The following is a 68,925-nucleotide window of genomic DNA, read 5'->3' as shown; positions in this document are numbered from 1 at the left end:
CTGGACTCTGTTTCGTGCCCTGCCCTGGCCCAGAACACATTCAAAAGAAGGTGAATCCAAGTGAGGCAAAGTAAAGAAATTGTTCCCTGTCAGGGTGGTGAGGCCGTGGGATGGAATTCCCAGAGTAGCTGTGGCTGCTTCTGGATCCCTGGAAGTGTCCCCAGGCCAGGCTGGACACTGGGCTTGGGGCAGCCTGGGACAGTGGAGGTGTCCCTGCCCGGGGGATGATCCTGGAAATCCTTTCCGCCCCAACCCACTCTGTGAAAGCTTTTCAAGTGCCAAAGCATATCACCGAGCACATCAAAATAACAGGGATCTCTCCAACACTCACAGCTGCAAGAAGACAAGCTCAAAATTCCCCAAAATAAGGATGATGCCTCTTCACTGCTCTCTGGGAACTGAAACTCCCTGAATTTCCTGCTGATTAAGGGGTGATTTGGGTTTTTTTCGCTTCCTCTTTTCTTGTCCGGTTTCCAAAATTTCTCTCTTCCTCGTTCTGAAGGAATAAGCAGAGAATAATCAAAATTGAGATTCCATGCCCAGGTGAAAATGTGGATCTTGACTGAAGGGAAAATGCAGGGATTTGATGTACCTGAATTTCCCCTGGCATTCCTGAAGCCAGGAATCACCATCCCCACACCAGCCAAACTCTGCTGGAATACCGGGGTTTTCCTCACTGCCAAGCCACCGTGGTTGATCTAGGGCTGGGAAATCCCCTTTTCCTGCAGAACTCCAGTTGCAAGAGGATTCCCTCACCCATGGAACAACAGGAGGGGTATTTTGGCCACAGTTTATATAGCTAGATACCTGTACACTTGGTTATAATGTTAGGGATCTGAGGAACTCTGTGCTCCAAGAGACTCAGGCTCGACCCATGAGGACATCTCCGGCCATGGCGACTTTCTGCTCTGCTTTCTTGCCCTGTATGATCACAGATCCACGGATCAGCACGGTGCAGAACCTTCACTCCCTGCCTGGGGAACGACCTCCGATGAGACCTTCCAGGGAAGCTCCAGGTGAGAGGAGAGCAGGGCAGTGTCCCGGCCTTGTCAGAGGCACAACCAGAGCAATAACCAAGTTATTCAGCTGAGTTATGCAATTGAGGAGAGAAACTCCCGGCAAAACTCGAGCTGGTGACAGAGGGGGAAAAAATTCCTCCTGCTAAGTGGGCGCGGGCCTTGGCAGCGTGAGTCACCCGAGCTGCCATGGTTACGGAGCAAGGATTCCTGAGCGGATCCAGAGCTGCTCCCAGCGCTCATCCTTCCAAACTTGGAAAACAGGCAGTGGAGGTAAGGCCTAATAGCGAGTGGGTGTCTGAGAGGAGCAGAGTTACAGCAAAACCCCGGGAAAACGGCGTGCAAACGGCAGTGCTGTGTAAAACTGGGATTTCTGGGTCTCCGCTCCCTCTGTGTCCGGTTTGCAAGCGCTGCTGTCAGGATTGCTCCACACACAGACACGGAGGAAAAAAAAAGAGGATGTTTCCACAGCGCGGTGAGAGAAAGCAGAGTAGTGTCACGCAGATGAATCAGCTGGCACAACAGTGAGTCATGGAAATGCACCACGGAAATTCTCCAGCGCAGTGGAATCTCTGAGGCACATCAATCCCTGGGAGCAGCCCAGCACTTGGCCAAAAGCTGCTGCTCCTCTCGGGGACCTCGCCCTGCCATCCTCATGCAAGCTTTGAAGGGTTCAGGCAGGGATTTCAGCAGGGTTTCATGGAGAAGGTGTGCCTGATCCTGGCCTTCAGGGAGTCACAGCGGCAATAAAAGGACGTGGTGGAGTCTGTTGGTTGGTGATCAGCTGAGACCGACCTGGCCAGGGGGAAGGAGGAGCGAGGCAAAATCAAGAAACCAGGACAGTGTGGGATGTCACCACCCATCTTTGGGTACCCTGGTGACACACGGCTCTGCAGAAAGCTGAAAATCTGATTTTTTGAGGAACTTTGCTCTTTTCTCCCCCAGTCTCCTTCTCTGCTCCTCTGTCCCATGATCTACAAGCCTCATATCTCCCCACCATCAGCTGTGGCTAGGGGCACAGAACAAAGCAAAAGCAAGCAGCCCAATTGGACCTGGTGACCAGGATTTATGACAGGAAACTAGAGAAAAGCCACCAAAGCTCACCAACAGCCAATTCCAAATGCTTGACTTTTCAAGTCACCCAGGAGCAAGTTTTGGCTCTTTGCCCTCAATTCCATTGCTAACGTGCAACAAACACCTTTGCTTCATGTGGTGTCAGTTACCTACCCGTACAAAAATGACATGGCCCTTGAAAACCTTTTGTGTGGAAGCACAGAAGTGATGGGTAGAATGGGGTTTAAAATTATATCAGTCTTTTAGGGGTGAACGGAGCTTAAGCTGAACAATTAGGGGTGGAATTGGGTTCATTTGACACACTGTGGCCCCTGCAGAATGGCACAGAAACTCCTGAAGCGAGTAGGAACAAAGCCAAACACCTTGTATTTGTCTTGTATTTGCCAGTGTTTTAAGCCATAAGAAAAGAAGTGAGGAGGAGTGTGGTGCTTCCCATATCCCAGCCAGAGGGGCTCTGCCATGGTGTGTGTGTGTGAGGATGATCCCTCAGGCAGCTCTGCCATGGTGTGTGTGAGGGATGGATCCCTCAGCAGCTCTGCCATGGTGTGTGTGTGAGGGATGGATCCCTCAGGCAGCTCTGCCATGGTGTGTGTGAGGGATGGATCCCTCAGGCAGCTCTGCCATGGTGTGTGTGAGGGATGGATCCCTCAGGCAGCTCTGCCATGGTGTGTGTGAGGGATGGATCCCTCAGGCAGCTCTGCCATGGTGTGTGTGAGGGATGGATCCCTCAGGCAGCTCTGCCATGGTGTGTGTGAGGGATGGATCCCTCAGGCAGCTCTGCCATGGTGGTGTGTGTGTGAGGATGGATCCCTCAGGCAGCTCTGCCATGGTGTGTGTGTGTGAGGATGGATCCCCTCAGGCAGCTCTGCCATGGTGTGTGTGAGGGATGGATCCCTCAGGCAGCTCTGCCATGGTGTGTGTGTGTGAGGGATGGATCCCTCAGGCAGCTCTGCCATGGGTGGTGTGTGAGGGATGGATCCCTCAGGCAGCTCTGCCATGGTGTGTGTGTGAGGGATGGATCCCTCAGGCAGCTCTGCCATGGTGTGTGTGTGTGAGGGATGGATCCCTCAGGCAGCTCTGCCATGGTGTGTGTGTGTGAGGGATGGATCCCTCAGGCAGCTCTGCCATGGTGTGTGTGAGGGATGGATCCCTCAGGCAGCTCTGCCATGGTGTGTGTGTGAGGGATGGATCCCTCAGGCAGCTCTGCCATGGTGTGTGTGTGAGGGATGGATCCCTCAGGCAGCTCTGCCATGGTGTGTGTGAGGGATGGATCCCTCAGGCAGCTCTGCCATGGTGTGTGTGTGGGATGGATCCCTCAGGCAGCTCTGCCATGGTGTGTGTGAGGGATGGATCCCTCAGGCAGCTCTGCCTGGTGTGTGTGTGTGAGGGATGGATCCCTCAGGCAGCTCTGCCATGGGGTGTGTGAGGGATGGATCCTCAGGCAGCTCTGCCATGGTGTGTGTGAGGGATGGATCCCTCAGGCAGCTCTGCCATGGTGTGTGTGTGAGGGATGGATCCCTCAGGCAGCTCTGCCATGGTGTGTGTGTGATGGATGGATCCCTCAGGCAGCTCTGCCATGGTGTGTGTGAGGGATGGATCCCTCAGGCAGCTCTGCCATGGTGTGTGTGAGGGATGGATCCCTCAGGCAGCTCTGCCATGGTGTGTGTGTGTGAGGGATGGATCCCTCAGGCAGCTCTGCCATGGTGTGTGTGAGGGATGGATCCCTCAGGCAGCTTGCCATGGTGTGTGTGAGGGATGGATCCCTCAGGCAGCTCTGCCATGTGTGTGTGTGAGGGATGGATCCCTCAGGCAGCTCTGCCATGGTGTGTGTGTGTGAGGGATGGATCCCTCAGGCAGCTCTGCCATGGTGTGTGTGTGTGAGGGATGGATCCCTCAGGCAGCTCTGCCATGGTGGTGTGTGTGAGGGATGGATCCCTCAGGCAGCTCTGCCATGGTGTGTGTGTGAGGGATGGATCCCTCAGGCAGCTCTGCCATGGTGTGTGTGAGGGATGGATCCCTCAGGCATCTCTGCCATGGTGTGTGTGTGAGGGATGGATCCCTCAGGCAGCTCTGCCATGGTGTGTGTGAGGGATGGATCCCTCAGGCAGCTCTGCCATGGTGTGTGTGTGATGGGGATGGATCCCTCAGGCAGCTCTGCCATGTGTGTGTGTGAGGGATGGATCCCTCAGGCATCTCTGCCATGGTGTGTGTGTGAGGGATGGATCCCTCAGGCAGCTCTGCCATGGTGTCTGTGAGGGATGGATCCCTCAGGCAGCTCTGCCATGGTGTGTGTGTGTGAGGGATGGATCCCTCAGGCAGCTCTGCCATGGTGTGTGTGTGAGGGATGGATCCCTCAGCAGCTCTGCCATGGTGTGTGTGTGAGGGGTGGATCCCTCAGGCAGCTCTGCCATGGTGGTGTCTGTGAGGGATGGATCCCTCAGGCAGCTCTGCCATGGTGTGAGTGTGTGAGGGATGGATCCCTCAGGCAGCTCTGCCATGGTGTGTGTGTGTGAGGGATGGATCCCTCAGGCAGCTCTGCCATGGTGTGTGTGTGAGGGATGGATCCCTCAGGCAGCTCTGCCATGGTGTGTGTGTGTGAGGGATGGATCCCTCAGGCAGCTCTGCCATGTGTGTGTGTGTGAGGGATGGATCCCTCAGGCGCTCTGCCATGGTGTGTGTGAGGGATGGATCCCTCAGGCAGCTCTGCCATGGTGTGTGTCTGTGAGGGATGGATCCCTCAGGCAGCTCTGCCATGGTGTGTGTGTGAGGGATGGATCCCTCAGGCAGCTCTGCCATGGTGTGTGTGTGTGAGGGATGGATCCCTCAGGCAGCTCTGCCATGGTGTGTGTGAGGGATGGATCCCTCAGGCAGCTCTGCCATGTGTGTGTGTGTGAGGGATGGATCCCTCAGGCAGCTCTGCCATGGTGTGTGTGTGTGAGGGATGGATCCCTCAGGCAGCTCTGCCATGGTGTGTGTGTGTGAGGGATGGATCCCTCAGGCAGCTCTGCCATGGTGTGTGTGGGGATGGATCCTCAGGCAGCTCTGCCATGGTGTGTGTGAGGGATGGATCCCTCAGGCAGCTCTGCCATGTGTGTGTGTGAGGGATGGATCCCTCAGGCAGCTCTGCCATGGTGTGTGTGTGTGAGGGATGGATCCCTCAGGCAGCTCTGCCATGGTGTGTGTGTGAGGGATGGATCCCTCAGGCAGCTCTGCCAGGTGTGTGTGAGGGATGGATCCCTCAGGCAGCTCTGCCATGGTGTGTGTGAGGGATGGATCCCTCAGGCAGCTCTGCCATGTGTGTGTGAGGGATGGATCCCTCAGGCAGCTCTGCCATGGTGTGTGTGTGTGAGGGATGGATCCCTCAGGCAGCTCTGTGGTGTGTGTGTGAGGGATGGATCCCTCAGGCAGCTCTGCCATGGTGTGTGTGTGAGGGGATGGATCCCTCAGGCAGCTCTGCCATGGTGTGTGTGAGGGATGGATCCCTCAGGCAGCTCTGCCATGGTGTGTGTGTGAGGGATGGATCCCTCAGGCAGCTCTGCCATGGTGTGTGTGTGAGGGATGGATCCCTCAGGCAGCTCTGCCATGGTGTGTGTGTGAGGGATGGATCCCTCAGGCAGCTCTGCCATGGTGGTGTCTGTGAGGGATGGATCCCTCAGACAGCTCTGCCATGGTGTGTGTGTGAGGGATGGATCCCTCAAGCAGCTCTGCCATGGTGTGTGTGGGGATGGATCCCTCAGGCAGCTCTGCCATGGTGTGTGTGTGTGAGGGATGGATCCCTCAGGCAGCTCTGCCATGGTGTGTGTGTGTGTGAGGGATGGATCCCTCAGGCAGCTCTGCCATGGTGTCTGTGAGGGATGGATCCCTCAGGCAGCTCTGCCATGGTGTGTGTGTGAGGGATGGATCCCTCAGGCAGCTCTGCCATGGTGTGTGTGTGTGAGGGATGGATCCCTCAGGCAGCTCTGCCATGGTGTGTGTGTGAGGGATGGATCCCTCAGGCAGCTCTGCCATGGTGTGTGTGTGTGAGGGATGGATCCCTCAGGCACTGCCTGGTGTGTGTGTGTGAGGGATGGATCCCTCAGGCAGCTCTGCCATGGTGTGTGTGTGAGGGATGGATCCCTCAGGCAGCTCTGCCATGGTGTGTGTGTGAGGGATGGATCCCTCAGGCAGCTCTGCCATGGTGTGTGTGTGTGAGGGATGGATCCCTCAGGCAGCTCTGCCATGGTGTGTGTGAGGGATGGATCCCTCAGGCAGCTCTGCCATGGTGTGGTGTGTGAGGGATGGATCCCTCAGGCAGCTCTGCCATGGTGTGTGTGTGTGAGGGGTGGATCCCTCAGGCAGCTCTGCCATGGTGTGTGTGTGTGAGGGATGGATCCCTCAGGCAGCTCTGCCATGGTGTGTGTGTGTGAGGGATGGATCCCTCAGGCAGCTCTGCCATGGTGTGTGTGAGGGAGGGATCCCTCAGGCAGCTCTGCCATGGGTGTGTGTGTGAGGGATGGATCCCTCAGGCAGCTCTGCCATGTGTGTGTGTGAGGATGGATCCCTCAGGCAGCTCTGCCATGGTGTGTGTGTGTGAGGGATGGATCCCTCAGGCAGCTCTGCCATGGTGTGTGTGTGAGGGATGGATCCCTCAGGCAGCTCTGCCATGGTGTGTGTGTGAGGGATGGATCCCTCAGGCAGCTCTGCCATGGTGTGTGTGAGGGATGGATCCCTCAGGCAGCTCTGCCATGGTGTGTGTGTGAGGGATGGATCCCTCAGGCAGCTCTGCCATGGTGTGTGTGTGTGAGGGATGGATCCCTCAGGCACCTCTGCCATGGTGTGTGTGTGAGGGGATGGATCCCTCAGGCAGCTCTGCCATGGTGTGTGTGTGTGGGGATGGATCCCTCAGGCAGCTCTGCCATGGTGGTGTGTGTGAGGGATGGATCCCTCAGGCAGCTCTGCCATGGTGTGTGTGAGGGATGGATCCCTCAGGCAGCTCTGCCATGGTGTGTGTGAGGGATGGATCCCTCAGGCAGCTCTGCCATGGTGTGTGTGTGTGAGGGATGGATCCCTCAGCAGCTCTGCCATGGTGTGGTGTGAGGGATGGATCCCTCAGGCAGCTCTGCCATGGTGTGTGTGTGTGAGGATGGATCCCTCAGGCAGCTCTGCCATGGTGTGTGTGTGAGGGATGGATCCCTCAGGCAGCTCTGCCATGGTGTGTGTGTGAGGGATGGATCCCTCAGGCAGCTCTGCCATGGTGTGTGTGTGAGGGGATGGATCCCTCAGGCAGCTCTGCCATGGTGTGTGTGTGTGAGGGATGGATCCCTCAGGCAGCTCTGCCATGGTGTGTGAGGGATGGATCCCTCAGGCAGCTCTGCCATGGTGTGTGTGTGAGGGATGGATCCCTCAGGCAGCTCTGCCATGGTGTGTGTGTGTGAGGGATGGATCCCTCGGCACTCTGCCATGGTGTGTGTGTGAGGGATGGATCCCTCAGGCAGCTCTGCCATGGTGTGTGTGTGTGAGGGATGGATCCCTCAGGCAGCTCTGCCATGGTGTGTGTGGGATGGATCCCTCAGGCAGCTCTGCCATGGTGTGTGTGTGAGGGATGGATCCCTCAGGCAGCTCTGCCATGGTGTGTGTGTGTGAGGATGGATCCCTCAGGCAGCTCTGCCATGGTGTGTGTGTGTGAGGGGATGGATCCCTCAGGCAGCTCTGCCATGGTGTGTGTGTGTGAGGGATGGATCCCTCAGGCAGCTCTGCCATGGTGTGTGTGAGGGATGGATCCCTCAGGCAGCTCTGCCATGGTGTGTGTGTGAGGATGGATCCCTCAGGCAGCTCTGCCATGGTGTGTGGTGTGAGGGATGGATCCCTCAGGCAGCTCTGCCATGGTGTGTGTGAGGGATGGATCCCTCAGGCAGCTCTGCCATGGTGTGTGTGTGAGGGATGGATCCCTCAGGCAGCTCTGCCATGGTGTGTGTGAGGGATGGATCCCTCAGGCAGCTCTGCCATGGTGTGTGTTGGAGGGATGGATCCCTCAGGCAGCTCTGCCATGTGTGTGTGTGTGAGGGATGGATCCCTCAGGCAGCTCTGCCATGGTGTGTGTGTGTGAGGGGATGGATCCCTCAGGCAGCTCTGCCATGGTGTGTGTGTGAGGGATGGATCCCTCAGGCACTCTGCCATGGTGTGTGTGTGAGGGATGGATCCCTCAGGCAGCTCTGCCATGGTGTGTGTGAGGGATGGATCCCTCAGGCAGCTCTGCCATGGTGTGTGTGTGAGGGATGGATCCCTCAGGCAGCTCTGCCATGTGGTGTGTGTGAGGGATGGATCCCTCAGGCAGCTCTGCCATGGTGTGTGTGTGGAGGATGGATCCCTCAGGCAGCTCTGCCATGGTGTGGTGTGAGGGATGGATCCCTCAGGCAGCTCTGCCATGGTGTGTGTGTGAGGGATGGATCCCTCAGGCAGCTCTGCCATGGTGTGTGTGTGAGGGATGGATCCCTCAGGCAGCTCTGCCATGGTGTGTGTGTGAGGGATGGATCCCTCAGGCAGCTCTGCCATGGTGTGTGTGTGAGGGATGGATCCCTCAGGCAGCTCTGCCATGGTGTGTGTGGTGAGGGATGGATCCCTCAGGCAGCTCTGCCATGGTGTGTGTGTGTGAGGGATGGATCCCTCAGGCAGCTCTGCCATGACGCCCCTGAGGGCACGGCAGAAAGGCCGGGAGCAGCTCCCCCGCCTGGGCGCCGCTGTCCCGCCGGCAGCTCAGCAGCTCGGCAATAAGCTCCCACAGGAGCTCCCCGGTAGCGAGGCCGCGGGGGCCGAACGGGGCCAAGATGGCGGCGGGGCGGCGAGCCGGGCGCTGACCCCGCCCCAGGCCCCGCCCCGGCGGCGCCCCCGCCTCCGGCGGATCTCGCGAGAGCGGCCGCTGCGCTGCGGTAGGAGGTCGGCGGAGAAGGACGGACGGAGCCGCCGCCGCCGCCTCACCCTCCTCACCTTCCTCCTCTCCTCCTCCTCCTCTCTCCTCCTGCCCCTGCCTCAGGAAGATGCCGCGCTCCGGGCCGCTCCCAGCCGCCTTCTCGCTATTGCTGGCGACGGCCGCGCTGCTGCCGGGACCCGCCGCGGCGCAGAACGGTGAGGGAGGGCGGCGGCGGCGGGGGGAGGGGGTGAGGGGGGGCGTTGCTATGGCGGCGGGTGCGCTGTGGGCAACCCCGCGGGTGGTGAGGGCGACCCCGGGTTTGGGGGGAATCCCTCGCGATTTGGGACCCTTCAGAGGAAGGGGGAAGGAGGAGTGAGGGAGCGGGGGACAGGCTCGGCCCCCCCGGCTCCTCCTGAGGCGCCTCGTGCCGCCGGTAAAATGGAACATCCTCATCTCCTCCCGCCTACTGAACCTGCATCTGCCGGCCGCCTTAAATCATTTATAATGCAATAAAGCCCGTAGTTCCTTAGCAACTGGAGAGGTCCTTCTGATAGGAGCGTAAAAGAAGGAATTAAGGAGGGAAAAAAAAAAAAAAAAAAAAAAAAAAAAAAAAAAAAAAGAAGAAAGAACAACAACCCACCACACAAGCCTTCTCCGTTCCTTGTAGGATAGCGTGAGCTAAATCCAGCGCGGCTGCCTCCTCCCCGGCGAGTTCGCAGCCAAGTGCATGACAATTAGTGGCGGAGCGGAGCGGGGCCAAGAGGCTGCTCCAGTCTCCAGCCGAGCCTGCTGCTCCAAGGAAATCCTGCAGCGCCCCGGAGAACACGCCTGTGTGTCCCCGCCGTGCCGTGCCGGGCCGGGCCGGGCTGGTGTCCCACCGTGCAGAGCTGTGTGTCCCCACCGTGCCGGGCTGTGTGTCCCCACCGTGCCGGCTGTGTGTCCCCGCAGCGGGACATGCTCCTTGTGCGCCATCCTGGGCACGGCTGCGGCCCGGAGTGCCGGGGAAAGGGCTCGGCTTTCAGGGGCTCTGCTCTGCATCCGGGGAAAATCTGCCCAGGAGGAAGGGCTGCCTTGCTGTACGCCAATTCCATGCTAGTTTCATCTCCTTTCCCCCTCTCCTTCCTTTCTGCTCTGCGGATAATACGCAGTCCTAGAGTTTTCTGGCTGGGGAGGTGGGTTTTGCCTTGCGGCATGGGCTGCTTGGCTCTTTGCTCCCGAGGAATCCTGAAATCACGGGATTGTGAGATCCCAGCCCGGTTTGGGTTGGAAGGGACCTCACAGCCCATCCCATTGCACCCCTTGCCGTGGGCAGGGACACCTTCCACCAGGCCAGCAGTGAGGCTCTCAGCGTGTTTGACATTGATCGGTGAGATCCAGATGGGGAAAAGTACTGTCCTAAAGACCCTGGGTGAGAATTATTCCCCGAGCACGTGCAGATTTTGCAGCGTGAAACCAGCAGCGAACCTTGTGTCCGTGTTGAACCGGAGTTTGGCATCCACGCCGTGAATGAAAACCGGAGGCTCTCTGCGGACTCTGTGGGGAAAACCCTGCTGGGAGCTGTGTGGGAATCAGGAATTCCAGGAAGGTGCTGGACGGGCTGAGGTGTGGATTCAGTGTGGTTCTGTGGCACTGCTGAGTTCCCAGAGGAATTCCAGCTGTGGCTGGGGGCAGGAGTTAAATGGAGATGGGCCGTGTGTCCGGGCAGGAGGAGCAGGGAAGGTGTCAAATGCCAGCAGCTGGGATGACAATCCTGAACGGCTGCGGGACAGTGCAAACATTTGGTGTTTGGCAGCAGTTCTGGGTCTGGAGGTCTGCCATGAAGGGAATTTTGGGGAGAGCTGGAAAGGGGCTTGATCGTGACTTCAGAGCTGGGCTTCAGCCCACCATAGTGATCTTGGTGTGAGGGGAGCAGCCCCCTGGTATGTCCTGAAAACTCACTCATTTTATTTTTAATGAAAAGATTAGAGAAGACTGAGTTTCTGTAGTGCTGTGGGAGCTCCCACAGGTGAGTGAAAATGTGCTTGGGAAGGGGTGGAGCACCCCAAGCCGAGTGAAAGGTTGAGATCTTTCTGACTAATATGTATGGCTGCCACAATTTTCATGTAAAGGGCCCTGCTGCAGAGCAACTGGGCTTTTTTTTTTCAGCAAATAATGGCCCATGGGAAGCTTCCTGAAACAGAACAATTCCTCTTTGGGCTGGAGAACAGATCCAGCCGTTTCCTGGATTGTGGCTATTCCTTCAGCTCTCCTTTGGAAACGCCTTCACACCCACGGGTGTGTGCTTTGAATGGACAGGGGAGGATCCCGAAGGGCAGGAATTTGTTCTCTTTTGCTGCTGTGGAGCCATCAGGGTGATGAAAGGTGATAGTCCAAGTGCTGCGGAGCTCAGGCTGGTGAGGGAATGGTCACGTACCTGTTGAGCTCACCTGGAGCAGGAAATTCCCACTGGAATGCTGAGTGTTCGTGGGAAGCAGCTTTTTTCCCCCCCCCCCCCTCTGACCAAAGATCACTGCTGAATTCCCAGGAATTTTTCCAGGCTTTTTTTTTTTGCAATCCAGAATATTTGGAGTTAGGCTCACCTATGGATTTCAGCTTGTTAAAACTGAAAGGAGGTTTTTGACACTTGGGGGCCTTAGTCTGAAAGCTGGTGCATAAACACCTTAAGATTCAGGGAAATGTGTCAGGAACTGAACTTTTCCTGAACATTCTGCTGGGAAAACGATCAGTTTCTGCTCATAGTTTATATCCAGAGCAGAGTTCCACAGAATGGGGAGAGATGGGAAGGATGAGGAGGAAGAGAGAGGAAAAAGCCAGTCAGGAAAATCAGTGTTTAACCTGCACTTTCTAAGGGCAGCTGTTGGAAATCGCTTTAATTCTTCAAAGCAGACAGCAGCTCCTCGTGGAGGGGAGGAAACCATGACTTTTCCACTTGCTGTTTCACCTTTGAAGTATCTTTATTTTGAAACAAGCAGCTGGAAAGCCAAAGGCTTCAGTGCAGTGCTAATTCCAGCCCAGAGTGGCTGGGATTTAAAGGTTATTTTATTGTCTGAAATTGCTGCTTGGGCTGCCCCACTGTGAAACCTGCAGTGGTTTTTTTAGCACACCAACAGGAGAGTTGGAGTGGCAGCAAGCTGGCAAGTTCTGCCCTAAAGTGCAGAGAATTCTTCACCCTAAAATTGCTGGGCTTGTTCTGAGCTGGACCTGAGGGAAAATAAAACCAAATTAATTCAGGTGGTGCTTGTTGAGTTCATCCTCTGCGTGGATGAAGAAGGAGCTAGCTGGCTAAAACCAGAATATGGATTTTCTGTTGGCAGAAACCGGCATGAAAGTGCCCATAAAGTCAGGAAAATTAGCTGAGTTCATCCTGAATGCTGAAAATGAATTTCTTCTTGAAGGAGCCAGTGAAAAACTTGGCTCTTCTCCTTGTCGGTGGCTGCGGAGCCTCAGCCATTCCGCTCTGCTGTGCCTGTTAATGGTGCCCAGATCAACGTGAGCAATGGTTTCCCAGAGCATTTTGGAGCCTGAGTGGGGAGCAGCGAGGAGAACGTTCAAAGTTCTCTTCTCCTCCCCACCAGAGCTTCTCTCCCTCCTCCTCCTCTCCTCCAGCTCCTGTGCTGGATCCAGGCAGGATCTCCCCTCCTTCTGCTGCTGTCCCAAGTCCTGCTTTATCTTCCCAACCCAGCCCGAGGCGGCTTTATTGATTGAGATTTTGTTCTTTATTTAACCATAATTAAATGTAATAATTTCATAATGATTTACAATTTGTTATTTCTATAATGAATTTATTTCATGGGTTCAGTCGTTGCAGCTCCTGAAATTCACACACACGCTACACCTGGCTCCAGTACTGAGATTTTATTTTTTGGGGGTATTTTTCTCTAGGGCAGTGTTAAAGCTTCCTAAAACCAGGACAATTGCTGTGGCCACACTCCTCTTCAGTTTGGTTTTGATTAAAGCAGGAGGGGCACCAAAGCACAGGTGGCTCACACAGCTGGGGTCTGCCTTACCCAAGCCCTTTTCCAGATTTAAAATTTTCCCAGCAGATTTTTGTCTTTCTGGAAGCTGGAATCGGGTGACTGTGGGATTCCACAGTCTGAGCCTTTGGAGGTTTGGAGTTTGAGGATGGGCTTTGTGTGCTCAGTCAGGCTCCTCAAAACAGGAGAATTTGGGAATAAATCCAGCGAGTTTTTTTCCCAGTTAATTCCAGAATACCAATCCTGACTTTTTAAAGCTGGAGAGGGGAGCTTGGCTGTTAAAACATAACTCAGGAATTACCAAATTCTCTATCAAATCTTAATCCAATCATTCAAAATGATAATTATCTGTGATTTTATTTCATGGCAGTTTATTTTCCTCCAGGTTCAATGCCTGGTGCTCCTTGGATTTTTATTGGGATTTTTTTTTTGGTGTTGGAGGGGGTTTTGCACTGAGAGACATTTTCCTAGAGGAAAACCAGATCAAAATGTCCTGTTCTGGTTTGAATAAACAAAACAAACAAAAAAGGTGGGTTTTTTTTTCTCTAATCCCTATAGTTTTGCATTCCATGTTTTAAACTCCCCAGCAGTGACTGGATGGAACCAGGGTGCAGCTCCTCACATTTTAGGAGCACTCACAGGAATCTCGGGGCTCTTCCACTGGTTTGGAAACCTAAATAATGACATAATGCTATAAAATGCAATAATTAAATGCTAGAATAAAGCATTTTGTCACTGGAGCATTGACAGAAGAGCAAAACAAGAGGAAAGGGAATATCAGAGGCCAGAAAAACGCATTCAGCCCAAAACTTCCGCTGGAAAAGCGGCTGCGAACGCATGGAACGGCACAAGCTTGGGAAAACTGACACAGGAGGCCTTGGAAACGCTGAGAAAATGGATGTGAGTGGCCTGGGAAGAGGCTGGGCAGGCTTTTGGCAGTGCACAGAGCTCCCAGCAGACGAGAGGCAGCCTGGAATAATTCCGTGAGGGCGGACAGCAGGAGTTTGCAAAAAAACAGATGCTCGAGCATTTTTAAACCTGAGCGTGCACCAGCTTGGCTGAGCACTCCGGGGGTTATTTTTTCCCCCGTGGATTGTTGGGAAGCTCTGTGGTGCTTTCAGCAGAGCCTGCCTCAGGTTCAGGCTGCAAAGGGGAAGGGTTTGAATTCCTGTCTTTGCTTGCAGTGAATGAATGATGGTGGAGTGGTTCAAAAGCAGCTCTGGATCAGGGTTTCAGCTCCTCTGTCTGTCAGCCTGGTCAAAGCCCTGCAGGTGATGGGATTTTAGGGAGATCCTGAGTGGTCAGAGGGTTGGAAAATCCCTAAAATATGGGGTTTTGGTCTGGTCTCTCTGTGTTCCAGCAGCAGCAAATCCCTGTTTGGTTATCCTTTGGTGAATCACTCCTGGCTGAGGTTCCCTGATGTACAGAGCCTTTCCCAGGGAATTTAAGGGTTGCAAGCAGCTGATTCACATTTTTATAGGATCTCAGCATGGTTTGGGTTGGGATGGACCTTGAAACTCCTCCATGGGCAGGACATGTCCCAGGCTGCTCCAGTCCATCCAGCCTGGCCTTGGGCACTGCCAGGGATCCGGGCAGCCACAGCTGCTCTGGGAATTCTGTGCCAGGGCCTCACCACCCTCACAGGGGAGAATTCTTTCCCAATATTTAACCTAACCCTGCCTTTTCCCACTTTTTAGCCATTCCCTGTGTCCTGTCCCTCCATCCCTTGTCCCCAGCCCCTCTCCAGCTCTCCTGGTGCCCCTTCAGGCTCTGAGCTCTCCCTGGAGCCTTCTCCTCTCCAGGTGAACATTCCCAGCTCTCCCAGCCTGGCTCCACCCTTGAAGCATCCAAGCAGCCTGGATCACAGGCCCAGAGAAATAATACATGTGCATCTTTCCATCAGCAGCTTGCTGGATTGAGCAGGGCAAGGAATGTTTCTGTAGTTTTAGCTGAAGATGTGCAGTTTCCACTTGAGGATTCCAGGGAATAAACTGGAAGGTCATTATGGGAGAGCTGATCTGGGTTTGATTTGGCCAGAGGAGCCCTGCAGTTCCCTCCTGTCGCACTGCAGGCCACAGAAACCGGACAAACAAATCTTTGGGGAAGTGTTTCCCCAATCCCAGAGCCAGACATCTCAGAGTTGTGACCCAGAGCCCACCTGCACTTCAGGAATCTCCTGACTTCCCAAGTCTTCCTTGTTTCTGTGGGGATTGGGAAGCTGGGCCTTGCCTGCTCTGCTGCATTTTCCTGCTGAGAAGCCAAAAAATCCAAGTCTGTTCTTTCCTGTTGTGTGATCTCCATCCCCTCAGAAAGGTCTGAGGTTTATTTAAGGTCGAATAAAGTATAAAAAATACCTTTATGAAGGTAAAACCTGTGTGTGTCGCAGGCAGGCTGGAGGCTGGGTACAGAAATCCAAATGCAGGTGGAGGAGCTCTGGAGTTGTGCCTGGAGAGCTCCAGGTGTCACCCTCAGGGTGACAAATACAGTCAGGATGGCACTCCATGGCCTTCATTTTGCTCTGAGAAATGGGATATTTGGTGCATTTATTCCCTCTAGCCTAGAAAATTATTTTATATGGCACCCATCCTATAGTGCTGTAGGGTCATGGTCACCTCTGCCGTTTGTCTCTTTGGGAAATATTTCAGTTTGAGCCCATTTCTGCCCGTTCTTTGTGCAGAAGGGCTGGGAGTGATGCTGGAGCACCTTTGTGAAACCCCTGGGTGCTGGGAGAGCTTCTCTTGCTCTCTGTTCAGGCACGAGGCTAACTCAATATTTTCGTTCCTTTAATAGGATATTATGGTTAGATCTTTTTTTTCCCCACTGTAACTTTGGCTCTTCGCTGCCCAAACAGGACAGAGCCAGGACAGTTCCCAGTTCTCCCCAGTTTCGAGGCTGCTGAAGCAGATAGCAGGCTGGGATATTGTATCGATGGTTTTCCTTGCAGCCTCAATTTGTTGCATTTTGATCTGACAGGGTTTTCAGCACTTTGCTGCGGGTTCTGAACTGCTCAGCAGCAGCTTCTGTTCTCACCCCGGGCTCTGAGCTGCCACTTTGGGGTCTCAGGCTCCCAAAGCTCCTATTTTTAGCAGCGATTTGGTGACCCCAATCTGTGAGCCATATGGAGGGAAAAAAAAAAGGCTAAACCAGAAAAAATGTGGGGTTTGGTTTGCAGGAAGGGGATTATTGGAGCCAAAAGCACGGGAGGGGCACTGCCCTGGTGCTCTCCTGCTTTGGGGCATGACAAACAGGTTCAGAATTCCCAAAGGATTTCCCAAACACGACCCCGTGTTATCCTTTTGCCAAGTGAAAAGGAGCCTCTCAGAGATGGGGAACTGCTAAATCAAGATTCTTGGGGTTTGCTTGGATGGCAGTGGGAAAAGCACCTTGGCTTGAGGAACAGCCTCAGCAGCAGATTCCTGAGGGCTGGCAGAAAATCCCTCCAGTTTGCCCTGTTGTGGCATTCCTGCCACAGCTGGATCAGTTATTTCTGGGATAAATTCATTCCCCAGGGCTTCTGCTGGGCTCTGTCAGGTATTTCAAGAAAAATCTATTAAAAGGTCTGTAAAATCGCTGCACAGCTGAGGGAGGAGAGCAGGAGGGACCCCCCTGTCCCCCTGTGAGGGGACAGCTTTTAACTGGATGTGAAACAGCCTTGGCTATAAACAGGAGCAGAACCTTGTGACTCGGGTTAGGGGACATGGCTCCAGTGGGATTCTGTTGAGGTCCCCTTTCTGTTCCTCTGAAACCACTAAATCCCTGCAGTGTTATTAAACATTATTATTGTTGGGACCATGGTGGGGATCCTCATTCTCTTAATTTACACTGAGCAAGGAGGCTTCTCTCAGTGGTTTGGTTTTTTTCTGCTGCCTCTTGGAAGAGTCTAATCTTCTTGGCCTTTAATTGGATTTTGTTTTGCTGGGAAAGCTCTGGGGAAAACTACAGGGCTCCCCCTCAGCTGGAGACCCCCCCCCCAAAGCTCAAAACTAACCACAGGACTGGCCTTTTTTGGTGGGAGGTTTTTATTTCTGCCCTTCAGCACAGCAGTTGTGTGAGGTGTGAGGCGCTGCCCAGCACGGGGAGGTGATTCCTGCCCGGGATTAGGAGGCACTAAGCTGTGCTGGAGTGGAATTCCAGCCCAGAAGTGGGCTGTGGGATGCTGCGGGGAGGAGCTGCCCTGCGCAGGTTATTTGTGGCCCTGTAATCTCCGCAGTGTCAGTAGGCCATGGAGATCAAACCTCCCCGGGAGGGAGGGAGGGAGGAGCTGGGGCCCTGCTGGAAGCACAGCCCAGCTCCCAGGGATTTGGGGCAGGCTGGGAAAAGTACAGTTTCTAACGGTGAGCTCAGTGTGTGCACAGCAGAGGAATCTGCTCCACAACGTGTGGCATCTCTGCTGCTTTTGAATCCGTTTCCTTCCTGCTTCCCTCGGTTCCCTGTGGCTGGAATCCTGCCATCCTCCTGCTGCTTTGGGTGCACTGAGCAGGGCCAGGGCCGAGCTGCTGGAGCTGTGTCCCTCTGCATGTGGCACTGAGCAGCCAGCAATTCTCCCCTTACAGCATCTCCAGCCTCATCTCCTGCGGCAGGGCCGGGATTTTACACATCAGCCCCTTTTCCTGCTCTGATTTCGGCTCCAGAAGGTGCTTGGAACGTGTTATCTATCCCCTGTGCTGCTGCCTGAGCTGAGCTGACAGAGGCATTATTTCTGTGGCTTCTCCTCAGCCTCTGTACATAATCCACAATTCGGCAAAGGGCATTTCTTTTGAAAGGTCGCTGGGTGGAAATGTCCTTTCCTCCCTCACGAGGAGATGGAGCAGCTCCTGCAGAATGAATGGAAAGGGGAGGGGGGAAAAAAAAAAGCAGCTTTTGTGCAGGGAAATGGACTCAGTCTCCTGTCAAACACATTTGTTGGCTCAGGAAAGGTCAGGGGAGAGCTGGGGAAGCGCTGGAAACCTTTGGTTATTTAAAATCCTCGCCCTGTGCCATTAAAGAGCCGGGTCGAGGATTTTCTAGAGCTCATCTGACACGAGATGGGTGTTACTGCCAACGTTTGAGGGGCTCTCAGTGTCTTTGAGGCAGCAATTTAACACTCCTGGAAATTTTTTGAAGATCTCCAGCTTCAGTTGCTGCGACGTGGGGACAGCAGACAAATTGGAATTGCTGCCTGCTCCTGCTCTGCTTCCTGTGCTGCAGCTGAATCCCTTCCCACTGCTTTCCAGGGAATGGCTTTGGAGTTGTTAACATGGATTTTTTGGCAGTTTCCAGGAGCCTTTCTCGCCCTGGCTCTTTCTGCTTCGGAGGGATTCTTGTGTATTCCTTAGCTGCAACACTAATATTAAAAAAAAAAAAAGGGATTAAAGCAGTGGCTGCTGGCTGGGTGGATTTTTTCCCTGCAGGAAATGGGGAGAGCAGAGAACAATTCCTGCCTTTGCTGAGCATGAGGTGGGTTTAATCCTTGGAAAAACCTCTGGGAGAGGAGGGACAAATTCCCCGTGCAAGGAAATCTCCTTGGGAGGGATTCAGCCCAGCTTCCTGACAGCACAAAGCTGCATTTTCCTGGGATTACAGGGGATGTACTTCCAGGAGGAACAAGCTGGCGTTTCCCTGGAATGCCTTTGCCATCCAAGGTTTCAGGGGGTTTGTAAATTGTGGAATTGCCTCGGGAAATTCCCCAGACTTGGATTTTTTTTACATATGAGGGAAATACACCCAGGAAATAGAATTGGTGTCTCCTGTGAGGGCACTTTTGCACTGATATTCTCTACTATTTCCATTGAAATATGGGGAAAAAATGTGCTTTTAAGGTGCTGGATGTGCTGTGGATCTGGCTCTGCTCCATCTTTACCCAGCTATTATTTATTCCAGAGTGCTGATCCAAGTGTTTTAAGTAAATAAGAGCTTTTCCGTGCTTCCTATAGAAGTGAATCTTTGAGTTCAAGTCTGCAGGGAGATAAAAATGGTTCTGCACCCAGGATGTCCCCAAAATACAGAACTCTTCCGTAAACTCCAGCCCTTTAAATTCCCGAGGTGCAGAGCCTGGAATTTTGAGCAGATGGGCTCCAACAGCAGAGCTGGGGAGGGAAGGAGCTGGAAATGGGAGCAGTAGCTGTGACAGGGCCTCAGAGCTCCCCTGGGGACAGGCAGGTGCCCACAGTGACATTCCAGCTGTCCCAGGGCTCTGTCAGAGCTCCCTCCTGGGCTCTGCTGCTTTACAGAACCAGGGGACCTGCCAGAGCTTTGTTCTTCCTGGCTAAAATCCGGGAAACCCCTCCATTCCTGCTCCTCAGAAGGTGACTGCAGCCAGCAGCTGACTCTGGCTATGGAGCAGTTATAAACCTTGTCCTGCTTATCCTTCCCTGTGGGATATTCCAGCCTCGGAAGCCTTTTCACCTGCAATCCCTGGAATGTGTGCTCTGAACCCAGCCAGGAGGGGATCTGGGGGGAATTCCTGGACCTGGAGCATGGCTGTGCCTGCTCTGCCACACCAGGGCCTTCTCCTGCCATGGGATGTGTTTCCTCAGGGAATTGCAGCTGCTGGGATCAGGTTTTGCACCTTAAAAGTGGCCAGAAAATACCAAATACACTTGGATTTCAAAATGGGAAGGGAAGCATCCCTTTTTTTTTATTATTCCAGGGAAATTGGATGAAAGCATCCAGGGCAGTGTGGGAGGTCTCAGGCTGATCGGAGGGGTTTGTGGGGCCAGAGGATCTTCAGGAATCCTTTCCATCCTAAATTCCCTGATTTATGGACCTGATCCCTGTGTGCTGTCCCCATTAAGGAATCCTTCCCAGCCCAAATTCCCTGATTATCCCCAGGAACTGATCCCTGTGTCTTGTTCCCATTCAGAAATCCTTTCCAGCCTAAATTTCCTGATTTATGGAACTGATTCCTGTGTCCTTTTCCTGGTTCAGGAATCCTTTGCAGCCTGAATTCCCTGATTTATGGAACTGATCCTTGTGGATTTCTCCCCAAGAACTGATTCCTGTGTCCTTTTCCTTGTTCAGGAATCCCTTGCAGCCTGAATTCCCTGATTTCTCCCCAGGAACTGCTCCCTGTGTCCATCCGTGGCGGGAATTGTCCCTTGGGCACATTCCCGGATTCATTTTGAATGAATTTGCCCTGAGTGTCCTGCAGGCCGAGGCTTTGGGCTGCTCGGGGAACGAGGGATCTGGGCTGGATGCAGGGAATGTTAATCCCGGTGCCTGTGGCCTCGGAGGCGGCGATCCTCAGGTTTCCCTGCCTGTGGAATGAGCCTGCCGCCCTGGCACAGCTCATGCATTTTAGATGATGCTCTCGGGGTTGTGTTCTCCTCTCTGCCAGCTCCGGGAAGCTGCAGGATGAGACGGCAGGAATTAAATCCAGGCATCGCTCTGGCCTCACCTGGGCGCCTCAGGCCTGCCTTAGAGCTGCTCTGGAGCTGGCACAAATTCATGGCATTAAGGGCGATTTTCTCATCTCGTGCTTCCTGGTGATAAGAGAATGGGAAAGCATGGAGCCTATGGAAAATGGGTGGGAAGGGGCAGGGTGTTTCAGTGCCTTCCTGGAATTGAGGTGGTTCTCCTCCAGCTGTCAATTCTTGTGCATTTAACTCCTTTCCAGGCTGCTCGGTGGATGTGAGCTTTGGCAGGGAACAAAGCATCAATCGGGGAGCTTTTCCCAGCCCGAATGGAGTAAAAATGCCACAGCTCTGACAAAGTGACATTTCCCCACCCTTAGAACTCTTGTCGCTTCATCAAGACAAGGAGGAGGTGTTAATTAGCCAGGCACCTCATTAACACAGCCCGGCTGAGGGGGGCAGCTCCTGCCTGGCGTTTTCTGGGCTATTCCCATCCAATTGTCATGTAATAAAGCAAAAAACATCAGCTCAGGTGAGGGCACAGCAAGCTGAGCAGTTCTTGGTGGGCTTTGCCTTTTCCATCTGCATGGTGGTTTAGTCTTTTGAAGAATTTAAAAAAGCAGGCTACATAAATTCAGGGATTATGCAGTGAAATACATATATATATATATAAAAATATAAAATATAAAAAATCTGCTCCAGATTTCTCCTAAAGGCCCAAGAGCAGTGAAATTCAAAATTTTGATGCGCTGAGAGTTTTTCCAGGTGGAAAGACAGCCAAGCTCACAATCATTCAGTCCCACAGCAGTTACACTTCATTTATTGTGGCTCCAGACTGAAATGAGGTTTATTTTTGCACTTTCGCCTGTAAAGTCTCCGTCTGAGTTTTGAACTGTGCTTTGAGATAAGCGGAATTCACCTCGAGCAGCAGCCTCAGGATGGGGTGGGAGTGTTACCCCTGCTTTTTGGGGATTCCTTGGTTACACTTGTGTTGGTTGGGGTTGAAAACTTCCTTGAAAATCCTTTGTTTTCCCCTCATTTTGGTCCTGATTTGTCCATTCGTTGTGGTGTTAAACCTGGGGGTTTGCTGTCTTTGAGCCTGGCTCAACATCTTCCCTCAACCTGGGTTTTAAGGCAAAGCATTTTTATTTTTTAACCCCCTTTTTTACACCAGAACTTAACTCAGAGAGATGAAAATTCTCCCTGCTCTGCTCCTCCAGGGCCCTTCTCCTCAATTCTTTTGCACCTTGATGGAATTTGAGTTCCAAAAGGATATTTTAATTAATGGCACAGTAATTCCTGCACTGCCCTGTGCATTCTTACCTTGGCAGATTTTACAAGAATTTCTGAGCTCTGAAAATCCTGTTTTTTCTCAGTGGGGATTTCATTTTCTTTTCCCCAACACAAATTTTAATACAGAGTTTGGCAATGTGAGGAGGCCCTGGAATTCCAATGGAATTCCATATGCAGACCAAAACATTTCCCTGGTTTTAGGGCATTAATCTCATCCCCATGCACACAATTGGGGGATGAGATCATATCTTGAATAAATAAACCACTTCCAGAAGAGATTAGTCCCAAATCTTGGGTTAAACTGAGCACAGTCCCAAATCTTTAGGTTTAAACTGGGCACAGTCCCAAATCTTGGGTTTAAACACAGCACAGTCCCAAATCTTTGGTTTTAAAGAGAGCACAGGCCCCAATCTCAGGGGTTAAACCAAGCACAGTCCCAAATATTAAGGTTTAATCTCTGGGGTTAAACAGAGCACAGTCCCAAATCTTTGGGGGTTAAACTGAGCACAGTCCCAAATCTTTGGGGTTAAACCGAGCACTGTCCCAAATCTTTGGGGTTAAACTGAGCACAGTCCCAAATCTTTGGGGTTAAACCAAGCACAGTCCCAGATCTCTGGGGTTAAACTGAGCGCTGTCCCAAATCTTTAGGCTTAAACTGAGCACTGTCCCAAATCTTTGGGGTTAAACCGAGCACTGTCCCAAATCTTTGGGGTTAAACTGGGCACATTCCAGATCTCTGGGTTTAAAGAGAGCCCAGCCCCGTCTCTGGGGCTGAAGAAGCACATCCCTGGAGCGTGGCCTGAGCTCTGGTTTGGGTGCTGTGGTGCTGTCGTGTCCCTCAGCAGGAGCCGGGTGCGCTGTGCGGGACAAGCCCAAGAAAGGCAAGGCCGGGCTCCAGCAGCTCCTGCGTAACCAGGACCTGCCCAGTGTCACCCCTGCGTGCTGGACAGCCGTGGAATTCACTGACAGCGCCCAAAGGCAGCAGCACTGCCCTTCCCTGCTCCCCTGGTCTGCAGCATCGGGGATATTTGTCCTTTTTTCCCTTTTTTTTGGGTCTTTTTTAAGCATTCCTGCTCTGTGCCTGGCAGATTCCAGCTCTCTGTGTGTCTCCTAGCTGAGTGTGACAGTGGGCAGTGGCCCTCTGGCAGTGTCACCTCACTCACTGCTGCTGTTTGTGAATGGGAGAAATGCAAAATTCTAACCCAGAGCTGCCCTTGGTAATGTAAATAATTGTTAATTTGTATATGGAGGCCGTTTGTCATCCCAGTGAGTGCTGGTCAGACATTGGGGTCAGGGAGTGCTGGTCATTTGGATTGTGGCTATTGGTCACTGGGGGCTGTGGTCATTAGGGAGCTGTGGTCATTAGGGGCTGTGGTCATTGGTCATTAGGGGGCTGTGATCATTAGGGAACTGTGGCCATTAGGGAACTGTGGCCATTAGGGGCTGTGGCCATTGGCCGTTAGGGGGCTGTGGTCATTAGGGATCTGTGGTCACTGGGGGCTGTGGCCATTAGGGAACTGTGGCCATTGGTCATTAGGGAACTGTGGTCACTGGGGGCTGTGGCCATTAGGGAACTGTGGCCATTGGTCATTAGGGAACTGTGGTCACTGGGGGCTGTGGCCATTTAGGGGACTGTGGCCATTGGTCATTAGGGAACTGTGGCCATTAGGGGCTGTGGCCATTAGGGAACTGTGGTCACTGAGGGCTGTGGCCATTTAGGGGCTGTGGCCATTAGGGGCTGTGGCCATTAGGGGCTGTGGCCATTGGTCATTAGGGAACTGTGGTCACTGAGGGCTGTGGCCATTTAGGGGCTGTGGCCATTAGGGGCTGTGGCCATTAGGGGCTGTGGCCATTGGTCATTAGGGAACTGTGGTCACTGAGGGCTGTGGGCCATTTAGGGGCTGTGGCCATTGGTCATTAGGGAACTGTGGCCATTAGGGGCTGTGGCCATTAGGGACTGTGGCCATTGGTCATTAGGGGGCTGTGGCCATTAGGGGCTGTGGCCATTAGGGGCTGTGGCCATTGGTCATTAGGGGGCTGTGGCCATTAGGGGCTGTGGCCATTCTGGCCTCTGTGGCCGCAGTTTCCTGCCCCTGCAGCCCTGCAGGATTTGCTGGCAGTTTCTCAGTGCAGAGCCCCTCTGTGTGGGGAGTCCTTGATCCCATGGGCTCATAAATGAAGGAATTGGTGATAAATTTTTTAAGTTTGGGTGTTACTGTAGCGTTCCTTGCAGCTCCAGCGCGGCTGCTCTTCCAACAGAACTGTGCCAGCAAGGGACACTTGCTGTGTTTTGGGGACACTTGGGGTGTTTTCCTGCCCAAAGGATCCTTTAGGCTGCATCCCTAGTGCCACCATCCCGTGTCATTGTGCAGCTCTTCATTGTGTGTGGCCAAATGAGGGACAGGGCATTAAATGCTGTTTAGTGAGTGCTCCAAGTCCACATTTCCATTTTCAAACCTCACTGATTTGTAGTGTAAAATGTTCATCACTGTAAAATAAGCCATGAATTCGAGGACAGGGATGGCACAATCCAAGGAAAGGAATGACAGACTGGGAGTTTTCCTGGTGTGACACTGTCCCTCCCCACGCCGCTTGCCCCAGCACAGCACCAGGACGGGTTTTTGCTGCATAATCTGTCTGCCAGCTGTGTCCTAATCCTGCCGTTTTAGGAGGGGCCTGGGGGAAGGGCCTGGTGTTGAGGCACCGCTATTCTCCTAAATATCTTTGGAAATAGGATTGAAGGACAATTTAGTGCGTGGTGCTCCCAGCGGGGCTCTGAGGCGGGTAAGTATGGGAGGATTTAGGATATCCATAATAAGGATTTTGTGGCCTGAGCACGGATGTCGGCCCAGCTCTGTCCACAGTGAGGGGACTGCTGAGGTTCCTCTGTGGGTTCCTGACAAAACAACCTTCTGGCCTCTGAGTGTTCACTCCGCTGCAATTCCCTCTCTCCCAGAGCTGGGGTGAGCAGCTCCTCCAGGAAAATAGGTCACTGGTATCTTGGGCAATTCCCTGCCTGGAAGTCCTAAATAGATGGGAGAGGAGGTCAGAGCAGAGCTGGCAGCTGGCACAGGTCTGGGATTTACCTCTTGTGCCCCTGTGGGTGGGTCAGGGGGAGAATCCTCCTCAGAGGGCAGATGGCTGAGCAGGAACATTAACCCTGGCACATCCTGAGCTTCCCAAGGCTGGAAAAGGTCTGGGAATCCCTGGGTGAGGGTGTGCAGCTGCAGCTGCCAGGGCAGGGAGCAGCCGGACCGCTGGGAATTCTGCCCTGCAGCCCTGTCCTGTGTGCCGTGGGTGTCCCCAGGCCGTGTCACTGCCAGTGCTGTGGGTGTCCCCAGGCCGTGTCACTGCCCTGCCATGGGTGTCCCCAGGCCGTGTCACTGCCCTGCCATGGGTGTCCCCAGGCTGTGTCACTGCTGATACTGTGGGTGTCCCCGGGCTGTGTCACTGCCCTGCCATGGGTGTCCCCACGCCGTGTCACTGCCTATGCCATGGGTGTCCCCAGGCTGTGTCACTGTGTCACTGCCCTGCCATGGGTGTCCCCAGGCTGTGTCACTGCCAGTGCCATGGGTGTCCCCAGGCCGTGTCACTGCCCTGCCATGGGTGTCCCCAGGCTGTGTCACTGTATCCCTGCCCATGCCATGGGTGTCCCTAAGCCGTGTCACTGCCCAATTCCACGGGTGTCCTTAAGCCATGTCCCTGCCGATGCTGTGGGTGTCCCCAAGCCGTGTCCCTGCCCATGCCGTGGGTGTCCCCAAGCCGTGTCACTGCCGATGCCATGTCTCTAACTGTGTTTTCTGCCGCGCTGCTTGTTGTGTGTGAGCTCTGTTGTTTTCTGCCGCTCTGTCACTGCGTTTCTGCTGCCCCTCCCTGCAGCCGGGTTTGTCAAGTCGCCCATGTCAGAAAACTAAGCTCACGGGGGACGCCTTTGAACTGTACTGTGATGTGGTTGGGAACCCCACTCCAGAGATCCAGTGGTGGTATGCGGAAGTCAACCGGGCCTGAGGCTTTCAAACAGCTGTGGGATGCGCGTCGGAAGCGCCGTGTCACCATTAACACTGCCTACGGGGCCAATGGGGTGAGTGTGCTGAGAGTAACCCGCCTTACCTTGGAAGACTCTGGGACTTACGAGTGCAGGGCCAGCAACGATCCCAGGAGGAATGACTTGAGGCAAAATCCCTCCATTACGTGGATTCGAGCCCAGGCTACTATAAGCGTCCTGCAGAGTGAGTCCGGCCCCACCCCGGTAGTGGCACCGTAGTGTCTAGAGGCAGTGTGGTGACCCCGCCCCGTGTTGTCCCCACCCTGTGCCACCACCCCGTGCTGTCCTCCCGCCCCGGGGCTGCTCCTCCTCCGCCTGTGGTGCTGACCCTTAGTGTGCCCCCCGTGTCTCTTCTCCTTAGGACCAAAGCACGCGGGAAAACCTCGGGATGTGTGTTAGAGCCCCCGTGTGAGACCAGCCCGCTGTTGGATTTGTGTGTGTTCCCTCCTCCCTTTAGTTTCCTAGGAGGTTTCCAGCCTCCCTGGCTTCTCCACGAGTGCCTTTCTCTTTCATTTCCACCTTCTTCCCAGCTCTAACCGTTTTGTTTTGATTTCTTCTGTTCTCTTGGAATTTCTGGGAATGCTCCTCACCTGGTTTTGGTTACTGCTTCTGGACAAATCCTTCCCTTTCAGTTCCCACGCGACCTTTGGTGTTTGGATTTTGCCATGAAGTCCTGGTGTTTCTTTTCCTTCCTGGCCAGCAGCATGTTCCTAAACAGCTCTCTGATGCAGCAGCACTGAGGAGATGCAGCCACTCCTAATGCAGCCTGTGGGAAGAGGGGGGGGACATCCCCCCCAGTGCTGACCCCAAACCTGAGCTCAGTGACTCCCTGCAGGGTGCAGCTCCTGGCAGCAGCAAAGCCTGAGAGCAGAGGCTCTGCTTGGCCCAGAATTGCTTTTTGTTCTCACTTGTGGCAAGGCTTTCCTGCCTTCACTTGGCTTTTCAGCCCAGGTGCATTTGGGAGTTCATATGGTCACATCGAGTAGAGAAGAATTTCGGGCCAGATGTAAAACGTGCATTTGCCTGAGGAAATGGCTGCTGAGTCACAGGGAGAGGGAATTAAATCTGCAGTGTGCAGGTACAGGAGAACTTGTTCTGGGTGGTTTCTCAGCCTCCTCAGCTGACAGAAGACCAAAGGGTGGTCGTGCTCCTGTGCACCCTGTACAAAAATTACCCTTTAATGCCCTCCTGGGTACAAAACACCAACTCTGTATTTGATTATTAATTTGGGTACCTTGAGAAAATGCCCCCAAAGCTGTCCCAAAGCCTGATGCTGCCGTAGGCACTGCTGGATCAGAGACTTGCCCTCTGGAAATGGACCACGTGCAGAGGTGGATGGTGACTTTGCTGGTGTGGAGTGACTGCAGCAGCACCTGGAGCTGCTCAGCCACAGCCCTCCTGTGTCCTTTGGGCTCCCAAAGGACTGCAATGCTTGCATGGCCTCCAGCAGCAGCTCTGCCCTGCTGGGAATGCTCCTGTCCTGGGACAGAGCTGGAGTGTGTCTGTGGGCAGTGCTGTGTGCCCTGTCCTGGGACAGAGCTGGAGTGTGTCTGTGGGCAGTGCTGTGTGTCCTGCCCTGGGACAGAGCTGGAGTGTGTCTGTGGGCAGTGCTGTGTGTCCTGGGACAGAGCTGGAGTGTGTCTGTGGGCAGTGCTGTGTGTCCTGCCCTGGGACAGAGCTGGAGTGTGTCTGTGGGCAGTGCTGTGTGTCCTGGGACAGAGCTGGAGTGTGTCTGTGGGCAGTGCTGTGTGTCCTGGGACAGAGCTGGAGTGTGTCTGTGGGCAGTGCTGTGTGTCCTGTCCTGGGACAGAGCTGGAGTGTGTCTGTGGGCAGTGCTGTGTGCCCTGCCCTGGGACAGAGCTGGAGTGTAACTGGGGCAGTGCTGTGTGCCCTGGGACAGAGCTGGAGTGTGTCTGTGGGCAGTGCTGTGTGCCCTGTCCTGGGACAGAGCTGGAGTGTGTCTGTGGGCAGTGCTGTGTGTCCTGGGACAGAGCTGGAGTGTGTCTGTGGGCAGTGCTGTGTGCCCTGGGACAGAGCTGGAGTGTGTCTGTGGGCAGTGCTTGGTGCCCTGTCCTGGGACAGAGCTGGAGTGTGTCTGTGGGCAGTGCTGTGTGCCCTGCCCTGGGACAGAGCTGGAGTGTGTCTGTGGGCAGTGCTGTGTGTCCTGGGACAGAGCTGGAGTGTGTCTGTGGGCAGTGCTGTGTGTCCTGTCCTGGGGACAGAGCTGGAGTGTGTCTGTGGGCAGTGCTGTGTGTCCTGGGACAGAGCTGGAGTGTGTCTGTGGGCAGTGCTGTGTGTCCTGGGACAGAGCTGGAGTTGTGTCTGTGGGCAGTGCTGTGTGTCCTGGGACGAGCTGGAGTGTGTCTGTGGGCAGTGCTGTGTGTCCTGGGACAGAGCTGGAGTGTGTCTGTGGGCAGTGCTGTGTGTCCTGGGACAGAGCTGGAGTGTGTCTGTGGGCAGTGCTGTGTGTCCTGCCCTGGGACAGAGCTGGAGTGTGTCTGTGGGCAGTGCTGTGTGTCCTGGGACAGAGCTGGAGTGGTCTGTGGGCAGTGCTGTGTGTCCTGTCCTGGGACAGAGCTGGAGTGTGTCTGTGGGCAGTGCTGTGTGTCCTGGGACAGAGCTGGAGTGTGTCTGTGGGCAGTGCTGTGTGTCCTGGGACAGAGCTGGAGTGTGTCTGTGGGCAGTGCTGTGTGTCCTGCCCTGGGACAGAGCTGGAGTGTGTCTCTGGGCAGTGCTGTGTGTCCTGCCCTGGGACAGAGCTGGAGTGTGTCTGTGGGCAGTGCTGTGTGTCCTGTCCTGGGACAGAGCTGGAGTGTGTCTGTGGGCAGTGCTGTGTGTCCTGTCCTGGGACAGAGCTGGAGTGTGTCTGTGGGCAGTGCTGTGTGTCCTGGGACAGAGCTGGAGTGTGTCTGTGGGCAGTGCTGTGTGTCCTGGGACAGAGCTGGAGTGTGTCTGTGGGCAGTGCTGTGTGCCCTGGGACAGAGCTGGAGTGTGTCTGTGGGCAGTGCTGTGTGTCCTGGACAGAGCTGGAGTGTGTCTGTGGGCAGTGCTGTGTGTCCTGGGACAGAGCTGGAGTGTGTCTGTGGGCAGTGCTGTGTGTCCTGTCCTGGGACAGAGCTGGAGTGTGTCTGTGGGCAGTGCTGTGTGTCCTGCCCTGGGACAGAGCTGGAGTGTGTCTGTGGGCAGTGCTGTGTGCCCTGGGACAGAGCTGGAGTGTGTCTGTGGGCAGTGCTGTGTGTCCTGGGACAGAGCTGGAGTGTGTCTGTGGGCAGTGCTGTGTGTCCTGTCCTGGGACAGAGCTGGAGTGTGTCTGTGGGCAGTGCTGTGTGTCCTGTCCTGGGACAGAGCTGGAGGTGTGTCTGTGGGCAGTGCTGTGTGTCCTGGGACAGAGCTGGAGTGTGTCTGTGGGCAGTGCTGTGTGTCCTGTCCTGGGACAGAGCTGGAGTGTGTCTGTGGGCAGTGCTGTGTGTCCTGGGACAGAGCTGGAGTGTGTCTGTGGGCAGTGCTGTGTGTCCTGGGACAGAGCTGGAGTGTGTCTGTGGGCAGTGCTGTGTGTCCTGCCCTGGGACAGAGCTGGAGTGTGTCTGTGGGCAGTGCTGTGTGTCCTGGACAGAGCTGGAGTGTGTCTGTGGGCAGTGCTGTGTGTCCTGGGACAGAGCTGGAGTGTGTCTGTGGGCAGTGCTGTGTGTCCTGTCCTGGGACAGAGCTGGAGTGTGTCTGTGGGCAGTGCTGTGTGCCCTGCCCTGGGACAGAGCTGGAGTGTGTCTGTGGGCAGTGCTGTGTGCCCTGGGACAGACTCTGGGGACAATTCCCTGCCCGTTTGCAGGGCCAGGCTTTGGGACCAGCTGCTGGGAAGTTGGAAAGGGGCTTTCCCTCCCTCAGGCCCGTGCACTGCGCTGCTCCAGGGACTGAAGTCGGCCTCTCCTGCCCCACATTAACGCCGTTTGTTTGTTCCACTTTACACCTGCTGCTGACCGGGAGCTGTGTGCCGAGCTCCTGCCAAGTGCCTTGTGCTGCCCCGGGGCTCTGCTGTGCCGGGAGGTGTGCACCAAACCCCGAATGCCTTTCTTTCCCCCTGTGCTGGGATCAGCGCCTGCCTGACCCTGCAGGGAAACAGGGACAAGCTTTCCAAGGTGTCCCTGCAAGTGGAGACTCTTCCCTGAGCCTGCCTGGATGGCCTCAGCTGTTCCAGGATGTGCCTGAGCACAGCTTGTCTTGGAAATGGGAATTGTCTGCTCGGCGGAGTTGGAATTTGCAGCTGATGGTGGTGGCTGCTGCCCTGCTGTGACACCTAAGTCTCACAGAGTGCTGGCTCCATCCTGGCCTCTGCAGAGATCAGCTTTGGAAAATCTGGCACCTAGGAACCACCATCTGCCTTCCACCTCATTCCGGATTTGGAACCAGAATTTCACTTACTGGGTTTTTTTTTCTTAGTTGCTTTGCCTGGATTTAACTGTAAAAGCTGAGCTTACATAAAATGGGCACTTCAAGTGATGTGTAGAATGTGATTTTCTAGGTGAGCATCCTCCTTTGGCTGCTGCTGTCCCAGTATTCCAACTGCAGTTTGTCTCCTGCAATTAAATGAGGAGGCTGATCCATCAATTTGCTTTCTTATAACCAAATCAAAGTAACATAAAGGCAGGTGAAGCTGGAAATGAGACTTGCAGCTGCTTTCAGTTTTGCTAAGCTAAACTGAAAAGGTTGCAGGTCAGCCACTGAGTTACTATTTCAGACACACTCCAAAAATATTCCCAGAGCTCTGTCAGTGTTTTTGTGGGAATGCAGATGAGCTCTTTGGGGGTGGAAAAGCACAGAGGGCAGGCCAGGAATGGTGCATGGTATGGAAATAACAATTTTGGGCCCGAAACAGTCCTTGGAAAGATAAAATGCCCAGTGTGGGAGAAATGAGCTTATCAGTGGATGGATGTTTTATCTCCCTGGGCAGTAACCTGAGGATGTGCCATGGGATACAGGGATGTTCCTTCCCTGTGTGGAAAGCTGGGATGGTTCTGACACAATTCTCAGGTTGTGTTTCATACCTGCATTCCAAAGGCTCCGTGGCTCATGAATTTATATCCCAAACTGTTAGCACACGGCAGGGCAGAGTTTCCAGAACGAAGCTCCTTGGATGACTTGCAGAAATCAGGGAGATCTTTGCTGCTTCCTCCTCCTCCTGCACCCAGAGGGGAGGGGAGGAGGGAGCAGCTGGAGCTGCACCTCTGGAATTCCCTGCCCCGCAGTCAGGAATTCATCCCAGGCAGGCCCACAGCAGCACTGGCACACAGGGGCTCTGGGGTGCCCTGCAGCCAAGCTGACACTAAAAACCAATTTTTTTGGGAGACTTAAAGCAAGAATTGTGCCATTTTTGCACTCTGCCATCCTGGGTGAGGTGTTTGTCACAGGATGCTCCAGGCCCATGTGAGGCACAGGCCCTGCAGCAGAAAGGTCTTTTTGCCAAGTTCAGGGAGCAACTTCAGTGGCTGTGCTGAAAGGCAGCCAGCAGCAGCACCTGCAGGAGCTGGGGCAGCGTGCTTCTCAAACAGCAGGACAGTGCCCTCATTGATTTGAACACTTCTGAAAGGCTTTGCCCGAAAAGATGTGAATTTGTGTTGCCAGGTGTGGCTGTGGAGCAGAACAGCCCCAAAGCAGGCAGCAAAGTGCAGAACTCCTGCGCTCAGGCTCGTGCACCGAGGCTGTTTTATTCTTTATAAACATTTGTGCTTGAGGGAACTTCAGACACAAACCAGTTGCAGCTCTGATTTGATCCTTACATTTCATTGCCAGGAGCCTCCTGCCTTCCCCAGCTCCACACACCAGGGACCTCGTGCCTTTGGAAGGGACACAGCAGCCTTTGGGCAGGGCCACACCCAGACTGTTTCTGGAATAAGCCTAAATGTGAGCACTGTTTCTATAGAAAAAGGCTTTGTTTGAAAGCTCAAGGAGAAGAATGAAGGAAGGAGTTTCTGGCGGAGGAAGCGGGGCCTCGTGTGCAGCCCCAGGACTTTGTTACGAGGCGTGCCAGGGGTGGCTGGTGTTGTGTGGCCCTCCGTGGTGCTGAGGGTTCCCCAGTAAAGCACTGAACAATCAAACCCTGACCAGTGAACCCCTTGAACAGTTCTGTCTCCGCAGGCTGCAGCGCGGACGCCGAGGAGCGCGGCCGCAGCGCCGCCCCAGCTGTGTGGTGGTTGTGCCCCCTCGCTGTGTCCCGCAGTGCCATCCCCCGTGTGGTGCCCTCCCCTGCCGCTCCCCTGGGCCCTTTAGAGTAGTGTCACCGTGCCCAGGGGTGGGGCCGTGCTGAGGGCCGTCGCTGTGTTGCAGAGCCGCGGATCAACGCCAGCGAGGACGTGGTGCTGCACATCGCGGGCACGGCGGTGACGCTGCAGTGTAACCTCACCAGCAGCCCCAGCCCCCTGGCCGCCAGCTACTGGGTGAAGAACGGAGAGGAGATCCCGGGCACCAGGAAAGCCTCCAACACCACCGAGTACAGGTCAGTCTCAAAACGCGCCTCTGGGACACCAAACAGAGGTGCTTGGCTCCAGTCAGAAGGCAGCAGACATCAGAAGGTTTATTTACAGTTCATTCAGCCCTTTTATAATGTGCTGCACTAAAAAACCCACATTATTGGTCCATAGGACTCTCTCCCCTTGGACAGTAACATTGACACCTCTGCCGTTGCTCAGTAACATTGGCTCTGTTGTTATGGGAAAGGATATTGTTTACACAAGGCTGTTTTGGGAAAAAGAAAACTGTTGAAGAGTTTCTGGTGAGAAGAGCTAGCTCTTCTCAAGCTCAGAAAGTACCGAGTCTGCAGAGCTCACTCTCTTTGGGAAAATTTATAAAGATGATTAGGGGACAGAAGAAGTGAAATGTATGGTTGGCATTCAGCCAAGGAGCACACCTTAGTAACAGAGGCTCCTTCCTAAAAAGCACCAGCTTGTTGCAGATTCATAAATCCCTGTGTGTTGGATTAGACCCTTTTCTGACCTAGAGATGGGACTGAGAGGTGTTTTAATAACTTTTATTCTCTTTTCAGTCTCATGTGAAGGGTCAGACAATGCAGATGTTACAATCATGCCATCACAATCAGAAGCCAAACTATTTCCTAATTACAATCCATTACAAGCGGGTTTTGGCCTCTCAGCTTTTGCCACCCAATGCTGTTGGTGCCTTAAAGCCAATCATCTAAAATCAGCCCTCGTGGGTGTTGCTACAGTGCACCTTTCACAGTTCTGTTTCTCCAGAGTGTCCAGTCTTATTGCAGGGCCGTCATTTGAATAGTTTCTGGTTTCATTTCTCTCTCAGCAGTGTCTGTCCCTCCCATGGCATTTCTAAGTCAGAGTTTGCACTGAGGTACAGACCCTGTGAGCCTTCTGTCGGGCTTTGAGCATTCTCCACCAATCCATTGCCCACACCCAAGGAGGATTCAAACATTCCTCTTGAGTTTAGATGTTTCTCAGCTCAGTTCCACCCATTTACCTTGGGATCAATCTCCTTCGTGGCCCCAGCCAGCCCCACACTCCCTGATAACAGAGGTTCAATAAACCCCTCCCCTGGAGTCTGTTGTCTATCCAGATAGGGGAATCCAAGAATGTGCAGGGATTTCATGATTGTCTTTATTATTCTTCTGAGTGAACTACAAAAAGCATCTTGCATCACATATTTTCTATTTTAATATTATGTTACAACCTAAGAAATACACATATATAGTCATCACAGCACCATTTCTAGGCCCTGTTAATAGCAGAAATGGAACTATGTTAATACAGCAGAGTCTTCCAATATTATACATACAGCATTCACTTTAATATTGCAAAAATCTAACTTTACAATACGTATCTAAAACAGTTATCAAAATCCTTGCCCCGCCAGATGTTTTTAGCTGGCTAAACAAGGGTTTGATGTGCTCTGAGGGCGTCCAGCACTTCTCAGAATGGCTTAGAATTATTGCCAGATGGCTCCTTGGGTGTGTTTTGTGAAGCAAAAGGTGTTGATAAAAGGGAAAATAACAAATGATACAAACAAAAGCAAAAGCTGTGTGCAGGTGCAGGGAAGCCGTTACCCACAAAGCCCCAAACACCTCTGTGCTCTTTCCCAGGTGATGTTTTAGGAGGGTTATTTGGCTTGTAGAAACCAGCTGCATTTCTGAGGGGCAGCCACAGGGACCAGCAGGTGCCTCTGTCCTGGCACTGAGGCACTCACACTGAAGGAAACACAGAAGTTTCTGGTGCTTCTCCCTTGAAAGTCCTGAGGTGAAACTGAAACTTAATTTTCCTTAGATGGAACCGTCTTGCTGAGGTGTGGAGGGTGCACTGCAACGGTGCCTGGCCTGGCATCACCAGGGGACAGGGACACACCTGGTGGGGCTGGCATCACCCTGGGGACAGGGGACACACCTGGTGGGGCTGGCATCACCAGGGGACAGGGTGATGTTCCCAGAGGGAGGGGCTGTGGGATGATCCCAGGGCCTGGCTGGACTGGTGGGACCCCGTGCAGCTCCCTCGGGGATGCCTTCGCTCACTCTGTGCCCTCTGTGATTTCCTTGGCTGGTTTTTCTTCCCATTCATTTCCTACCCAACTTGCAGCTCCACGTTAAGCCAGGCTGAAGAGCACTTCAGGGATGTTTTAACCCCTGCGGGCAACTTGGTCCCAGCTATTTCCTGTCTCTAGAGTGGCCCTTTTCCCTATTTCACTGGCAGAGGATTAGGGAATATTCCAGGTTTTCCTGGCCTTAGCAAAGCAGCCACTGTGGAACTGTGGGAGTTGGGTTTGATCCTGATAACGATTTGTCCAAGGTTTCCTTTTGTTTTCCCCTTTAGCTCACGCTGAATTACCTGGTTCCTTTTGCAGTTAAAAGCTGAGGCTCATTCCCTTCCCCAGTTCCTGCTGGTCCCTTCCCGGTGCAGTGTTCAGCTCTGAGCTTCAGGGCTCGGCTTCCTTAATGGCCACTTCTCTGGGTGCAGTGGCTGGTGCTCAGGGGCACTGGGAGCTGCACACAATTACCAGGATTAGCCCAGGGAGGGCTGAGGCTGACTCCTCGGGCATCTGGGCTGCATTCTTCCTTCCAAAATCCCTCCGGAAGGGAAGAATTGGGCTTGGCTTCAGTTTTAACTGCTGGGCAAGGAAGGGGTGAAGATGGGAGAGCACAGTTCCTTGTCCCCAGGGATGGGGGGCTGTGAGAGCTCCCAGCAATCCCAGATTGCCATTTTTAAAGTAGATCCTGAATTCCTGAGTGCTCCTGTGCTGCTGCTGGAGTTCAGGCTCTCTCTGCTGTTTGGTTTTACATTGGATCTGCCCCTTAGCTGTGCTTTGGTTACATTTAAATGCAGGAATTCCAGGTTTTCTCAGTGAGGACCCAGGCAAGCAGCATCAGCTGGCTGTGGTTAACAGAGGGTATCTACCTCCTCCATTTATTTATATTTTATATTGGTTCATCTTTTGTATTCTGTTTATTCCCCTTGACTCCCAGGTTCTTGTTTTTTTCAGTCACTTTGTTTTGCTGCACGATGGTTTTTTGGTGCTTGGAGCTGAGAGCTGGGTATTTTATCCTGCAGAAAGCTCCAGAATTCCGGGTTAAACGGCTTCCCTCACCAATCCTGCCTCTTCCAGCACTGGCAGTGGAGCGAGCCTCTGCTGACCCTTCATGCAGCTCCTGTAAAGCCTTGGGCTGTGTCAGTTTGCAGCTCCTGAATGATTGATGGTAACCGGAGCTCAGAGTCACCCCGGGCTCAGCAGCCTGGGGAGAGTCAAACAATTCCACCTTGTCCTTCCTTTCCTCACCTGTGAGCAGTGCCTGGGCGGGTTCACACCGGCGCTGCTCAAAGGGTGATTATTGAACTGTTCTGCCATTGGGAAGCTGCTTATCTGAAATTCATTCACTTTATCACTGGGTGAGTAAATGCTCTCAGCGCCCGGGCTGAAGTGAGCAGCTTTTTCCATGTGTCTGAGCAGTTCCCACGTGTGACTGAGTGATTTTATTGCAGGGTTTGTGCTCGATTAAAAAATAATTAATAAAAAGGGAGCCAAGGAGCCTTTTGGGGGGAGGAAACTGTGCCTCAGGGGGCGCGGGGCTGCCCTGGTCGCTGCAATTAGCAGGTGTTAATTGGGGACTGAGGCGGCTGTGCTGTGCTGTGTGCTGCAGGATCCTGAAGGCCCGAGCAGAGGAGTCGGGGGAGTACCTGTGCGTGTTCGTGTTCTCCGGCTCGCCCGTCGCCAACGCCACCATCGAGGTCAGAGGTACTGCTGCCACCCCTGGGCCCCTGTCCCCTTCCCTGCGCCTGCACAGGGCACTCCCGGGGCTGCCACACAGGGGAGGGGAGGGCTCCTCCTCACACAGAGCCAGGCCTGGGTTAATCGTCACCAATAATGGTGTATCAGCTGAGATTATGACTCTGATTGCAAGGGAGATGCCTTGGGCAGGCCGGCCTGGGACAGGGACTGGGCAGAGCTGGAGAACAGAGCAGAGATTGGCTGAAAGGGCTTTAGGGCACACCTTGGGCAGGACAGGCCTGGCCACGGCTACACCCAGGGTGGACTAAGAATGGTCACAAAACAGACCCAAATGGTCACAAAATGGACAAACGGCCACGGGGTCTCACACTTTTATAAGTTTTGGTCCATTTGCACATTGGGGTTGAATTGTCCCATCCCAGCTCCAGGCTGTGAGGGTCCCATCCTGCTTGTCCCTCCCTCCAGCCCACCCTTGGTTGTGCTTTGGGGCTGAAAGTTGTCCTTGGTGTGGCAGCAGGAGAAGGATTTGTTTTGTGTCCCTGCTGTGTGCAGAGCTGAGTGACACTGACTGTGAGCTCAGAGCTGCACCCCTGGGCACCACAGAACCTGAAACACAGGAGACATTAACCTTCAGTCACCACACATTGAGGGAAAGAGCTCACAGAGATGGGAACACAGCCAGGGCATTTGTGGACACTAAAACATCTCTGTGTCTTGGGCACCCCCTGGCATCCCTAGGAGCCCGAAGTGAGGAATGAAAGCTGCAAAATGGGCAAGGTTTGGCAGGAGTGTTGCTGTAGGTGAAGCACAGAGCAGTGCTGGTGGCAGGTTGGGGAATTCCCAGTGATGGGGACCACAGGGTGCAGGGAATGCTGAGTTGGGGGATCTGTGGTGCATGGGCAGGCCTTGGGCTCCAGATGGGAGGATCCATAATCTGTGGGACGTGGAATTCCACCACCCTGTGCCTCTGAGGAGCTTGGCTGGGTGTTCAGGGTACACAGGTGGAGGGGTTTAATTTTCCTTCTTTTCCTTTTCTGGGGTTTTTTTCTTCCATTCTGCCCTTTTGCTCTAATTGCTAAATCCCCTGGTGCTATCCTAATTAAAATGTAAAGTTCCTGCTGCCTCCTCTGGGCTTCTTTAGGTGACAAACCACTCCTAGAGAGGGGAAATGTAATTTGGGGAGTGGAGCAAGTCCTCTGCCAGCTCTGCTGGACTCTGCAAGGCCCCTGGGGAGTGTTTGCCCCAGGGCTTGGCTGCTGCTCTGCCAGGCAGGGCCACCAGGAGAGCTTGGCAGGGAGGTGGGAAGAAAAGCCACTATCTGTCACTGAAGGGCAAGGACAACTAATCCTACTCACTTCCCACCGGGAATTTGCACCTAAATACTCCTCAGATGCTGTTCCTGGGAAACTGGGGATAATAAATTGGGATTGCACGTGAAGCAGATGTGAGGGGCAGTGACCCCCGTCTGGGCTTGCACATCTGTAATGTCATATTTACCTGCACGGGAGGTGTTGGTGCTCCAGCAATTACACACAGATCTCACTGCTGATTGTGATTGTGGTGCAGCTCTCGCTGCTGATGCACAGGGAAAGGAGGGTGCTGAATGCTCCAAAAAATAGGCATTTTCTGACAGCTCGTGAACAGCTTCCCCAGAGCCCGTGGCAGAGGCAGCCCAGGGCACGCAGGGTCACCTCCCTCGGTGTGCTGCTGCCTCCCGAGTCCCTCCAGTGTCCCTGGAGCAGTCCTGGGGCACCCTGGACAGTGGGAGGTGTCCCTGCCCATGGAAAAGGGTGGCTCTGGATGGGCTTTAAGGACCTTTCAACCCAAACCATTTCAGGATTCTGCCAGACTCTGGTGCCAAACACAATCATCAGACTTTACTTCTGCCTTACACTGATTCTTGCAGTACACGGCAGCAGAAACATCGATCTGCTCTCACATTTTCTCTTCAAAAATGTAAACCTTACTGCAAAGGGGTAGATTTGGTCAAGGGAAAAAGTGGAAGAGCATGAAAGTGCTGAGATGTCCCTGGAGGGAACAGTGGGAAGTGTCCCTGCACACGGCAGGGGTGGCACTGGATGGGCCTTAGGTGCCTTCCCCCAAACCACTGTGGGATGGCAGAGGAATCCCGAGGGCAGAGGTGTAATAGCAGCTGTGAATCGCGGGGTTTAAGGGCAGTGTCTGATGCCTTTCTGGGAATCCAGCCCAGGGCTCCCCTCAGGCAGCTGTGGCTGAAGTTCTGGGGGAGCTGCTCAGCCCCCCGAGGCCTGGGGGTGCTGTGTGGGGGCTGGCAGCAGGGGCTGGGCACACGCTGCGTTCAGGGCCTCAGAGCAGGGGTCTGCTGTCCCCTTCTCCTTGGCACTGCAGGCTGGGCTGCCCGGGGCTGGTCCTGGTGGGGCAGTGCTGCTGGAGCTGCCAGGCCTGCCCAGGGCACCCCCTCCTGCCCCAGGAGGGGAGCTTTGATTGCTGCAGTGCTGCTGTTGGGAGCTCTGGGGGATGAAGAGAAACCCAGAGGATGAAATGCAGCCCTGGAGAACTCTGCAGTGCTCCTGCTCTTACCGGGAGCTTGGGAGGAGGGGGAGAAGAAACAGGTGCTGGAAAGACATTTTAATTCCCCTTCCTGGGAGGCCTTTGTGCCCTTGCCTCATTTAGGGATTCTTCCAGCTCGCTTTGCACTTTCCGGGCAGTTTCTCTGGGGCAGAGCCTGCTCCTTGACTCCTGGCTGTCTCAGGAAACCTCTGCTCCTTTCTACCAGAAAGGGGTTCACTTGGACACCCTTTGAGCCCAGCTGCATCTTGGAGCGATCCACAAAAATCCTCTCACATTTCCCCTTCTCCTGGTGCCCTCAGGATCTTCAGGCTCCAGGGGAGACAGGGATTGGAATCATAACCAGATAAAACCTTCCAGAGCCTCTGTTCAGGTCACCCCTCAGACATCCCAGTTTTCAGGGCAGGAATATTTTTAGGTGCTTTGCCCTTGCTTTAATTTTGTCTCTTAATGGGAAACTTGAAGGTAACTGGGCCATGGTTTGGAGGTGTTACACATTTAAATTTCCCTCTCCTTTTCAGTAGTGACAGTGAAGAGCTTGTGAGGGCTGAACACCTCCTGTGCATGAGGAAATGGATTTTCCTGGCTGTGTGAGCCCCAGGCCCTTCAGAAAGTTGCTGCACACCGAGTTCTGTGCCTGTTGGGAGCTGGGAGCACTGGAGCCCCATGGTCACCCTGCCACAAACCCCCTTTCTCCTGTGTTTCGGTTTAAAACTATCAAAACAGTGCTGCTCAGAATTCCTCTCATGTGTGCATAAATGTCTATTTATTTTGCCTTTTCTTTGGTAGCAGTTAGCCCTGCTTCCTTTTGCTCCTCATGAGGTGTTTCCAGCCCCACCTTCAGGCTTTTTCCTGCTCATCTGCAGGAATTCAAACCTCCCTTGCCAGGGCATTCTCCTGGTGTGAGCAGAGAGGGGACTCAGAGAGCTGAAATCCAAAACCTGCCTCACCCTGGGCTTGGGCTGGCACTGGAGCAATCCCGGCCTGAAAGGCTTCCCAGGAAAAACCTGCTGGAGCTGGGACTGCAGGGATGTGGGGCCAGCAGGACACGGTTCCCTGCACTGTTTAAAAGAGAAAAAGGCTGGCTTTGTGTCTGGGTGGCAGCAGCGAGCCCTGCAACAGCAGCAGTGCACAGAGCTCCCAGGGAGCTCCAGGAATAGCCCTGTCCAGCAGGGCCAGGGAGGGGCAGAGGTATTCTGGGCACTGCTGCTCTGCTGGGATCAGCCCTGGCATCACTGCTGGGAGCTGGCCTCTCCTTCCAGCAATGTCACTGTGTCCCCCTGGAGCTGGAGGGAAGGTGTCCCAGAAAGCTCCTCTCCCTCTCCCCTCCCTTCCCGTTTTCCCTGACACAGACTGGAAGCTCCCTTAGCTCCAGGTGTTCTGCCCCTTGCAGGCACAGGAGTGTGGGATCCCCTGGCAGCCGGGGAATCTTCCCAGCTTCCTTCAGCTCCTTTTTCTACCAGACCAGGGGATGGTTTGGATCTGGTGCCTTCATTCAGGTCAGGTTTTTTGTCTCTCAAAGTATTTTTATGTCTGATGTGGAAAGATGCATTTTGGGTGTCAGTTTTCTTAATCACCCCCTTGGCTTTGTTCTTGGCCTGTTCATGGCTGTGCTCGGCATCATCTGAGTTAATGAGTTGGCAGCTGGCTGAGCTTCATCCTTTGGTCAGGACTGCTGCAAAGCCCAGGGCTGTGCTGGGAATGCTGTTGGAATTTCCATGGGCCCTTGGAGAGCACCTCTGGCCTCTCCTGGAGTGCCTTTGCAGGTGAACACACACCAGCAGGGGCCGAAGCCCAGGTTTTCCTACAGCCATGGATTTCCTCTGGTTCAGAATCTCACTTTGATAACATTGTCACTGTCCAGAAAGAATCTGAGGCACGGGATGGTGCTTCCTGCATCAAACCCCCTTTGACACAGGACAGTACCAAGCACATGAGCTTGCCAGAAGATTGTGCTGTAATTTTGGGAAGAGCAGGCCCAGCTGCTGTCTGGTGGCACGAGAGGTTTTGTTCCCTTTGAGCAGAGCTGTGAAATTCCCTTCATTATCTCAGCTTGCAGCTGGAATTGCTCCCCGTGTGCAGGGAAGTCTCTGGTAGGAAATTCCCGTTTCCTGGAGCAGCAGGGCTGCCTTGGATGGATTAACAGCTCAGAGCTGCCATCACACAGCCAGCCACGTGTGCTGGAATTAGCAGCTGCGGCTTTAAAGGTGGGCCCTGCAGCCTGGGGCCATCTGCTGGGCCAGGGGTCAGCCCAGGCACTGCCCTGAGCCAGCCCGAGCTCAGCGAGGGTTTGGGGCTGCTCTAGGGTCACACAGACAGGAGCACGGGGTTTGGGGCTGCTCTAGGGTCACACTGACAGGAGCACAGGGTGTAGGGCTGCTCTAGGGTCACACAGACAGGAGCACGGGGTTTGGGGCTGCTCTAGGGTCACACAGACAGGAGCACAGGGTTTGGGGCTGCTCTAGGGTCACACAGACAGGAGCACGGGGTTTGGGGCTGCTCTAGGGTCACACAGACAGGAGCACGGGGTTTGGGGCTGCTCTAGGGTCACACTGACAGGAGCACAGGGTGTAGGGCTGCTCTAGGGTCACACAGACAGGAGCACAGGGTTTGGGGCTGCTCTAGGGTCACACAGACAGGAGCACAGGGTTTGGGGCTGCTCTAGGGTCACACAGACAGGAGCACGGGGTTTGGGGCTGCTCTAGGGTCACACAGACAGGAGCACGGGGTGTGGGGCTGCTCTAGGGTCACACAGACAGGAGCACGGGGTTTGGGGCTGCTCTAGGGTCACACAGACAGGAGCACAGGGTTTGGGGCTGCTCTAGGGTCACACAGACAGGAGCACGGGGTGTAGGGCTGCTCTAGGGTCACACAGACAGGAGCACGGGGTTTGGGGCTGCTCTAGGGTCACACAGACAGGAGCACGGGGTTTGGGGCTGCTCTAGGGTCACACAGACAGGAGCACAGGGTTTGGGGCTGCTCTAGGGTCACACAGACAGGAGCACGGGGTGTTGGGCTGCTCTAGGGTCACACAGACAGGAGCACGGGGTTTGGGGCTGCTCTAGGGTCACACAGACAGGAGCACGGGGTTTGGGGCTGCTCTAGGGTCACACAGACAGGAGCACGGGGTTTGGGGCTGCTCTAGGGTCACACAGACAGGAGCACGGGGTTTGGGGCTGCTCTAGGGTCACACAGACAGGAGCACGGGGTGTAGGGCTGCTCTAGGGTCACACAGACAGGAGCACGGGGTGTAGGGCTGCTCTAGGGTCACACAGACAGGAGCACGGGGTTTGGGGCTGCTCTAGGGTCACACAGACAGGAGCACAGGGTTTGGGGCTGCTCTAGGGTCACACAGACAGGAGCACGGGGTTTGGGGCTGCTCTAGGGTCACACAGACAGGGACAAAGGGTGTAGGGCTGCTCTAGGGTCACACTGACAGGAGCACGGGGTTTGGGGCTGCTCTAGGGTCACACTGACAGGAGCACAGGGTTTGGGGCTGCTCTAGGGTCACACAGACAGGAGCACGGGGTTTGGGGCTGCTCTAGGGTCACACAGACAGGAGCATGGGGTTTGGGGCTGCTCTAGGGTCACACAGACAGGAGCACAGGGTTTGGGGCTGCTCTAGGGTCACACACAAACCGGGTTTAGGGTTGCCCTGAGAGACACACACAAACACAGCTCTTCCATGACATTTCTTGCTGTGGGAAAGCATGGCTTCCGTGGAGTGCGGAGGCCTGTGAAGGAGAGGAGTGAAGGAAGCCTGTTTGCACTGACCAGCTGCTCTGTTGTCTCGCAGCCACTCCTGACATCACTGGGCACAAGAGGAGTGAGAACAAAAACGAGGGGCAGGAGGCCCTGATGTACTGCAAGTCCGTGGGCTTCCCCCACCCCGAGTGGGTGTGGCGCAAGAAGGTCAATGGGGTGTTTGAGGTAAGGAACGGGGTCACGGTGTCTCTGCTGCCCAGACCCCCAGAGAGGGAGGACAGCAGCACCCTGGGCTTAGGGGTGGGCTGTTAAAGGGGCTTTGTCACTTCCCAAAGTGCAGTCCCTCCAAAGTGTCAGTGAAGGTGGGTATTGTCAGCAGGGTGGGTGACCATCAAATTGATACTGATATTACTGGAATGTGAAAAAAGTTGCTCACTGCATTGCTGGGCAAAGAACTTACCCTGAAAGCCATTTTCTGGGATTTGCTACAGACTGCAAGATCTGAGTTATGAAACATGATTTAAAACCACACTGGGTTATAAATTCCTCCAAGTTTTACTGGTTGAGCTCACAAGACTTAATATGAGGAGGTGGCAGTGATCCCTGTTAGAACTTGAGTGATCTGTTTGTTCCGTGTAGCCAGTGATGTAGTGAGCAGGAAAATGTGACCAGCAGTGGGAATAGCAGAGAGGAGCTGGGAATTTCTAACCTGCCCTGTTGCTGCGTGAGCTGCCAGCGAGGGAGAATTGGAGGGATGGAGCCAAAACGTGGAGGACATAGCAGGATGGGATGAGCGTGGGCTGAAGGTTTTAAGGAGTGAGCGCTGGCAGTGATCAGGCCCCGGAGTGCAGGGTTCCCTTTGTGGTGTTTTGGTGGTGTTTGGAGAGAGGGCTCCTCCCTCAAATCTCCACAGAGGCCCCAGAACTTAACGCTGTCGCCGTTTCCCACCCGTGTCCCTTTGCCAGGACATCAACAACTCCTCGGGCAGGTTCTTCATTTCCAACAAAGAGAACTACACCGAGCTGAGCATCACGAACCTGCAGATCAACGAGGACCCCGGCGAGTACCAGTGCAACGCCACCAACCCGGTGGGCTCGGTGTCGGTGACCACCATCCTGCGCGTGCGCAGCCACCTGGCCCCGCTGTGGCCCTTTCTGGGCATCCTGGCCGAGATCGTCATCCTGGTGGTCATCATCGTCATCTACGAGAAGCGGAAGCGGCCGGACGAGGTCCCCGACGGTAAGTGCGCCCAGCGCCGCCTGTGACGGAGCGCGGCCGCGGCGGCTGCCTGCTGGAGGAGCGCGGCCACGACCAGCAGCAGCCCAGCCTGTCCCTCTCCAGTCCTCCGGCCTCTCTCCTCTCTTCCCTCCGAACGTGAAGCCCAGGAGGGCGCAGCGCCCAGGGCTGGTCTCAGACCGTGGGTGGGAGGGGGTCTGTGGGTGTTGTTGAAGCTTTGCCGCATGAGGGGTGGAGCGCTGCCATCTCCCTCCTGAGAAGCGCTGTCCAGCCCACCCGGGGAGTGTGGGCAGCACCCTCAGCCCTGGGGCCATCCCCTCCTCCCCACGGGGCAGGGGCTCCGAGGGAACATTGCACTCCAGCTAAGGAATCATTGCACTTCAAGGGATTGGGGCTGCAAAGGTGCTTCAAAACTGAAACGTGTCCAGGGTTCAGACATGGGGGGAGGGCTCTTACTCTGCCGTGTAGCTAAATCTGTAGTTAAGGAATGCTCTGGAACCTGTATCTCATTGTAGCCACTGGTTAGATTTTATAAAAATAGGGCTTATTATCAGGTTTGATGGTAGCAATAATTAATTAATTAATCTGTGTTTGGTACATACAACTAGTAGTAACTTTTATCTATGAGCTTCTCCTGCACACCTTCCCCTGTGCACAGCTGGGGAAAGGGGCAGTGTGACGCTGACTATTTGCAAGCTGCGTGCTGAGAAGCAGCCTTTAATGTGCTGCTAGCACCGTACTCCAGCGGGTAAAACCTCTGCAAGGACTCCTTGGGAGAGGAGGAATGTCATGGTGTTGTAGGAACACGATGGATCCAAGCAGGGGCGGAGTGCTGGAGTGATCCTCAGCACCATCCTGGGCTGGCCAAGCCTTTCCCAGTGAGAGCTGCTTCCCAGGGCAGCTGGGGGTGGCTGTGGGGCTGCAGGGGCGCCTGGGCCCTCACAGGGCAGGACAGCAGAGGTGTGAGACAGTGATGTGTCTGTGGGCTGGGCACAGCCACCTTCATGGATCCACAGTGAGGGGAGGAGCTCCTGGAACACAGCGAGTGGAATAACAAATAATGGGAGAAGGGCCGAGTGGGATCAGAACTGGCTGAAGTAGTGCATCCCTAGAGGAAACCAGCTTTGGTTGTAAGCCTTGAGTAGCACTTACTAACTGCTTACAGAGCATGTGTGGGGGCTGCTCTGGGGGTGGAGCCCCCAGTTGAACCGTAGTGCATGTTCTGTGCATCACTAACAGCTTCCAGTGCCCTCAGCGTGGCCTCAGGGACCTCTACCAGCCCAGAAAACTCGGAACAGACAATTGTCACTTTCCCTTGCACGTACCCACCTCCACAGCAGGGATTACAGTTCCCCACGTTTGGAATTTTCATTGGATGAAGTTTCACAAGGACCAAGACAAGGTCCTGGGAATTGGCTACACAAATATCCCCTGCAAGCAGCTCCAAATGGACCGACTCCATCAGGAACTGGATTTGGTGTGACCAGATGAGAGCACAGCCCCCGTGGTGGTGCAGGGAGCTCACACTGGAGGTGAAGAGTTCACTGCCTCTTTCCAAGGCAGGAGTTTTCCTGGCTGGTACCCGAGGGATGCAGGCTCATCATCCCCCTGGAGCTGTCCAGAATGATGAGCCCAGGAGCTGAGGTTACTCCAGTGCTCACTGGGGCTGCTGTTTCGAAGGCAGAGCCCTGGAGAGTGACACGAGGCACCTCCACAGGGGTCAGATGTTCTGCCTGTCCCCTCTCCTGGAGGAAGAACCCTTGCTCAGTGTGACAGTCTGTAGCTGTGGATGAGGTTTGCCTGGCTGAGGGACACAATCAGCAGCACTCCTCGAGTCCCACATCCCTTGGATAGTTGTGCATTTTCCATCCTGGGATCGAGGCTTTCTGTGCTGCCCTGGTGGGGAACGCCCCGGGAGCAGGGCACGTGCAAATGCACCCGTGGGACATCACCAGGAGCCTCCTGATTCCCACGTGTGCATGTTTGACTTGGGTTATCCTGAATGTGATTCTTTCCAAGACATGGTTATGAAATGCCAAAGTTAATGCTGGAATGCAGCGGCGTGCTCGGCATTTGGAATTTCAGCTCCCCCTTCCAGAGTCCCACCTCTGGCCTCCAGTGCTGCAGGGAGCCGGGGAGGGAAGGGCAGGGAGCTGTGGCTGAGGCACTTGTTACCCACAGCACCAGCCAGGATCTCTCTGCTGGCTTTTCCACTGCGGTGTCAGCGGGACGTGCTCAGCTTTAGGGCTGTGCTCATGGCAGAGCTCCACAGGAGGTGGTGCTACAGCACCCACTGAGCTCTTGCTGCCCTTCCTGCTGGGATGGGAATGTTGGACCTCTCCAAATTGAGATCACCCCATCTTCCCAGAGTGGAGTAACTCTGGAATGGCCTTCCCAGTGCCCAGTTTCTGTGATGTGTGTGTCAGCCCAGATCCCACAGCAGGTGTGAGGGTGGATGGTCCCTGTGGATCTGTGCCCAGGGGTCGTTACCCCTTGGCTGGGCACTTCCTCCTGCTGGGGGATGCCTCTGGCTGCAGATCCCTGTAGAGATCCCGAGGGTTGGACCCGTGGTGTCCCCCCACTCTGCAGGTGCCACACAGCCACCTCAGGGTGCCACTGTTCCTCAGGAGTCCTCTGATGTTCTGGCCACCATCGGGCCTGAGGAGAGGAGTGCACAGATAACTGGAAATGTGGCTCATTTACACCATTTCTAAGAATGATTTTTAAAATTTGGAGACAACCAATGCTGCTAAATGTGGCCCCTTCCTGTGCTCAGGAAAATCCAAGGCTTTTGGAGCAGAAGAGCTGTTAATGAGCTCACCCTGGCTCCTGACTGGGGCCGTGCAGGGTGTGCTGCTGGTTTTGGATCCTGCTGGGAGCTGCAAGTGCCCGTGGTGAGCTCTCACCTTGTGCTGTGCCCAGGTGATACTTTAGGGCTGGCTCAGTTAAACCTACACAAATGACAGTCTTTGGGTCAGCTCCTCTCAGGTGAGACCAGTCTGGTGTGAGCACAAGTGCCCAGTTAGTCCTGGCTGATGTGACTGGTGGGACAGAAGCATTCTCTGGGTGAGAGGATCCTCAGGTGTCTGGACTTCTTCCCCAGCACTTGGGAACCCTGCCTGGCCAGCCCAAAGAAACAATTGAATGAATCCCCTCTCCCTCTGATCTCCATGTTCTGCAGGCTTCAAATGCCCTGGCTCAGCGTGCCCATGGCTTCATCCCTGGGAGGCTTGGGGAGGGTGCTGGACTCCTGGGTACACTTGGAGCAGTTCCATGTCCCCAGAACACTCTGCAATGTAAAGGTGTTCCCTCTGCTGGAAGCGCTGCCATGCTGGAAGAAGAGCAGGGGCCCTCCTTTAACTTTGGCATTTCCTGACTGCAGGGCTGGGTTTTGCATGGACCTCGCTTTGTGTGTCCGGTGAGCTGCTTGGTGTGCCTCAGGCCAGGGCTGCTCAGGAGCTCCTTTGCTGATGCTTCCTCCTTCTCAGAACTCTGATTTGGGAGTTGATTCTTTTTCCTGCTGCTGGAGAGCAGGAAAAGGAACATTGCCCCCATGAAATGCCTGTTCCCACCAAAACAGCGGGGTGCTCGGCACAGGGTTTGCTGCGGAGCCTGTGGATGAGGGCTGCTCCCAGCACATCCAGCTGTGTGCTGGAAGGAGGAAGGGAGGGCACTGCCGCTTCAATTCCTGCATCCTTTCGGAACCTGAGTTCTGACTTGCCTTACACCTGGTAAGGCAGCGTCCAGCTCGTTCCCTGTTCTCCCCAGGGAGCAGCCAGGGGCCGGCAGACCCAGAGGGGGCCAGTAGATGCAGAGGGGCCGGCCCCACGTGCAGCGTCCGTGGCTTTGAGCTGCATGAGCGTGGCATGCCCTGGCACGAGGCTGCATGCCCGGCGGGAGGCGGTGCCAGCAGGGAATGCCTCTGAGCTGCCCTGGAGGAGGGAGAAGGGAATGGCTTTGTTCCTCTGGTGGAGCTCCAGCTGCTTGGTTTCCATAGACAGTGATCAGCCAGCACCACCTGAGTGTAGGTTCCTAAAGTGAGCGGGCTTTCTGCTGGTGTTGGATCAAATAGTCTATAATCAGCACAGCCCTGGGTTTAAGGGTGTCTGCTGGGGTAAGTAGAAAGTAAAAACCCCTTGGCTCCATTCCCCATAGGAGTGGCAGAGGTTTTTACTTGTAAATCCGTAGTCATGGTCTCGAGTCCGAAGCTGTGAGGTGACTGGGTTATAACGTCCCTTTTCATTCTTCCCCTCTCATCCCTCAGCCTAATCCAAAGACCTCCCATAAATGTGTTTCTTCTGGCTCTGCAGAAGCTCCATCCAAATCCCCACGTTCTTTCTAACCCTCTTTTGCTTTTTTCTTGACTTTCCCTGTTCCTGCTATTACTGTAAGTAATTGAAAGAAACCAACTGTTTTTACTGCAACCATTTACCTTTTCTAACCCGTGATTTTGGTGGGTTTTTTTTTTCCCTTTTATGCACATTTTTCTCTCCCACACTTTAAATTCGTCAGGGTGAGCAGATTGTGAAGCAGGTACATAGTGAGGCCATAGCCATCAGCTGTTCCTAGCAGCATCATTGTATCCCAGTGGGAAGGGACCATAACACAGGACCCTGAGCTGTCACAGGCTCTGGCTGCTCCTTCAGAGCAGTAAGCTGTCCCTGGATCCCAGGAAATGTCCCAGGCGCGGTTGGACATCGGGGCTTGGAGCAGCCTGGCGTAGTGGGAGGTGTCCCTGCCCATGGCAGGGGGTGGCACTGGATGGGCTTTGAGGTCCCTTCCAACCCAAACCAGTTTGGGATGGATTCTCTGCAGGTTTTAAAGCATGAGCTGAGATGTAGAATCCCTTCAGAAGCAAAAATGGGAATCTTAGTGCTGGAAGAACCTGCTAGTGTTTCATTTTTAACTTCCACCAGTCACAAGATGCTACCGAGGATTAATTTGATGCTAAAAATAAACCCTGTAGCTTTCCAAAGGCGGTGAAAGAAACTGAGTGACATGTAAAATGCCTTGTAAATTAAGGCTGAAAGTGGGGGGAGAGCACACCAAACACATTCCCATACAAGTGGAGGAGCTAAGGGAGATCTGCTTGTCATCATCTTCCAGTTTTAATTCCCAGATATTTTTGCCTGCAGGGATTGATTACACATGTTAAAGACAAGCAGCAGTTCCCCCATTTTGGTTCCGAACTGCGCGGTTTTGGGAGCCCACGGAGCAGGCCATTCCATAGCCGCAGGAAAGGCCTGGCTCGGGGGGTTATTGCTGTGTCCTGTGACCAGGGGGGTTTTGGAGCCTGCAGATGCCCAGAGCCAGCAGAGATCCTGCAGGAGGAGGGGCTCGGCGTGGTCGCTCCTGGCAGCGTCTGGGGAGCGCTAGGGGACGTCCCCATGTCCTAAGTGTTACTGACTGTTCTAGAGCAGGGCTGTGGCATTAAAGCTTTGGCTTATATTGATCTTGTCGGTTACTATGACTTCTTTTTTTTTTTTTTTCCCCCCTTCAATTGCATCATACCCTTAAAAAATGGTGGTAAGTGAGAGCTCTGCATGCTTTGGAGTTTGTTTAACCTCCGCTTCAGTCTATACAACGCACAAGTCATGACGTTAACACTCTTGAAAATTTCCTCATTCACGTTCACGACTAATTTGGATTTCAGTTTGCTGTTTTGAACCTTTTCTTTAGTCTGATTTTTGTACTGGTTTTTCTGTTGTTCTGTTGCCCCTGGTTTCGCTGAGGGTTCGGTCTGTGTCTGTACTGTACTGGGGATGCTTTTCCAGCACTCAACGGCTGACCGGGAATTTCCCTCGGTCTTTTTAGCTCTGGTTTAGCTTAGAGATGGGACAGGGAGGAGTGGTGCGGATCCACCATCTGCTTCAAGTATTCCAGTAGGTTTTTTTGTGGGATCTTTGTGAGGAATCACCGACGGCAGCCATTATAAATGTGAAGTTTCTTTTTCTTTTTTTTTTTTTTCTTTTTTTTTTTGTGGTGGTTTTTTTTTTTGTGTTTTTTTGACAACACAAACGTGCTGATCTGAAATAGGCATTTAAATCTTTGAGCCGAGAAGGGAAGACGGTTATTTTGTAGTGAGTGTCCACGGTGCAGTTTGATATTGCTGAAGTCCAGCCAAACAAACTCCCAAAGCTGTCGATGGTGCTTGTTGGAGCCGAGCTGGGTCTCAGAGGCAGCACTGGGGCCCGGGGCTCGCTGTCCCTCCCAGGCTCATCCTGCCTGGAGCGCGGAGCTCGGCTGCTCTCGGATCCTTGATTCCCAAAGATGTTTGTGGAAGGAAGCCGTAGATTCCTCTGCTGTGCTTTGTGTTTGAGTACCTGATGTGTCTCTGTATATCTCACTGTATATACAACAGCACATTGATGTCTGGCTGTCCTTCCTAGTCCCAGTTCTCTGTACCGTGTCCGATAGTTACTGTTGCTGGTACTGGAATTCTGTGGACACCGGTGTGTCGCTAGTCTGTTACTTTGGCTGTAAAGCTCTTGGTTTGTGGTTAGTTCTTTATTTTTGAAGTATTTTTTGTTCTGGTCACTGTCTGTGCTAGCGGTGGCTTTGCCTCTCCGTTGCCTCGAAGGCCCAGGTGGAGTAATGTCCCCTCTCCCCGGCATTACTCCTGGCGTGTGCTCATGCGGATGCCTACACTGTAAGACTGTAATTTCCATAACTGCTTCATGTGCACTAAGCACCCTTGTGGAATCCTGCTGAGAGTTTCTCAAAGACTTCCCTCAAAAAGCCCTCCGGCACGAGGTGGGAACGGCAACTGTCAAGTGCCAAAACCAGCAGGGCCCCAATTGGTCCCCCCAAAATCCATCCGTGGGAGGATTAGGTTCCTGGATTGACTCTTGTACTGTTGTGTAAATGCATTTCTGTCTTCTGTACTACAGTGTTGGGAGAAAAGAGTTTTTGAGAATTCCAAAAAAAAGCCCGATTGGTCATGAGAGTTAATATGAAACATTCCTCATTGGCAGATTCGCCCCACCTGACAGTTCTTAATGAGTTTTACCAGGGGCCATGGGCAGGATGATGCTGTCAGTCCTCTGCAGCTTCAGTGTGTCCAGTGGTGTCCCAGCACCCCAGCTCCTCCTGGTGACATCAGATGCTGCTGCCCAAGGACCATGGTTGGGACCAGAATCGAGTGTTCCCCTTCAGCCTCCTCCTAACCTGGTCCCTTCTAATTAAACACTGAGAAAAATGGGGAATGTAGAGGTTATTTCATCCGTGGGGGAAAATGAGTATGGGGTATGTACCCTCTGGGGTATATACCAGGAGTTACCCATCAGCAGTGGAAAAAAAATGGCTTAAAAATTAAAATACATATTCAAAAAAAGTCAATGCAAGCAAACATCCAGCAGGATTTTACAACTGAACCGTTGGTATGTCTCCTCATCTATCTTTATGAGATTGAACCACTGGAACTTGGGGACAAGATGAGTCTTGACCATGTTGCACCAATCTGTCCGCTACAGTTGCAGTCCTTCATGACCAGCATTCCAAGTGTTAACTAAACCCATTGAAGCAACATACCTGCCATTAAACCCAAATCCAGAGCAGTAACTCCATGATCCTTGCACTCCCGACTGGAATGGCCTTTGATGCTGTAGATAGATCAGTTTGCTGCTCGCCTTGTGGCCCCCTGCAAACACTGACTCTCTTTTTCTTTCCTTCCTTTGTGTCTCCCTGGGTGCATCGGGATGTTTGCTGCAGATGATGAACCAGCCGGGCCAATGTAAGTGTGTTTTCAGGAAAAAAATACTCTGGGTTAATCTGGGGGGGTTGTGGGAGGTGATAAATCACAGGATTCATATTGCATGTGACATTACAGATGGTGTTGGACCTTCTGATGCATTTCTTAGACTGGAGGAAAGAAAACCAACCTTTTGCTAAAAAAATAAACGTGCTAAAATACAAAGTCTAAAACTGTTGTCTTTGGCCAGCTAAAGGGAGGAAGACTGTAACAGTTTAATGAAGTACAAATAATGTCCATTTTCCCTGTGCCTGTGACTAATTTTTGGTGCATTTCTCTGTCCCTTTCTGCAGGAAAACCAATTCTACAAACAATCACAAAGACAAAAACTTACGCCAGAGAAACACAAATTAAAAATGCTCATCATGTAAGTATTGCCTGCGCCCGGCCGGGAGCGGGCAGGCCCAGCCCTCCTGCCCGGAGTGCTGGGGGCGCGGCAGCAAACACCTTCCCTGCGTTAGAACATTCCTGCTGCGCCTCAGGGAGCGCGGGGTGGGGACCAAACCTCATTGCCTCAGGCAGGCGGGTGGTTTACGGACCTGCTTGCTAAAATCTAGCCCAAGCTGCCGAGCCCTCCTGATTTGATTCCCCGCTCAAAGGTGGAGCTGGGGCTGTCGGGAGCCGTGCCCCGGTGGGAGCGCAGCGCGGGGATTGCAGGCTGCGGCGGCTCGCGCTGTTCACCATTGACTAGCACCTCTTTCTCGTTTCTTTTTTAGAGCTTTAAGTTTCTGAGAGACTGATGGCAATATGACCTGCTAAATTTAAGGGTTGGAACTCTTGGTTCTAGAACTCCAGTTCTGTCTGATTTCTTTTTTTTTTTTTCTTTCCTTTCCAAGTGAGCAACAATATGACTGTCTAACGCATGCCTTATTTAGCCTCTCCTGCAAGGATGACCTAGCCAGATGAATTTTAATAATGCTTCCGTGTAGAAGGTGTAAACTCTTTTGGGCTTGATGTGCTGTGAATGTTGCTTTTTTTTCCTCCTTTCCTCTCTTTACACGAGCAGTAGCCAGGCGGGTTCACGCATGCGCTGTTTTTTACTTCCTGTAGCTGTTAAATTCGGCACCGCTCAAACCGCACCGCTGCCATCTAGTGAGACTTCTTTTGTAAAGTACAGCAAAACTTAAAAGATATATACAGTATATATTTATATTTGGGGGAGGGGAAACCAGAAGTCGTTGTGGTTCATTTTGAAGCTGCTGATATTCATTCCTTACTGTATGGCTGGAAGGAGGGAGCGATGCCGGGCCGGCGCTCGCAGCAGGGACATTGGAATTTCCTTAAGGGCTTTAACCATGGAGCGCGGGTGTCCTGTTGGGCGTCGGGGCTGGGTGGTGCCAGGGGCTGCTGGTGGTGGTGGGATGCAGTTGGAAACAAAAACAAACCTTCAGTTTATAAATATATATATATGATTGCTTTTTAAGTGATTTTTTTTTTTGTTAACTCATGTAAATTCTCAAATCCTTTTGCACTGATGTGTTCGACATATTCTTGTACATTCAATTCAGGCAAACTTTTATAATTTTCTTTTTTTTTTTTTTTTTTTGTTTAAATGATGAAATGTTACAGCATGGTGATATTCTATGCAACTAGTTATTCCTCTTTAGTTTGACACTGTAATTTCTCATGATTTAAAGATTGTAGAAATTAGACCTACCAGGGTTCTCATGATGTGCGTAACTGTAGCTGCATGAACTCGTGTTCTGTGTATTTGTTGAAGTGCAATGATGTATAAAAAGTGGATTCACCTGTTTTTAAAAATAAAACACCGACAAAAACCGCTGTAGGCCTTGTTTTTCAACCTTTAATCACCGGAGTGCCAGGTGTGCCTCATTCCTCGGCCAGTCTGTGCAGTTCCCTCTCCACGTCCTGCACGAAGGCTGGGAAGTTCTGGTCCAGGAGGCACAGGCGGATGAAGGGCCCTAGCTCCCGCGCGCTCCACGCCGGGTGCCGCAACGCCGGGGGCAGCTCCGGCCGCTGCCGCAGCACCGACTGCAAAGGGAACGTGGGGAAGGGGGCCCTGACCTCGGGACACAGCACAGCCACAGCACAGCCCTGCTCTCTGCCGGGGCTGCCTGGCCTTGGTGCCCTCGGGATGGTGTCAGTCACATACAGAATGGCACAGCCACAGCACAGCCCTGCTCTCTGCCGGGGCTGCCTGGCCTTGGTGCCCTCGGGATGGTGTCAGTGACATAAAGAATGGCACAGCCACAGCACAGCCCTGCTCCCTGCCAGGGCTGCCCGGCTTTGGTGCCCTGGGGATGGTGTCAGTGACATAAAGAATGGCACAGCCACAGCACAGCCCTGCTCCCTGCCGGGGCTGCCCGGCTTTGATGCCCTCGGGATGGTGTCAGTGACATACAGAATGGCACAGCCACAGCCCAGCCCTGCTCCCTGCCGGGGCTGCCTGGCTTTGGTGCCCTCGGGATGGTGTCAGTGACATACAGAATGGCACAGCCACAGCCCAGCCCTGCTCCCTGCCGGGGCTGCCCGGCTTTGGTGCCCTCGGGATGGTGTCAGTGACATACAGAATGGCACAGCCACAGCCCAGCCCTGCTCCCTGCCGGGGCTGCCCGGCTTTGGTGCCCTCGGGATGGTGTCAGTGACATACAGAACGGCACAGCCACAGCCCAGCCCTGCTCCCTGCCGGGGCTGCCCGGCTTTGGTGCCCTCGGGATGGTGTCAGTGACATACAGAACGGCACAGCCACAGCCCAGCCCTGCTCCCTGCCGGGGCTGCCCGGCTTTGGTGCCCTCGGGATGGTGTCAGTGACATACAGAATGATTTCTGTATGTGAGCTTTTCTCTGATGCCCATGTGTGTTTCCAGTGTAGCTTTTACACCATGTCAAATGCCCCTGCACTTATTCCAGTTGGAAATGTACCCTGGAAATGCAGATTTCCTGGGCCCCATGGTTTCCTGGTGGGTGTCCATTCTGTAATTAGCGTACACTCTTTATGAGCTGTACATCCTGCCACATGGATTGTGTAGGGATAACCAAGTGTGCAGTTCCAGGCTTTTCATTCAGCCAAATGTCTTTTAGAAGTAAAGTATGGAGCTTTTATGTTAAAACATCTTTTTCATCCTTGCTAATCCCCTCTCTCAGCTTTTTCCCGTGGTGGTGGGAGAACTCTGGGCATCGGGGCACTGGGGTTGGAATGAGGAGACCTTTGAGCTCCCTTCAGTCCAGCCCAGTCTGGGATTCTGTGCTCCCCCAGTGAATACAAAAGGGTAAGGAAGACACAGAAGCAACTGCACAGAAGCAGAAAAGAGCAGTTTTCTTCTCATCTGCTTCTGCACTGGCCTGAATTTCCAGTAAATAAGCAACAGTTGACTTCCAGGGATTCACCCAGAACTGCTCAATGGAGCTGTCCATGGAATATGGGGGATCCTTTGCTGAGGGCCGAGAAGGGTCCAGGGCAGTCTCAGAGCCCCTGCCAGTACCTAAAGGGGCTCCCAGAGAGCAGGAGAGGGACTTGGGAGAAGGGCCTGGAATGCCAGGACAAGGGGAATGGGTTCCCACTGCCAGAGGGCAGGGCTAGATGGGATATTCTGTGACTCCATGATTGGTATTTTCAGGCTTCAGCTCTGCTCTGCACAAGTCATTTGTGCAGTCAAACCAGTGCCAGAGCCATTCATTTGGATGTTGCCCCTGGGTATTTCTTTGCTCTCAGTGTGTCATTTGTTCCTATTCAAATGGGGTGATTACACCACCAAACACCTTGTTTTACTGCTTATTCCCTGCCTCTGGATTGTCACACAGATCCAGTGTTCTGTTGGTGTAGATGATGGCATCCCAGTGTTCAGGGAAGGCATTTCCCAGATGGAAAATGGAATCTGAGACAGCTCATTCTCAGACTCAGTTACAGGCCCCGAACAGGAGATGTTTGTTCTTTACCTGTGCGAGCTGTGCCACAGATCTTCTTTCTCCAAGGCTTGTGCAGGAGTCTGGGAGAGGCTCATCTGGCTAGAAAATACCAAATGCAAATAAGGGCTTGTTACCAAGCAGAGTGTGGGTATGTGCAGGGGGGGAAGCAGTTCCATTTTTAGTGCTGACAGGAAGGGAATGTGCTCAGCTACCTTCTGCAGTAGAAAGGCATCTTTTTATGGAACCTGCATGCACATCTGCTCCAGTCTTTAAAAATGAAAGACATGGCAGTTTAACTGCAGGCCCTTAGTGCATGGCTAAATTGAAGTTACAAACTATTTCCTAGGAGTAACTTCAAGGAATGCTGTGTATGGATGCTCACAAGAGCACACTGCTGCTTTTGCATCTAAATACCCAAGAGAGCAGAGATTTCAGATAATCACCCTGGAAAATGCTGTCTGTCTCTGCCTTTTCCAGTTTCCTCAGGACTTTATCTTGAAGAGGGGAAACATTCTGTTCCTCCCAAAATTGCTTTTAGATGTGCCAGGTTAGGCTCATATTGTAAATAGGCAGTCATAGCAGCTACTGCCACTGCAACCTGGAAGCAGGTAAACCCAGAAAGGAGGCAGGACGCAGGGTTACTTTGTGGCTCTGATCATTTTTTACCCTGTACAACTCCTTTGCCAACTCCTGGTTCACACAGAGTCTCAGAGCTGTGAGACACTCGTCACGCCCAGCTCTCCCAGGCAGCAGCGATTGTTTGGGGGCGTGTGTGATCACTTACCGTGTGCTCAGTGTCCATGGCCTGGGTGTCCTGGCTGAGGCCGTGGCAGAGCTGCTGGCTGTGCTCCTCAGTCCCCTGCACAGGCACGTACTGGCTGAGTTTCTGCAGGCAGCTGCAGCAGTGCTGCTGCATCTCCTCCCTGCAGCTGCCTCCAAACTGCACCCGGAACATGCGGCACTCGTTCTGCTCGGAACCACAGGGAAATCAAATTTACTTGGAAGCCCCTCAAACCACTTGGATTCAATCCCCGTTTGTTGGAGTTGGGAAGAAGGCAATAGATTTATGGATCACTGCACCGATTTAAAAACAAATAAACGGCTTTTCCCTGCTGTATTTTCATTTTTCCCAGCAGCTTAACCAGTCTGATTGCCAAGTTGAAAATCAGATAAAAAATACGCAAGGAAAAGGGTAAGTGATGCAGGGCCACCTGTCCCTAATTCAAGGTTTAGCCAAGTGCACAAGCCTTGCCAGGACTCAACTTTTACATGTAGCAGGAAAATTAAGTTTTATTGTTGCTGCAGGTAGCATCCTGTAAGGGTGTGCCAACTCTGCAGTTATTTGTGACAAATGACACAACGGTGAGCAGAACTCTGGATTTGAACTAAGAAATTCTGGGAATGACATGTTCCAGTTAGGATTTATGTTCCTGATGCATCGAAGTCAACCCTACCTGCTCTGCCTGTGTGTAGTTAAACCATTCAGTTTGGCTCTCATCTAAATGTTCCCTCAACAGAAACCAGCACGTTGAATAGGAGTGCAGGAAATTTAAATACATTACTTCAAAGAGTGAAATGATACTAAAAGTTATTGAAAACTCCCAGATAGCTCTGACCCAGAGTAGGTCATTGGGCTGTACCACAACAGATATTTTTAATCAGTGCCCTGGGTTCAGCAGACTGCCCTGAAATGGGGGTAGGAATCTATGGTGTGTGATAAGCTTGGCCTAAGCACTTTGAGGTGATATAAGGTAGGTGCATATTCAGTGTTTAGAGAGTGAATTAATGGAACTTTCTGTTTGATCTCGAAATTTGAAATTTAAAAAACCTAAAGTACTAGAAAAGCAGCAAACTCTCCTTGGCCCAGCCTGGCTTATTTAGGTCTTCATCTTCCTAAGGTTCCAGTGTCAAACCCATTTTCAATGCCCATTTAAATTCCACACTGCTGGGCTGCTGGAATATGAGTGCAAGGACACCTCTCACTTTAAAGTTCCTGTCTCAGAGACGAGCCAGCTCCTGACAGCCCCTGTGTTTACATGCCTGCTGCTTGAAGATGTTTGAATCACATAAAGAGATTTTTAGGGCAGGGTAAGCACAAAAGCCCATCTCAGTGCTCTTTAAAGGGAAGAATGTCAAGTAATATGAAGTGTAGCACTCATTTGCCAGTGCCCAGTTGGATTGGCCCTCATTAATTAAGGAACTGGGGCAGCCTCACAGACCCAGGCACTGAGCTGTGGGATGCCAGAGAGGTGAGTTCTGATTTCAGTGACAGAAAAGGAACTTAGGTGGAGCTCCTTCAGGACACTTTCAAAGAGCACTTGCTTGTTTAGGCCCCCAAATCAATTTTGAAGCTGAGCTATTTGGACTCCCTCGAGTTTCTCATAAGGACTGTTAAATAGTTCAGTTTGCAGCTTATAAACAACGGTGGACTTTGAAAATGAAACACTGTTCCTCTATGGAAAGAGGGCTGTGATATGTCAAGGTTTATAGCATAAACTGAGGACTGGGCACTCACACCTGAACTACACAAGAGCCGAAGTATTAAAAACTCTGAGGTCATGGAATCATTAAATTTGCACCTCTTCCATGCTGGGATGGGGGAGCTGAGCTCAAGGAAAACAATATGAAGGGAAATGATTTATTGCAGAATGATTAAGAACATCCACCATGTTCCTGTTCACAGTTTTGAAACTCATTCTGCTGGCTAAGAGCCCACAGTGCCCTATTGAAGCCATACTTGAAGTGATTAGTAAGTTGCACTGTAAATGCAGTATTAACAACTTACAAAAAACAAGGAGTACACGATCAACCAGAAATTGATCATAAAGATAAGCACAGAAGCTGCATCTGTTAGGATATAAAGTAGAGAGGCTGTGTGGTAGAACCACTGCAGTGCCACTGAATCCAGCTGAAGTTGTGTGAATTTATGGTAAGTAAACACTGAGATGCACCAAATTAATTTCAGACTGTTAATATTCCTCCTTTCCTGAGCTGCCCCTCAGAGCTTTGCTGGAGCCTCACAGTGAGTGGGATGCTGGTTCTGCCTTGCTGGTGAGGAGCAGCAGAATCCCTTAATGCTGCACTGGGGGACTGGCTCTGGTAACTGGGAAGGAACAACCTCTGCTGGTTCATCAGAACTAATCCCTGCCCCAGCTGTCTTCAGGTTTTCTAACAAACTGATAGAAAGCAGAGTGCAGAGGTGTTTCAGGCATAACCCATGAATTTAAAACACTAAGATACTTACAGAGTATCAGAGTTCATCTAAGAACAAAAAACCCTGAGATTTTTATATAAATTGGTAAGAAGACAGTGCTGTTTGATTATTTAAAGGCAAACCAACCACTTTTCATTGGAGAGCAGAAACCAATGTCCATCTTGTTTCCTTGAGTACCAAATACCTTAACCACAGCCTGCTGCTGCTGTGCCAGGAGCCACAAAATGGCCCAGGAATTGCTTGGTTAGAGTTTGTTTGCTGAGCTGCAGTCTGACTCAGAGTTATCTTGGAAGAGATTTACTTCATCTTTTTGTTAGCTGTGGCAGATAGACTGTGAAATAAAGCCAGTCTGGCTGTTTAGGCAGCTAACTTGCAGAAAGCAGTCTAAAAACTGATTATCAGCAGTTACAAAATGGATTATTCAATCCATTCTTGTTTAGTATCTAGTGTAAAAAATAAAATTTTAATTTACACAGATGATTTAAACCTTCTAGTTTAGTTTAGCCAAAAATGAGCGATTTTCTCCCCATCTGTGTTACATATCAGGAATGTTCCAAGCAGCTCAGCTCACCTTGGCCTGTGCCCGGAGCAGCAGGCACTCAGCTTTCCTCGCTATCTTCAGCCACTTGTGGGAATCAATCAGGGAAAAGCCTTCCTGAAATAAAGCACAAAGCAGTGGCACAGCAAAACAGCACCCAGGAGCACGTTTAAATTCTGTGATGTCATTAAAGCCCTAATGAAGATCTGCAGTTGTGCAGTTTTGGAAGTTTTACCACTCCAGGATTAAATCCATTAACAACACCGTGTCAAGGTACGTTCTGGTTTCCATACCTCTCTATATTTATCTTTGTGCATGCTGTGAAAGCCCCTGAAAAGCAGAATAAAGCAGCTGCAGTTGGAGCTTTGAGTGCTGAAGTTGCCCGGGAGGGCAGCAGAGGGCAGGCGAACCCGGGGAATGGCACAGCCCCGCTGTATCCAAGGCCGTGGCTCCCGGTGCCAACTCAGGGAACCGAGCTTTGTTAATTGGATAAAGACGTTTTAACACTCCCGTTGCATCACTGTCAGTCTCTTCAAACTCGACAGACTGCTCAGCCTCCTGTAAAAACACCCCAGGAACGTGAAAAACAACTGCAAGGCAACAGACTGTCTCCCAAGGCACTCTGAGGCATTGCTTAGCAAAGTCCAGGGGGAAAACCCAAACAATTAATGTTAGGACAGGGAGGAAATCGGGCACCTGTTTTATCCAAACTCACAATACTTTCAGTGACCTAGGCTTGAGCCCAGCCTGCTTTCCAGGGGTCCTAGGGGTCAAGCCCCACTAGTCATGTCCATCCTGAAGGGCCAGTGGTGTTTGCCATAGACACCATCCCTCTTAGGTGGGTCCAGGCTGAAAAACCATCTGCCATTTGGTTTTGGAACAGGAATGACCTCAGTGACTCCGCTCCTTTACTGTGCTGGCACTGGCTTCACTGTCTCATGCAGCAACTGCAAGTAGATTTTTAGCTGCACTTTACAGAGGAAACTCTCAAAAGCTGTGAAGAGTTGAACCAAAGGCAGACTGGATGGCAGACATCTGCTGTGACAGACTCCAGAATGTCAGCCAGCAGGGAAGTACCATTCCCAAAAGATCTGGCTTTAGAGGGAGAGAAGAATTTCCCTGTGTGCTGTAAGAGCAGGTGCTGACAGCAGCTAAGAGGGCCAGTCCTTTGTAGGGTCTCTCTGCACTGAACACAGAGTGCCCTAAGGCAGGATGTGCTAAGAGGCCTAAAGGTCAAAACAACAGGGAGAGATCACTTGGTGAGCAATGGAGAGAGGCTGAACCAAGCCCCAAAATGCTGTCAGTGAAGGAATTCTCACCCATTCCTTCACCAGGCCACTTTAATTTGTAGCCACTTGTGCTTGTCCTGTTCATTTCAAGTAGTTTCTGTTTTGGAGACACACCAGCTGTTTATTTAAACATAGCTATTCCCATATTCAGTCTGGTTTTACAGTGTTTTTCCTTTCACTGGATATGAAGGTTGAACAAATGTTGTCTTCTTAAAATAATAACTGTTTTTTAAAGAAATTATAAAAGGCAGTCACTGTTTAACTTTCCTACAAACTATTTTATTGATGTTTCCCAGGTTCTTCTTCATGTCCCATTTCTGAGGTAAAACAAGTGGGGAAAAACAGCATTTGGAATTTTTATTTATGTACTCTATTACGCAACACCAATCCCCAAATTCTATTTAACTGAAATTGAAGTTTAACCACTTTATTTTTAAAATCCCTGTCCCTGTAGTCACAGAATCACAGCCTGGTTTGGGAAAGACATTAAAGCTCATCCAGTTCGGGGACAGGGACACCTTCCACTAGCTCAGGTTGCTCCAAGCCCCATCCAGGCTGGCCTGGGTCACTCCAGGGCTGGGGCAGTGCATATGAAGTGAGGTGAATGAATTCAGAGCAACAAGAGAAGAAGACAATAAACGTGTTCCTTGAGCCATGCTGGAAGCCAGGAGCAGGGTGCGGAAGCTGCAAGGCAGGATTTTGGGATTGCAGTCCATGGTGCCTTTCCACAGGTGATGGACTGACTCTGGCCACGCTCTGGCCGTGGGCCATGACACAGAACAAAGCAGCGTTCCCTCCGGACTGGTGCTGCCACCACGCTGCCAGAGCAGGGAACAGAGCAGCTGCTCCCTGCTCCTGTGAGCAGGCGGCATCCATGGCTGCTCCAGTCAGAGAGGCAGGGGCAAAGCCAGATGGCAGTGTAAGATTCGTCAGAAAAGCCCCAAAATGCAGCCTAGAGCGGGGCAGGGACACAAGAGCCCAAATGTTCACCGTGTGAGGAGAGAAATGGCAGCACTTTATCAAGTTTGGTCACCAATGTTCAGTCAGGCACATACTCCTGTTGTTGTCCACGACTGCATTTGTAACAAAAGTGGGGTAAAGGAAAACTCTTTCCTACATTTGTGACCAAAATCTAAGTTCCTCAGAGGGAAGACTGAGTGGAATTAAGCTGAAAGAGAAAACAAAGCAAGATGTTTCCCAAATGTTTTGGAAGCAGGCAACATGTGACCACAGCTGCCATGAGGCAGGAGCCAGAAATGCTGATCCAGCCTCACAGCCATCGAGTCCAGCACTGACCGGGAAATATTTCTGTTCTGACTTCACATTTCAGTATTCAGAAACCTGCTGTGTAATGAGGGCTGTGAGCTGTGGTGGAAGGTGTTGTGTGTGATTTATGAATATTTTTTATTGTAGCATTTAGAAACCCTGTGGTGCTAAACAACACAGGAATAGATGATATGTTTTGTTAGACTGCAAGCCTATCTGAATGGAAAATGACTCCATATCTAAGAAATGTTATTTGTGTAGCAGTTCAGCTATGCTGGCTTGCATCAGTTAGTTTGGATTCACTCATGCACAAGCCAGATGTTTTCAAACAAAACTATGTGTAAACAATAGCTCAGGAGGAAAAGCTTTTTTTCTTGGACACAATCATGATCTAGTCTGCCCTTAAACCACAACCAGTATTAAAAATGACAAACTAAACCCCAGAATGCTTCAGAGAGAGACATTCTCCAGTCTGGGCTGCCTCTTCCAGCAGGCCCATGAAATGCAACTACACCAGTTTGTCCCCAAGTTCACATCAGCTCCAAGGAATGTGTGCATTGTATCATGTTATGGATTAAGGACTCAGCTGGGAATGTGCCTTTGCAGGAAAGGATGAGGTCAGCTTGAGATGGAAGGAGTTTCACTGTGTGAATTAACAGTGCACAGTTGCCAGGGTGGTGCTGGTGGGAGAAAAGCCACAGGCCTCAGCCAACATCCTGCCTGCACCATTGTGACACTGGCTGGGCAGCACCGTGGGACACAATTCCCAGGGAAACAGAGCAACCTACCCCCAAAGCTTCCAGGGGGGCACCTGAGCCAGCTCCTTAACCCTTTCCCACTACACAATGGGAAGCAAACCTCACTCAGCTCCACTTGAGGGCTGAAGGAGGGATTTGGGAGAGCACTTTTGTGGGAATGCTGTGCTGCCCTGAGCACCCTGCCAGCTCCTGCAGGGCTCACCAAACCCGCAGGGATGGCTCAGACACTGGGCCACTCTTCCCAGACACAGAGGGCACTGCCCACCCTGTTCCTCACCACACTGGGGACAGAGCCATCGTTCACGGCCTACGTTTAAAGTGTTAAGTTCAAATACCCCCAGTTCTGAGCTGTGACGTTGTGGGTATTATTACAATTTAACATTTCTATTGCCCAACACCTTGTTTTCTCTTGGAAGTGCCTCATTTGGCACCAGAGCAATGGTGATGTTATTTTCAGGTGTCCCCACAGTGTGGTTCTGATCAAGAGAACTGAGATAGTGGAGTTGCAAGGATTGTTATTGACCATCCTCTCAGGAGGCAGGAAAATAAAGATGTGTGAGCAGCAGGCAGAAAAAGCTTGTGAATGATGTTTAAGAATTATCCAGAATGTTAAAGCACAGGCAAAATTGAGATGTTTTCAGAAAACTGGAGAAGTTGTTTACAGGTAAGTGGTGATAACAGGGATCACTTCAATAAGGATTTTGTTATTAATTATTAATAAGTTACTATAATAAAAAGCTGCACATGCTCAAAACATGATATAGATTCTAAATCAAATGCTTGTAAAAATCTGAAAAATAGCAATTTTTAACTCCTTGCCTTCCTAAAAGAGAATATGAGTTGCCATTTTACACCTTTTCCCTAGAATAAGCAGTTTCCTGTTTAAAAAGAAAAAAAATCCTCCATTGATGACTGTAGGATAGTTTTGAAAATTAAACTTCTAACATAATTTCACTCCAGTCTCAGACACCCAGAAGTTGACATTTTTATACCTATTTCCAATATCTAATTATAGCCAAATACATCAGGTTTGATTTCTGCAGCACAAACTGTCTTGAAAACTGTGTCAAGGTTAGAAGAGCCAACAAGAACCAAAAAACCCCCAACCATAAATCCCCACAACCTGCAGAGTGAGGGAAGCACAAAGTTGTCCCTGCAAACATTCCCAACCCTACCAATCAAAGCAGACAGGAGTAAGGAATAAAAGCATGTTAAGCTTTGCATTATCCCTTTTTTACCCTCAAATCTTGCTCTTAAGCCAGTTTGATTGTGGCAGAGCACACAGGAGGGCAGAGCTCATTAGGCAGAGTGCTCTGTGTGTACACAGGCAGGGAGGCTGGAGGAGGGAGGAAATCCAGGAGAATGGCTTTGGCCAAAGGGCAAACACTGCCTGCAGGAGCAGAGTTGTACGTGGGCACAGATCACACTGACAGCAAAGATAAGCCCTTACCTCAGCACAAACCTCGATATTGACAGTGACAACCTGAACTGCTCTGGGTTTTCTTCCCAGTCACATCTGTCCAGGGACACCGAGAGGGGAACTGGGTGCTCAGGGATGAGCTGGCTAAAGCTCTTCAGGGCATCCCAATGTGTTCTTTCATTCCCAATACACAATATCTACTTCCCCAGACTGATACTAATCCCCTCCCCCAAAAAAGAAAAAAATAAATTCTAAGAGGTGGCTTTAGCAGAACTGGGGCAGGAGAAAAGCAAAGAGCAGAAGCCCTTGACACGAAGCAGAAATGGGAAAGCTGATGCAGAAGGATGCTCTCAGCCCATCCAAAACAATCACATCAACACCACACGTTGAAATAAACAACCTGAAACTGAGATTTTTGAACTCCGATTGTGGTACTAAAAGAGGCAGCAGAACTTTAATAAAAGAACAACCTTCTGTGGCTTTGCAGTGCCCTGCCACAGGTTTCTGTCAGGAGCCCCCACTGATTGCACAGGGACCATCTCTGCCCAGGGCACTGCTGTGAATCTCATCTGCAAAATTTGGTGCCCGAGTTTCAGGCACTGCAAAGAGAGCATGGGGAACATGAGAATGCCAGCTGAATGCCTGCCTAATTAATGAGTTACCATCTACTGTACCCTAAGCACTGGTAGCTTATTAGAAGTCATGAGGGGACCAAGAGGGCACTAAGGACATTCAGTCTACACTTCAAAAGATCAGGTCACAAATCAATTACTCTGGATTAATTTTATCCTATTAAGTAAGTCCTCTTCACAATTTCAATTTGTTTCATTTGTAGGATATTATGAATTCTAGCACCAGAAATAATTGCACTGAATAAAACAACCAAAATATAATTTCCAAGATGTGTTGATACAGAGGAGAAAGGAAATAAGAACTGTGGTAAATGGAACATGATGTATCTTGAGCATGGCCAGAAATTACCAGAGATGCTGTTGAGATATTCCTGTAAAATTCCACTGACTACAGTATACAAGAACGAGGTTTTTCTACCATCAAATATGCAGTCTGTTAGGCAACACTGCAGCAAAAACAGGCCCTAAAAATACATTATGTAATTTAATATCAAATGAAGAATTTGGTTTAAAAAAGAATAAACCAAAACAAATCAAAACACCCTTTAACTTGCCTTACGCATCAGGGATTTTTATGTCCCATGCTCTGAAGTTCCATTTACCCTCCTCCTCATTCCATTACACAAGGAATAGATGGTATTTCGAAAGGAAAACAGTTGTTTCTGTATTTATTATAAAATCAGTTGTTAGGATATGTGAGTATTTTATTGCTATTGTATAAATATTGTTCTTAGAAACAGATCATAAAAGAGCCAGTGGGCTCTAAGGAAAAGGTTTCTTAACTTTCCTACTTAAGTAAAATTAAAAGCACTAAGAGAATACGTAAGTACACCCATCATAGAGAGAATATTTTGATCAGAAACACTTGAGTATTGTTCCTACTATGGACATTAATCCAGCCATAAGCAAAACAGAAACTTCTTTTTCTTCACAACTTTCATTTTTGTGCAAGTGCTGTTTATAGGTGAGAATCAGAAAAAAATCCTTTGATTATTCATCAATGAAAATTTTACAAGAACACAAATGCTGCACGTTGAGAAGGAAACGTGTCCCTGTGACACAGATCTTGTGCCTCACCCTGTTCCTGCACAGAGGTACAAAGCTGCAAGAATTGTTATCCAGTTCCCTCAAAACCCAGGAGCCTGGAGCACATCCAAAGGGCTGAAAAGCAGGGATTAGGAGACAGATCAAAAGACAAGACATCAACAGTTTAAAGGATGCAGTTCCATCACAGCCCAGAACAGCTCTGTAAGTACATCAGAGGGAATTTCAATGCAAGTAAGGCAGCCCACAGGTGTGGGAGGACACCTCGGCAGTCCAAAGGACACAGCCCAGACCAGCCAGAGGAAACGAGAGCACAAGTAAAATCATGCCAACAGCTGCAGCATTCCATCCCAGTTGATGCAGCCCCTCTGGAGGAGAAGCTGTGCATTATCCCCTCTGACAGAAGGTCCGGGATAATGGACCCCCAGTGGGTGGATCTGGAGTGTGACAGGCTCCGAGCACGGTCTGTACTTAGTCGTGCAAAGCCTGGATAAATACTGTGACAGCTTTGTGACAGCCCTGACAGCTGCAGCTGGAGATGAACCATTGCTGAGGCTTTCTGCAGCAAACACAGCCTGAGCAGCACTGCAGCCTGGGTTGTTATTACATGGCAGCTCAGGACACACTTTGCCAAGTGCCCCATCCCTGGAAGTGCTCGAGAACTGGCTGGGTGGAACTCTGAGCACCCTGGGACAGTGGAAGGTGGCCCTGCTGTGGCAGGGGGTGGCACTGGATGAGCTGTAGGCTCCCTCCCAGCACAAATCACCCTGGGATTCTATGGAAACCAGTGCATTGGTATTTGGTGGGGGTTTCAGCTGCTCAGCTGTGTTTAACAGGACAAGTGGGAGGAGTGCAGCTGGTCCAAGCTCACACACAGTCCCAGTGCCTCTCCACCAGGTGGGTCCTGCACACACAACACCCCTGAGCCACCAGCCAAACACACCTGCTCCAAGAGCTGCACCCAAAACAATCAACAGCCTGCAAAACCAACTTCAGGCAACTTTTCTTTAACAACTCTCTAAATGTTAGTGTGTCAACTTTAAGGCTGGCATAGAAGCATGGCCAAAATGAATGAAAAAACCCCAAACCACCTTTTTTTTTATCTTTTGACCTCTCAGTACTGGGTTTTGGTCCCATCTACCAAGCCTGTCTGTTCGTCCTCTCCTGCACTGTGTGATAGCTTCCTGCAGTATCTCAGTGTCTCTCAGAACCGAACAGTCCTGACAGATCCCACAAATTCCTCATCTGGCCTTTCAAGCAGAGCAGCTAACTGAAAGCTCCACTAGCCACTCTACACAAGGGCTGCAAGCAAGTGCTTTTCTCAGCCAAGTTTTTAGCAGCTTTTCTGATCCCTCACATTTTCCAACAGCACACTTTTATCTGTCCTGTCACTTGCCAGTTTCAGCCTTTGCCAGACAAGTCTTTGAAGGGCTGCAGCTTTGGGCTGGGCCTCCTTTGCACTTCGGTTAGTTATCAGAAGTTGCTCTTGGCTTTTCTATGGTTATTTCAAGGACTTTTAGAGCAATGTGAGCTCCTGGTCACTGACAGGTACAGCCACTGGGCACAGGAGCATCCTGCACTGAGTCATTCCAAGGAGAATGTGGTAAGGGATGGCAGCAACTCTCATTTCCAAAACTTCTTTCCTTTGTCCTCACTAGATGAGCTGAGGGCCATCCACGCTAACTCTGTTAGCTCGTTCAACATTCCTAACACACAGGGCAAAATATTCAAGGGTATCCATGGTTCTCCCCTCTACTGAAATGTCTGTAAGTTTAAGTAAAACCTAATTTATAAGCTGATACATATTTAAAGCTGCAACACAGTCTCTTATACATCCTGTTAAAAAAAGCTTTGTTATCTTTATACTGCAGCATCTTCCAGTGGTTTGTAGTACCTTTCTAACACATTTATCAGCCAGTTCCTACTCGTTATCACCACTGAGTACTGGTGATGTGCACTGAACACACTTAATTCCACCTTCCAGCAAGGTCTTCTAAGTCATGAGCATCAAACTCACTCCTCCTAGACAGAATTTTCCCTTTTGGTGTCATTGTGAAAGCTTTAGTTCAGGAGCTGGTTATGTTTAAGCAAGGGCAGGCTACAGGAAAACCAGTTGACACAAGTTTGAATGTGGTCTCCAAGGTTGTATGTTAAATTTCATCATCCAACACAGAAAATACAAACCCTTGGATAAACCAGACTGTCAAACCAAAATACTAAAAGGTCATTGGCAAGCAGTCAGCTGGACCACGTAACAAATTACAGTTTTACCTATTTCTAAACAGTGTATTTTTCTGTTTTCTTAGTCAGAAGAATCACAAAAAAACCCCAAATATCTTTCAACATCAGTAACACTTACCATTACCTCTTAATCTAGAATTTTAGAACTGCGAAGAAATGTTGATCCTCGGCAGGAAATAATGCATTTAGTATTATACTGATAAATGTGAAGGGAAAGCAGCATATAAGAATTACCAGGAGCAAAACAAAATTGAAACTTCCCCACTCAGCGTGAAAGAAGATGAAGCTGAGAAAAGAAACAAAGTTAATACTAATGGTAACTTGAAGCAGAATGTTCTTTATGCATGACAAACTTACCAGCACTGTTCGCTCTTGGGAAATAAAGAAATGGCCAGACTCCACAATGGTAAGGACAAGAGGGCCTGATTCTTCATTTGATTCAAACACCTTTAAAAAGACAGACAAAAGAAAACCTGGCCCTGCAAGCACAGAAGCTACGATTCCCATTTCTAGTACCAAATAAAAGGTCTCAAAGATCTCTGTTAGAAGCCAGGTATGTAATTCACATCTCACTAATGCAACTTACCCTCCACTCCAACAGATAGGAGGCGCATTAAATGATTTTTTCACTAATTATACCTCCATATACAGGTTTAACTACTTGGAACGACCCTCTGGATTCTTCCACCTTGATCTCTAGATTTTAATACCACAGGTTACTGCTGAATGAAGGAATTAAAAAAAAAAAAGTGGGCCACTAACACTCTGATGTGTTGTCATTAATAATTCATGAAGCAAAACCTCTCCCGATTCCCCCTTTAGCTCGGGACTCGCAAGAAGACACCTGAAAGGCCTCATTTATTCGCTTTTGCCTCACAGCAAGAGCCAGTAACCCCACACCGCCCGGCCACCCTCCCCGCGCCGCCGGCACCTTCCAAGAGGTGCTTCGCCCCTCATCGTCACCGTCCTTCGGGGGGAGGAAGCGACCGTAGCGCTTCAAGGGCCACACTGTGGCGCTGCCGAGGAGGGAGGTGTCGCCGGCGCTGCCCGAGGCCGAAGCCATCCCAGGCTCGGAGGCACGACCGCCGCCCGCCGCCGCCATCCCGCACTGAGGGCCCGCGGCGCCCAGAGCTCTGAGGGCGCTGAGGGGCGGCGGCACCGAGAGGGCTCTGAGGGCTCTGAGGGGCGGCGGCGGGCAGAGCTCTGAGGGCGCTGAGAGCCCGCGGCACCGAGAGGGCTCTGAGGGCTCTGAGGGCTCTGAGGGCCCGCGGCACCGAGAGGGCTCTGAGGGCTCTGAGGGCTCTGAGGGCCCGCGGCACCGAGAGGGCGCTGAGGGGCGGCGGCGGGCGGCGCGCGGGAGTCGGGCGGGAAGCACGAGCCAATAGGAAGACGGAGAGGGCGAGTGGCGGGAATTGTTGGCCAATCAGCGCGAGGCAAGGCGCACGCCGCATTTTCTGTGGCGACTCGTGGTTACGAGGTGCCGTCGCTTCTTTCCCCTCATGGCTCCTTCTTCTCTTTCTTCTCCTTCCTTTTCCTCTTCTTCCTGTCCCGCTCCGAGGGCAGCGTGGCTAC

General features: G+C 52.1%; 2 protein-coding genes across 3 annotated transcripts; one reads left to right on the top strand and one right to left on the bottom strand.

Moving 5' to 3' along the window:
* Positions 1-8,974: 8,974 nt before the first annotated feature.
* Positions 8,975-52,822, top strand: NPTN (neuroplastin). Of its 2 annotated transcripts, none has more exons than XM_066328716.1 (8): positions 8,975-9,191; positions 31,938-32,106; positions 35,758-35,852; positions 42,190-42,323; positions 43,064-43,337; positions 51,045-51,066; positions 51,378-51,451; positions 52,654-52,822. In XM_066328716.1, exons 1-7 carry the CDS (start codon positions 9,104-9,106, stop codon positions 51,436-51,438), a joined length of 843 nt encoding a protein of 280 aa, XP_066184813.1. In that variant the 5' UTR covers positions 8,975-9,103; the 3' UTR covers positions 51,439-51,451; positions 52,654-52,822. The 2 variants fall into 2 exon arrangements, with proteins under 2 accessions (XP_066184813.1, XP_066184812.1); XM_066328715.1 differs by having other exon boundaries at positions 51,801-52,822.
* A 50-nt stretch (positions 52,823-52,872) lies between these two features.
* On the bottom strand, positions 52,873-68,455 carry REC114 (REC114 meiotic recombination protein). The gene is made up of 6 exons (XM_066328717.1): positions 68,285-68,455; positions 67,711-67,800; positions 58,737-58,820; positions 55,736-55,918; positions 54,982-55,050; positions 52,873-53,076 (listed from the first exon to the last, which is right to left on the bottom strand). The coding sequence occupies exons 1-6, from the start codon at positions 68,453-68,455 to the stop codon at positions 52,915-52,917; spliced, it is 759 nt and encodes a 252-aa protein (XP_066184814.1). The 3' UTR covers positions 52,873-52,914.
* Positions 68,456-68,925: the final 470 nt, after the last annotated feature.

Source organism: Sylvia atricapilla, chromosome 13 (genome assembly GCF_009819655.1).
Source record: "Sylvia atricapilla isolate bSylAtr1 chromosome 13, bSylAtr1.pri, whole genome shotgun sequence".
Classification (NCBI taxonomy): Eukaryota; Metazoa; Chordata; class Aves; order Passeriformes; family Sylviidae; genus Sylvia; species Sylvia atricapilla.
This window is presented reverse-complemented; position numbering and strand designations above follow the sequence as displayed.

What these genes read in the sequence shown, in the direction of transcription:
- NPTN (XM_066328716.1), top strand. Translation starts at nt 9,104, where the DNA reads ATGCCGCGCTCCGGGCCGCTCCCAGCCGCCTTCTCGCTATTGCTGGCG. An exon ending in CGCCACCATCGAGGTCAGAG is followed by an intron (nt 35,853 to 42,189) that starts GTACTGCTGCCA and finishes GTTGTCTCGCAG; the next exon opens with CCACTCCTGACATCACTGGG. An exon ending in GCCGGACGAGGTCCCCGACG is followed by an intron (nt 43,338 to 51,044) that starts GTAAGTGCGCCC and finishes TGTTTGCTGCAG; the next exon opens with ATGATGAACCAGCCGGGCCA.
- REC114 (XM_066328717.1), bottom strand. Translation starts at nt 68,455, where the DNA reads ATGGCGGCGGCGGGCGGCGGTCGTGCCTCCGAGCCTGGGATGGCTTCG. An exon ending in GGCGAAGCACCTCTTGGAAG is followed by an intron (nt 67,801 to 68,284) that starts GTGCCGGCGGCG and finishes GTCTTTTTAAAG; the next exon opens with GTGTTTGAATCAAATGAAGA. An exon ending in CCCAAGAGCGAACAGTGCTG is followed by an intron (nt 58,821 to 67,710) that starts GTAAGTTTGTCA and finishes GCTTTATTTCAG; the next exon opens with GAAGGCTTTTCCCTGATTGA.